The sequence below is a fragment of the Sceloporus occidentalis genome, unplaced genomic scaffold, assembly GCF_023333645.1.
Source record: "Sceloporus occidentalis isolate IW3139 unplaced genomic scaffold, rSceOcc1.0.p SCAF_7, whole genome shotgun sequence".
NCBI lineage: Eukaryota > Metazoa > Chordata > Lepidosauria > Squamata > Phrynosomatidae > Sceloporus > Sceloporus occidentalis.
In genome coordinates this window covers 93,241,982-93,313,483 of record NW_028316987.1, presented here as the reverse complement: position 1 = coordinate 93,313,483, position 71,502 = coordinate 93,241,982, and the positions used below count along the sequence as shown (strand labels likewise).

At 42.9% G+C, this 71,502-nt stretch overlaps 6 protein-coding genes across 6 annotated transcripts; 5 read left to right on the top strand and 1 right to left on the bottom strand.

Moving 5' to 3' along the window:
- Positions 1–5,310: 5,310 nt before the first annotated feature.
- On the top strand, positions 5,311–6,858 carry LOC149310121 (5-beta-cholestane-3-alpha,7-alpha-diol 12-alpha-hydroxylase-like). Its single transcript, XM_089531475.1, has one exon. It carries the CDS (start codon positions 5,311–5,313, stop codon positions 6,856–6,858), a length of 1,548 nt encoding a protein of 515 aa, XP_089387601.1.
- A 20,720-nt stretch (positions 6,859–27,578) lies between these two features.
- Positions 27,579–32,014, bottom strand: LOC149310120 (uncharacterized). Its single transcript, XM_089531473.1, has 4 exons — positions 31,634–32,014; positions 30,443–30,599; positions 30,122–30,313; positions 27,579–28,202 (listed from the first exon to the last, which is right to left on the bottom strand). Exons 1-4 carry the CDS (start codon positions 31,763–31,765, stop codon positions 27,688–27,690), a joined length of 996 nt encoding a protein of 331 aa, XP_089387599.1. The 5' UTR covers positions 31,766–32,014; the 3' UTR covers positions 27,579–27,687.
- A 720-nt stretch (positions 32,015–32,734) lies between these two features.
- LOC149310119 (5-beta-cholestane-3-alpha,7-alpha-diol 12-alpha-hydroxylase-like) lies at positions 32,735–34,276 on the top strand. The gene has a single exon (XM_089531472.1). It carries the CDS (start codon positions 32,735–32,737, stop codon positions 34,274–34,276), a length of 1,542 nt encoding a protein of 513 aa, XP_089387598.1.
- Positions 34,277–39,350: 5,074 nt separating this feature from the next.
- LOC149310118 (5-beta-cholestane-3-alpha,7-alpha-diol 12-alpha-hydroxylase-like) lies at positions 39,351–40,892 on the top strand. The gene has a single exon (XM_089531471.1). The coding sequence runs from the start codon at positions 39,351–39,353 to the stop codon at positions 40,890–40,892; it is 1,542 nt and encodes a 513-aa protein (XP_089387597.1).
- Positions 40,893–45,997: 5,105 nt separating this feature from the next.
- Positions 45,998–47,545, top strand: LOC149310117 (7-alpha-hydroxycholest-4-en-3-one 12-alpha-hydroxylase-like). The gene has a single exon (XM_089531470.1). The coding sequence runs from the start codon at positions 45,998–46,000 to the stop codon at positions 47,543–47,545; it is 1,548 nt and encodes a 515-aa protein (XP_089387596.1).
- Positions 47,546–59,086: 11,541 nt separating this feature from the next.
- LOC149310116 (7-alpha-hydroxycholest-4-en-3-one 12-alpha-hydroxylase-like) lies at positions 59,087–60,634 on the top strand. The gene has a single exon (XM_089531469.1). It carries the CDS (start codon positions 59,087–59,089, stop codon positions 60,632–60,634), a length of 1,548 nt encoding a protein of 515 aa, XP_089387595.1.
- The last annotated feature ends 10,868 nt before the right edge of the window (positions 60,635–71,502 follow it).

Sequence of the window (71,502 nt, the reverse complement as noted above, 5' to 3'; positions counted from 1 at the left end):
TTTGACTCTTGCAACATAAAAAATAGTAATTGTCACATTTCTCCATGATTCTGGTACCTCTCCTGCCCCGACCATTAATAACATGGCAAGAAAGTGGGCAGTAAATTAGTTTCACCAACAACTGGTTCATCCTCCTGCTCTGATTGTTGAGAGAGCCTTTATGTGAGTACTGCTTGTGCTTGTGTGTGCTTTTCTGTTGTACACAGAAGAGTATGCATCCTGAGCTTGCTTAATTTTCATTCTCAAGGGCACTCCCACATCTTTATTCATTTTAGTTTTTGTACCTCTGTGCAAGAAACATGGGAGAAAGAGTAAACGTGGGAGAGAAAAACAAAGATAGAAAGATGTTCATACTGTGTATATGTGCACATCATTTTTTAACTAAGTCTCATCATCCCTGATCAATCACAGCCTTGGCAAGGGGCTGCTAGGAGTTACAGTCCAACTTTTGAAAAGCTTTAGAAGTCTCCTCTGATGTACAGTGAGCATCAGAGCAGACTTCTAAAGCTGCCAAGCAGACTGCAACCCTGCCTCAAGCTCATTGCCTAATGCAGTTACTGTTCCATCTGAGAAATGCACCCCATCTCTTTCTTTTTTTTTTCCGCCTGTAAAAGTTGACTCCCAAACTTGAGACTCAGTTTGAGATTTGAAGTTTGAGACTTGACTTGAGACGTAGACTAAAAGACTTGAATACATCACTGTTGTCTTCACAGATGTCCTGCTGGGCTGCTTGGTGCTTCTGCTAGTATTGCAGGTTACCCATGTCTGAAGTCAGAAGAAGGTGCCCAATGAGGGTCACATGGCTGGGCACCTCATTCTGACCTCAGAACAAGTGACCTGTGGCAGTGGACACACCATGAGGCCCAGAGGGACTTCCGTGCAAACATCTGCTGTGGTTCAGAAACTGAGATCTCCAGTTTGGGCCGTGCATCATCTGAATAGGAGAAAGCCAGAAGGTACTACTTATGAATATTTTTAAAAATATATAATTTCTAAAAAACAAATTTTGATTATGCCATTTGATATAAGGGACACGATCATAGAATCATAGAATTGTAAAGCTGAAAGAAACCGCAAGGGCCATCCAGTCCAACCCCATTCTGCCATGCAGGAACTCTCAATCAAAGCATCCCCGACAGATGGCCATCCAGCCTCTGCTTAAAGACCTCCAAAGGAGACTCCACTACACTCCGAGGGAGTTTGTTCCACTGTCAAACAGCCCTTACTGTAGGGACATTTCTCCTAATGTTGAAATGGAATCTCTTTTCCTGGAGCTTGCATCCATTGCTCTGGGTCCTAGTCTCTGGAGCAGCAGAAAACAAGTCAGCTCCCTCCTCAATAAGACATCCCTTCAAATATTTAAACAGGGCTATCATATCAGCTCTTAACCTTTTCTTCTCCAGGCTAAACATACCCAGCTCCCTAAGTCATTCCTCATAGGACATGGTTTCCAGACCCCTCACCATTTTAGTCACCCTCCTTTGAACACATGGCACCAGTTTCTCAATGTCCTTTTTGAATTGTGGTGCCCAGAACTGGACACAATATTCCAGGTGGGGCCTGACCAGAGCAGAATAGAGTGGCACTATTACTTCTCTTGATCTAGACACTATACTTTTATTGATGCAGACTAAAACTGCATTGGCCTTTTTAGCTGCCGCATCGCAGTGTTCACTTATGTTCAACTTGTGGTCCACTTGGACTCCCAGAACCCTTTCACATGTAGTTTCATTCAGCCAGGTGTCCTCCATCCTATATCTGTGCATTTCATTTTTCTGCCCTAAGTGCATTACCTTACATTTCTCTGTGTTGAATTTCATTTTGTTAGCTTTGGCCCAGTTTTCTAGTCTGTTCAGGTCATTTTGAATTTTGATCCTGTCCTCTGGAGTATTAGCTGCTACTCCTAGTTTGGTGTCATCTGCAAATTTGATAAGTATGCCCCCATTGCTGTCATCCAAGTCATTGATAAAGATGTTGAATAGCACTGGCCCCAGGACAGAGCTCTGTGGGACCCCACTGGTCACTTCTCTCCAGGATGAAGAGGAGCCATTGTTGAGCACCCTTTGGCTTCGGCCGGTCAACCAATTACAAATCCACGTAACAGTTACATTGTCTAGCCCACATTCTACAAGCTTGTCTATAGTGGGACTTGAACACCAATAAATTTTGGTATCCAAGGAAGGTCCTGGAACCAAACCTAGCAGATACCAAGGGCCCATTGTATTCTTCTTTTTCAAAGACTGCAGGAAATAAACAAGAAATAAATAAGCACAGGTGTCAAACCTGTTCCATCATTTGTTTGTAAAGGTGCTTGACACTTTCAAAGTATTGCTTGAGATTTGTTCATATCATGTGCTGGATCTCCCTTGTGATCTCTGTTCTCAGTCCGACTGAGTGCCTGGCTGTGCCAGCAGTTCCCCAGTTCTCAGATAAGCATTCCTTTTCAGTGGCTCACAACGTGATCCTTCGCTCATCACACTTTCCCCCAACTTGGAAAGCCTACCTTTTGCCCTGAGATGCCATACACATGAGTGGAAGAAAAGAAAACAGGCACCAAGATAAACAAGGCTGTAAAAACTAAATGCACGAGCAATAAAAACAAGTTCTACAAGAAAAATAAATGAAAACAAGGAAAATAAAACAATTGTAGCCATCTACTAGGATCTCCTTCCTGCAGAGGATGTCATTGCTCTGTGTCCAGCTATAGGAAGATAGATGAATACTTTTCTGCTGCCCCTCTTGCTCTCCACCAGGCTGGATTTAGGAGGCTACAGCTGAGAAATGGTGGGTTGGGGGTTGTTGTTGTACAGTCTGTACTCTGCTGTCCACAACCACAACAGCCTAAAAAAGTGTATTACAGGGACCCCTTGGTATCTGGTGGGGTTTGGTTCTAGGACCTCATGTAGATATCAAAATCTGTGGATGCTCAAGTTGCATTAAATACAATGGCATAATGAAATGGAATCCCTTATATAAAATGGCAAAATCAAGGTTTGATTTAGGGAATTTGTATGTCTCCATCTCCCTTTTTTTTTTTTTTTTTGGCTTTCTTTTCTTACGTGATAAAGCTCTAGAGCCAAAAACAATCTTGTACCAGAACTATTCTTACTGAGGGTGCCAAATAAGCAGATTAAAGAGTTGAACTACAAAACCCGCCAGAACGTTGTATGTGAAATATTGGAAGAATCCAGAGATTCCATCTAAGGATGAGTGGATTTTGAAGGTTATAGAAATGGTTGTAATGGGCAAGCTGTCTGTTTTGATAAAAGATAAGACCCAGAAAAATTTATTGAATGAATCAGAAACATTGATTGCATTTTAAAGAAGGAACAAAGGGATGGATATGTTTGTGGGATTTGAATACTGAATGTTATTTGACTGGTTTGGCAGAAGTGATAATATAGAATAAGTGAAAGTGAAGAAGTGCGTGAATATATATATATCTGTATCTATATACAGAGAGAGAGAAAGAGAGAGAGAGAGAGTCATCCCTCCATATTTGCGGCTTTGATATTTGCAGATTTGATTATTCACGGATTTCATTAATATGTTCTCTCTAGGACTGTCTAGGTCCTCCAGTGCAACTCTGTGGTCAACTTTAACTAAAAGTTGCACTGAAAGACCATTTGTAGCCATTCCAGTGCCATTCTATGGTCAGTGTATGTTGTCATACAAGAAGAACTGTCATCTTCCGGCCTGAGAGGGAGGATCAGGCAGACCCAGCTCCATCAGGGATAGCCTGAAGAAAGAGGCTCCTCTCTCCTTAACTGTCATCTTCCGGCCTTCAACCCAACCACCACAGCAGAGGTTGTCTGGCGGGTGCAGTGTTTTGTGTCAGCCAGACAGCTGTGGAGTGATAGCATGACTTAACACACTGGGGTGACACCAATCCTAGTGTTGCCACTGGGTGGGACCTCAATCTATCCTTAATCTATTAGTCCTCCTGTTCCACTATCTGAGGCAGTTGTCTCAATTTGTCTAAGCCAGAAGTATGACAAATAAATATGGGGCATCCTACTTTTGGGGCTGATCAAGGAGTGCCAGGATGATATGACCAAGTTGCTCAGTCGCTAGCCTTCAATTACCTCTCTCCATCTATTCTAGAACTGCTCTCTCTCAACACACCACTCACGCACTCACGAACTTGATATCAGCTTCAGGTGCCATGCACTACGCTATGCTACACATCAGAAACCTATCTATTCACCTGAGAGCAATGGTAAAAAAATGGTGCCTGAAGAATAATGTTGCCCAAACTCCATCATTTCCCTAATGCTGTCTTTGTGCCATGCAAAATTTTCCAGTCCTACTGCTATTCATTACTGCTGCAAGGTCTCAGCTGGCTGAAATCTCAGAAAATATTGTATTGATCCAGGTCTCCAATAGGTATACAAATCTCATGGTGAGCAGCCCTGGAGGAGGACAAAATTGGGAGAATCTGTATGGGCAATGGTTTCAAAGCTGGACACCCATCTTTACCCATGCCTTGCCTTTACCAGGGTTTCTTAACTGGGTCAGAATGTAGGTATTGTAATTGTATATACATTGTGCTTACGTGCACATTAGTGCCCCAAAACACAATGGTGGATCCGTGCCTTTGGAGCCATCACTCTATTTCAAGCATGGACATTGCAACTCGTGGGATTTCTTATTGCCGAAGGCTTGGCAGTGGAGGTGTGATGCCTGGCAGGAGTCCTTGTGAACTGTCACTTACCTTTCCAGAAGGACTAGTAGTGGTGGGAATACCACACATCATATGTGCTGTATCTAATGCAAGCCCTAGATGGCAAGAGCTGCAGTTGTTCAGTATATTTATTGTTTGTCCAGCCCTTAAAAATGGATTCCTCATTGGCTCTGGGCTACCATATAACATGGCAAGATGAGTTTTCCAAAAGCCAGATGTTTATGATAGTTCAGGAAGTGAGAAACTGGGAGAATATTGATATCACATCAGCTTAAATCACAGAGATAGCAGCAACTATATTATTAAATAATAATTGGGTCAAAACTGCAGAAAATTAGTTCCTAGCCATGTTTTATAGATAAAATGTTTTGTTTTTCTTTTAATGATAAAGACCTCACTTATGAAGACACAGAACATAAGCACAATGGCACGGGATGTACTGTGTCTTATGGTACAGATTGGACTATGACCAACAATGGCAGGGAGGAAAGAAAAGACACGATTCTTTTTGCTAGTCCTGGGATAGAAAAAAGCAGTCACACCCTGATCTCCTATCTCTCAGGTTGCTTTAGAAGTAGCTCAGGAGGACTATTTATTATTTGCAGTGTTCCTTCATCGCACCGGACATGAATTTCTGGGAGACTCTGCTCTGTGCTTTCCTTGCCTCCCTTCTCGCTCTCATACTTGGAGGCCTTTATACAATCGGAGCATTTCGCAGGAGGAGACCCACGGAACCTCCGCTGGATAAAGGATTCATTCCTTGGATAGGCCATGGCATTCAATTCAGGAAGAGTCCTTTGGAGCTTTTACAAAGGATGCGGAAGAAACATGGAGACATATTCACAGTCTTGGTTGGTGGCAATTACATCAATTTTGTGCTCGACCCACACACTTATGCACCTCTAATGAAGGAACCTAAAGAAAAACTGGATTTTGAAACATTCACTTCGATGGTCGTTCATAATGCATTTGGTATTCAGTCCACGCAAGCTTATCACCACATTGTCAAAAAATTTAGCCAGAAATATCTCAGCGGCAAGTATCTCGTTGTCTTGAACCAAATTATGATGGAGAAGTTGCAGCTTGTGATGCTTAATAGACAGGATTTGGGTGAAGGACGAAGATCTTGGCAGCGGGAAGGACTCTTTCATTTCAGCTACAAAACCATTTTCCAAGCTGGTTTTCTCACTCTATTTGGCACCGAGCCAGAGAAAGAGAGAGAAAGCAAAGGAAATTCAGTCCAGAGTCAACTTGCACAATGTGCAGAGCTATTTGAATGCTTTAAGAAATTTGACCATTTCTTTCCCCAACTGGCTGTCAGTTTGCTGGATCCTGCAGACCAGAAGGAGGCCAGGAGATTACAAAGCATCTTGTGGGATATTCTGTCCATAGAAAAGCTATATCAGAGGGACAACATCAACAGCTGGGTTGTGGAGCAGGATCAGCAGATGGCTAAGAATGGAATGACGGAAAAGATGAGGACCCAGTTCCTGCTTCTTCTTCTCTGGGCATCACAGGCTAACACTGGTCCTGCTACATTCTGGATTCTTGCACACCTCTTAAAATATCCAGAAGCAATGAAGGCAGTAAAGGAAGAAGTGGACAGAGTAATAAAGGAGACCTTTCAGGAGGTGAAGTCCGGCAGCCCCTTCCTCAGTCTGTCTCTGGATACCATCAAGACCCCTCTTCTGGACAGTGCAATAGAGGAAACACTGCGCTTGAAAGCAAATTCTTTTCTCTTCAGAAGTGTCATGAAAGATACAGATGTTAAGATGGGTGATGGCAGGGAATACACTTTACGGAAAGGGGATTCCCTCTTTCTTTTCCCTTTCATAGCCTTGCATATGGATCCAGAAGTCTACCCGAATCCTCACTCATTCAAATATGACAGATTTATAAACCCAGATGGCATCAAAAAAGAATTCTTTAAGAATGGAAAACAGCAGAAGCATCACTTTATACCATTTGGTGCAGGATCCATGGTGTGCCCCGGGCGATATTTTGCTGTGAGCCAAATGAGGATGTTTGTGATCCTGATGCTCATCTACTTTGACATGGAACTGGTTAACGCAGATGAGGATATACCACCAACGGATGAAGAGCGCTGTGGCTTTGGAACTGCCAGCCCTTCTTATGATATCCAGTTCAGGTATCGCCTGAGATGCCAAGAGTGAAGAAATGTAAATGTGGCTTTCAAAGCCATGCACTAATTTGGCTGGCAGATAAACAATGGGAAGAAAAAAATATTTTAAAAATATCTCATATGCAAAGGTGCCATTTTTAGCAGGGATGGGGGAAGAGCCAGTAAAGCGGCAGCGCATGGGGCGCAACGGGCGCGCATGCCCATTCAATTGAATGGGACACGCTGCCCCGTGCGTGCCCCGCAGCTTGAACGCGTATGCTCAAGCTGCGTAATGCGCACTTGCGTATGACGCGGGCGCCCTGTATATTAACATTTTTTAAAAATCATCAAAATTTTTTGCGTGTCCTCCATTTTTTTAAAAAAAAGTGTCCTACATTTGAAAATGTTGTCCTACATTTGTCCCGGTTTGGAGGCCCTGACTTATGGCAACCCTAATTACAGTTTATGGCATCACTGTGCCTGGCAACAGGTGTATATGCTGGCTCAGTTGTGGGCTACAACTGTAATAACTACAAGGAGTATTTTTTTTTTACTTTTGGGGTGCACTGAAATGCTATACTTTGGGGATTGCTATCTGAGATTTGATGTCAGCCATGTTCTGGCCACAGCAAGAATCACTTCCAGGTTTAAGGTAAATGCCATTAGATCAGAACTAGTTTTGGAAGACCTAAATCCAGAGGCTAGCCCTTGCTAGAGTGAGACCAACTGGCTTACCATCCAGCAATTGATTCAGTTTGTCTACTGTAGTTCAGGCTAGCAACTGGCTGTAGGCTTTAATTTCCCATAATAACCCTAATATTACGTGCCATCAAATGCACGATTCACTATTGTAGGACATGTATTTTTTTTAATGGTGGAACTAGGGGAAGTGTCAGTAGTAGGGCTTACTACACTGGTGTCTCATGGGTGTGGTGTTGATGTGGGGCCTGCATGGCTACAACCCATCACTGCATGACTGCTTTACATGATGCCTGCATTGCTTTCTAGCCATCTTGACCAAGGCTCTTGGGCTAGGATGTGACGTCAACGCAATGGACAGCTGGTGTATCATAAACATAGTCTTGCTCCTTATCTAAACACTTACACATACCTGCATACTGCTTGTCAATTACCACCACATACTTTTTGTAGCATACCAGAATTAGCCTGCTAGAAGAGGGCTGTGTAGTGCAGTGGTTAGAGTATTGCACAGGATCATATTGTATTGCACCCAGCAATGAAGCCTTTGCTTCACCACTCCCTCTCTTTCAGATTGCTCTACCTGACAAGGTTGTTGTGAGGATAAAGTGAAAAAGAGAAGGGTCATGTATGCTACCTTGAGCTCATTTAGTGGAATGGCAGGATAGACTGTAGTTAATAAATAAATACTAATATTGGGGATGGGTATGATATAGTAAATCCTACAATCAGGATCTGGCTGATGATATCTGAAGATGCATGTTGGGAGAAAGGTAGAATATGCAATCAATACATTTATAAAATTTTGTTTTTTACCAGTTGATTTAAATGTCTTTGAATATTTAGTATTCTCTGCTGGCAATTTCAAAGGACTGTCTTGTAGTCTGTTAATTAATGCGTTACAAGTCTGTGTTCTGTATGCATTTTTTGTTTAATGATTGATTTGGTCAATTAAAAGCATTGAATAAAGAACTAAGTATTCCTCCGTTCCTGTATATTAATAGCAAACTCTCTCTTTGAGTATGGGGATATATATATATATATATATATATATATATATATATATATATGGTATCACCATTCACACCAGAGAAGAACAAACTGTCAAACTGAGAAGATCCCAGAGGTCTGTAAAGTACAGTGGGACCTTGGTATCAGCTGGGGTTTGGTTCCATGACCTCCAATGGATACCAAAACCTATGGATGATCCAATCCATTAAATATAACGGTGTAGCAAAATGGTGTCGAAGGGTCAGGTGTATTCTTCCATGTCACTACAGCTTCTTTTAATAAAGAGAAACATCAACGGTGCTTTTCTGGCTTTGTCTTCTTTTGGAAAGAGGGAACTGGGTTACTGGCATTGCTCACGTTTTGTAATATGTATTTCATGAATGCTTTGGTTGAACACAGGTGAAAGAATACACCCTGAACAAGCAGCCAAAATCTATTCCTCACACATCAGACCTCTAGAGAGGCAACTAGCACTGAAAAATGCTAACAAAACCTGGGACTGGATTCGAACTCTAGGATTCTATGGGTGCTGCGAGGTCGGATTGCTGAGGTCTCAGAAAATATTGTATTGATCCTGGTCTCCAATAAATATACAAATATCAAGGCGATCAGCCTTGGAGGAGGAGAAAGTTGGGTCTATTTGTGTGGGTGATAGTTTCAAAGGACCACCCATCTTCATCTATGGTTTGGCATTAGCAGGGTCTCTTGGCCGGGGCAGGATGAAAAAGGAACATTGGGTCTTACCTGTGAGATGTTGGTTTTCAGAGATGTAGGTGGAAATATCCTATAACGTGGGTTGATTCCATCTCTTGCTCCGAAATAGGCAGGAAAAACAGACTTGAAGGAGTCGCCACCAGAGGGAGCAACCCTAACCATCCCTCAGTCAATATTACAGCTGAGGATAGAAAACAAACTCAGAGAGCATTTAATGCAAATCTAAGTATAATCAATAGAAACTATCATAAAGTCAAACTAAAAATATTAACTAACAACAACCCTTGCAAAGGCAAGGGAAACAGCCTCCTCAGTTCTGGGTGGGGAGGATATTTCCACCTACATCGCTGAAAACGAACATCTCACAGGTAAGAACCAATGTTCCTTTTTCCAGCGATGGAGGTGGAAACATCCTATAACGTGGGACTTACCAGAGCTCCCCAAACCAATGGGTGGGCGAACTGAGGCATATCACTTATGTGAGAACCACCAGATGTGTCTTCCAAAGGAAGCCTCTTCTTGATTTAAGGCAACTCAACAGAGGTGGCATGTAAATGTGGAAGATGAAGGCCATGTCATGTCCTACATTTATCTTAGATGGATGTGATTATTGGTACTGCAGAGGAAGTAGCTGCACTGTAAATGGAGTGATCAACAACTGATCACAACAGAGATATCTCAATCTTCTTATAGCATGTTAAAATGTATCCAAGACAAGCCACAATTTTATCAATGCCTTGTTTTGATTGTGACAAAGAGATGTTGAAATCATTTCTTGAATCAAGTTATTAGAAATGTTGGTTTTGTCATCGGTGACCTGGATTTGGTCAGTCATTTGGTGTAAATGAACCCTTAATGTTAACTTGTCAATTTGAATCAGAATTGAGCTGTTAGTAGTTGTGGTTGAAAACAAACACTATTGGTTTTAATTGAAGCCAATATATATTGTGGAGTAGAGATTGTTGGTCGTATTTTTTATTTGTTCATTTTGCTTATTGAGAGTAACAAAATGATTAGCATCGCTCTAAGCTGGCATTCACCATTATTTGGAACGCCATCAGGGGCCAAATCAGACAATCCTTCTCATTTGGCAGCAACAACCACTGTTCAAAGGGATTTGAACTTATTTGGTATATGTCAGAACAAGTGATTTATCTGTGACATCTATTTTTGAAATAGCTAGAGGAACCACTCTAGGCTCCTTGTGTTCATGACAAACTATTAATTGAAACAGATCAGGCACTGTAGGTGCGCCAGTAACACTAGGTCAGATAACTGAGAACAACCTACCTGCCTGAAGGTGTTCTTCATGGATCTTACCCTTTGTTTGGTCAGGTAGACTCTGGTCAGCAACGCATCTACAACCACTCCAAAGTGTTGTAGCTTCTGAAATGGAACTAGGTTGTCATTTTCATGAGTTAGCAGAAAACCATTTCTGGATAGGAAGGAAAGCACAACTCGACATCTGTTACATCTTATGGAAGAGAAATAGATCTGATCAGGCCATTGTGAAGTAATGGGTATACATGAAGATCTCACTGTTTCAATGTGTCCCTATCAGTGTAGTGAGTGTCACTGAATAAAACAACAGACTGAATGGTAGAGCCTTGTATGGAAAAAGCTTTCCCTGGTAAGCAGTGTGTAGATAATTGTGATGAGGTAGGTGGATTGGGATGCAGAAACAACTACAACTAAGAACAGGGACACACAAAATCATGGAGCTGAAGTACCTCCAGCGTTTTCTGGAGAATCTCCAGTCTGAACCTGTTTTGTTTTTCTTTCTTTCTTTTCTTTATTTTTTTAAAATAAACCAATTGACCCATTTTAGCTCTAGCACCTCATTCTAATTTTTCTTTGTTTTAAATGTAGAATTAAAGAATATCGGAACAAGCCTCTTTGTTTTTGCAGTTTTTTAATTGTCCCAATATTCATCAGACGTCTTGTGGCTTTTAGTATCAGCCAATGAATCTTTACTTTCCTGTATCTTGAGGAAGCAATGAAATAGTAATGAGAATGGTATATGTGTATGTGAGTAAATTTTTAGAGTTCAGAGGACCCACAGGTCTTCTGAATTTCTTATGAAAGAAAGACTGCAGTCTTCCTCCCACCCTTTAGCATCAATCAGCCAGGACTGAGGCTATTTGTGTCATTGTTTGACAAGATAGGTATTGTCACTTACATTGTTGTTGTAAGTTTAGGTGAAGCAGTGCCTGGGACTGATGGTAAGGCTGGAAACTAAGCTCAGACCACTGTCTGCCAAACCTATTGACTCTTGTAAAACAAATATCGTAACTGTATCTATGGGGGAAAAAGGAGGATTGTCCCTGGTGAAGGGACCTCGTTTTTTATTTTTATGTGAAAAAGCAAATGATTTTCCCTTATCGTTAATTTTTTATCAATATTGTATCCAGTGATTGTTGAATTTATCACCAATCAAATTATCAAATTTTGTTTAGAAAGGGCATCCACATGCCAGCAGTTTTGTTTATGTTCACTTGATTATGAGGGATCTCATGAAATCTTTAGCCCACATAAGGTCGGCCCTTGAGAAAATGATATAGTTGAAGCAGCCCCAATTGCCAAGGAGGATGCTGTTTATGACCGTTTATCTGTTCTTTCATCAGTGTATGTATATATACATGTATATTGTATATGTATGTGTGTGAAAGAGAGAGGGAATGTGTGTCTTGTAAAGCTTGAGTATAAATGGGAGAATCCCAGGGCTTATACTGAGTCATCCATCGGTTAGATTTGCAGTTTTGCCATTACCTGTCAAGGTAAATGATAAAGCTTATTAACAGACACAGAATTTAGGTGTAATGTGGCAGGTTTATCCCACTCTTACCTGATACCTTTGTGAAGACAGCTCTGAAGAGTGTTTCTAGGATTGAAGGCCCTGGTCTAAGAAAAGTCACCTTTGCCTTCTGGCAAATCAAGACCGGTTTTTGTAGACTAATTGGAATAAAGGGGTGGCCTCGAAAATGTTATTTAAAAATCTTAACCATTTTGTAGTAACACTGCAAAATGGTCAGTCACAAAGATGGAGCGATCTTGATTTCTAAAGGCTCTCCATTATCATATTTAGACAATACAGGAAAGTCAGAGCCTTGTTTTCATTCTTCGTTTGAGGAATGTATTATAGGAAGGAACTCCCTTTTTTTTTTAAAATAAAAGATGGTAAGGTCTTTTTGTTATCCTTAGTCTCAGCCAAGAGACTTTATTCTAAACAATTTGTCCCCAGTAAGAGGTGGAAATGTCAGATTTTGTTTGTAATGGACATCTATGTGTCAGTTTCTTTGATCAAATCTGTTGTTGTACTGGAACTAAACCAGTTGTGGGATTGTATCAAATCACATTTAGGCTAGTGTCTCCTGAAATAGCCACTATCTTAAACCATTTCTTAATGTTCTGGCAGAACTTTATTTTGACCTCAAGTGTTTTTTGTTTGTTTGTTTGTTTTTAACAAGCGCTGTAGACCACACATAGCTCTAGAAAAAATGAAAACAGGAGAAACAACTTTCATTGAGCATAAACTATGGCAATCACAAGTGGGATCTGTTGATTCCCATAACAAATTGAGGTGAGCTGTAATACACACACAGAGCTATTGGATTTGGTCTTACAATAACAATCTATGGAGGCCTTATGACCTTCATAAAATCTGTATGAAAATGGAGTATTTGGTATTGAAGGCCCAGGTTTGGAGCAGGGAGGAACATCCTTCCCTTGAGGAAGATCAGGATCCTTCAGCTTTAATTGCACCGAGGTGTCATTAAACTCCAATATATTAATTGTCTTATAAAATAATACCATAAAAATACAGTAATAATAAAAAAATCATCAGACCCCAAAAGTCTAAGAGATTTCAGGAGCCCTCATTTTTATTTGTATTTTAAATTTATATATATATATATATATATATATATATATATATATAAATTCAGATCACATTCCTCTTTTGAGGAATGAACTCCAGTTAATATTTTCTTTTGTTTTAAGAGAGGCAGACTGGAGCAGAAGCAGCAGGCCTTTCTTCTTTTGACTTGGTGTCATGAATCAAAATGGCTCCCACACCTTAAGTTGCAGCTTTGCCTCTTCTTTTAAAAGGGGAGCACAATAAATAAATTGTTTAGGCAAATTCTCCCAAAGGAGTGATTGAAACATCCAACTAGGGGATGATGCACCTGGCAAATCTTTTTGTTAACCCTCTCTGATCCCTTCAGTCCGAGTGCATCATGGAGGAAGGAGAAGAGGAGGAGGAGGAGGAGGAGGAGGAGGCAGTTGGTTTCGGAGGGAAACTCTCCACTTGCACTTCTGTGCAACTGAGATCTCTTTCAAACTGGCAATGCAAGCCAGAAACTCTGAAAACTGGCAATGCAAGCCAGAAACTCTTTTAAACTCCCTGCCTGCAGTGGATTCTTCCACAGGAAGAAAGAGCCAGTTAACACCTTCAACTGTCTCTAGACCGCCCTCCCTGCAGCCATCTGAGGAGTTCATCCACTAGGCCCGCCTCAAGGGAAAGGACCTTCCATTCCTACATCCATCTGAGTCGGATCTATCGGGGCCTGCCTCAAGGGATAGAGCTTTCCTTCCCTGCATCCATCAGCCACCTCTCCTTCCACCACTCTCAGCAGCTGGGACCTTGAGCAAAGGCTTCCAATCCCACCCCTTCCTTCTCTATTAAATCCCTTGTGCCTTGTGATATTTAGGCAATATTACCAAGTACAGTTGGCTATTATATTGCTACTTTTGTCATTGTTATATTTTCTTCTTTTGATTATCGCTTACTAAATCCTTTCCTCCCATGGCTCCACGCATCTCTCCTAACCTGATCCCTATTCGACCTCTTCCTATCTCCCAGCTTCCATTCCTCTGTTCACTCTGGAACTGTCGCTCTGTTGCTCCGAAAGTGACTGCTATCCGTGATCTTTTTCTCTCTAGATCATTTAACCTTCTCGCTCTTACTGAAACCTGGCTCCCTGCCCATGATACAGCTACCTCCGCTGCCCTTTCTTTTGATGGTCTCTCATTCACTCACACAAGCCGCCCTGAGAGTCGAGGAGGAGGGGTCGGTATACTATTGTCCAGTTCCTGCCAGTTTCAAGTTCTTTCTCCCCCCCCCCCCCCAGCTATTGTTTCTCTTCATTCGAGTCTCACTGTATTCGACTCTTTTTTCCTTTACAGCTCCGGGTTGCTGTCATCTATCGCCCTCCTGGTTCTGCTACCCAGTTCCTATCTGACTTTGAATCTTGGCTGACGTTTTTTCTATCTGATACAGTCCCTTCTCTAATCCTAGGTGACTTTAATATTCACCTTGACAATCCCAACAATCATCTCGCCTTAGCTCTTTTGGCCTTCAGCCTCATTCTAACTCCTCAACCCATTCCTCTGGTCACTGTCTTGACCTAATTCTTGCTGCTAAGTGCATCATTTCCGACTACCTGGCATCTGATTTTCCATTGTCTGACCATCATTTAATTTCTTTTACTCTTACTTATATCCCACCTCCTCGTCATACTGTCCAGCACCATTTCCGCGACCTTCAGTCTGTTAACTCTGACCATCTCAGTCAGACTTTGAATTCATCTCTCTCTTCTCTTGATCTTGGGGACTCTGCTGATTCAGCAATGTCTTTATTTAATTCCACTCTTTCTTCAACTCTCAACAGCTTTGCTCCTGTATCTGTACGCATATCTTCCCCTATGACTAGGCCTCAGCCCTGGCTCACTCCCACTATCAGGTTCCTCCGGTCCTGCTCTCGAGCGGCCGAACGTCTTTGGAAAAAGTCTAGGGAACCGGCCGATTTCATTCATTATAAATTCATCCTTTTATCTTTTTCATGCGCTCTGTCTATGGCAAAACAGAACTATTTTAAATCGCTGATCTGCGCTAATGAGAGGCGTCCGCAGCATTTGTTCTCCTGCTTCAATACACTACTAAAACCTTCCTCTCCCCCTGTCTTCTCATCATTTTCCCCCACTGACTTCGCCAACTACTTCATCACAAAAGTCACTACTATTCGATCTGATATTGTTCCTCCCGACTTGCCCCTTACCACTAACCTCCTGGTACCTTCTACTAATAAACTCTCTGGGTTTCCCCCTGTTTCTCTGGATGAACTCTCTACGCTGCTAAATTCTTCCAAACCTACTACCTGTTCTCTTGATCATATTCCTCCCGCCTCCTAATCTCTATAGCCCCTTCTCTTCTGCCCTCGCTCCTCTATATCTTTAATCTCTCTCTCTCTCTCTCTATGGGTTCCTTCCCTTCTGACTTCAAACATGCTCTCGTTTCCCCAATTCTGAAGAAACCCTCTCTCGACCCCTCTTCTTTGTCTAGCTATCGTCCAATTTCTCTTCTTCCTTTTCTTTCTAAGGTCCTAGAACAGGTCGTTTATTCTCGCTGTATTACGTTTCTTGAAGCCAACTCCATCCTAGACCCCTTCCAATCTGGCTTCCGCCCACGGCACTCTACAGAGACAGCCCTCACCAAGATCTCAAAGGATCTCTTGCGGGCCAAGGCAAACGGCCTCTACTCTATTCTCATTCTTCTAGATTTGTCTGCAGCCTTTGACACTGTTGATCACTGTCTCCTGGTTGATTTACTTTCTGACCTCGGGTTCGTCGACTCTGCTCTCGACTGGTTTAAATCTTACTTGTCAGATAGATCTTTTGCAGTGGTCACGGGTGGTCAGACTTCATCCTCTGTTCCGCTATCTGTTGGAGTTCCCCAGGGCTCTGTCTTGGGTCCCCTTCTGTTCTCTCTACATACACTGTCCCTAGGTAAACTCATCAGTTCTTTTGGTTTCTCCTATCATCTGTACGCCGACGACACTCAGCTGTATCTCTCCACCCCTGACCTTTCGACGGGGCTTGAACAGCAAGTTTTTTCTTGTCTGACTGCCATCTCTCAGTGGATGCAGCTTCGGCGCTTGAAGTTCAACATGTCTAAGACTGAGCTTCTCGTCTTTCCACCTAAACCCACCCTTCATTATTCCTTTTCTGTTTCTGTCAAGGACACTTCTATTTAAAGGGTTCATCAAGCCCGCAGTCTTGGCTTCATTTTTTACTCTTCTCTGTCATTTATTCCCCAGATCCAGGCCACCACCAAGGCTTGTAGATTCTTTCTCCACAACATTGCCAAGATCCATCCATTCCTCTCAATCTCTACTGCCAAGACTCTGGACCATGCCCTAGTGGTTTCACGACTAGATTATTGTAACCTCCTTCTAACAGGGCTTCCTCTTTCACACCTCCATCCTTTAATCTCTGTCCAGTATTCAGCTGCCTGTATTGTCACATCCGCTCGCTGCTTTGACCATGTTTCTCCTCTTTTATCCTCCCTTCATTGCTCCCTTTCCCCTTCCGCATCCGGTGCAAGCTTTTGTTATTGACTTTCAAAGCCCTCCATGGATTGGCCCCTCCTTACTTATCTGACCTTCTTTCTCCTTACATTCCTACTCGCACCCTCCGCTCTTGTAGTCAAGGTCTCCTGTCACAGTGAAGGACTACCACTGCCTCCTCCCGAATTCGTCCCTTCTCGCTTGCTGCCCCTTACTCCTGGAACCTTCTTCCCCCACATGCACACCTCATCATTTCTCTACCCAGTTTCAAAACTGAATTAAAGACTATATTGTTTAGAGAAGCATTCCCAGAGGTGAGCCCCTCTATGACCCAAGAAGCCTCCTTTTAAGCATCCATTAAGAAGCCAAGCCCTTCCTCCAGTCCATCTGCCTTGGTCCAGGCCTCGGAGGTGGAGAAGATCTGCTGGACCTGATCCTATTCCCCACCACCATTCCCTTCTCCTTTTGTGTCGTGTCTTTTAGATTGTAAGCCTGAGGGCAGGGAACTGTCTGACTAAAAAATTTATGTACGGTGCTGTGTAAATTTACAGCGCTTTATAAATAAAGGTTAATAATAATAAAAGGTTAATAATGCAAGCCAGAAACTCTTTGAAAACTGGCAATGCAAGCCAGAAACTCTTTAAAACTGGCAATGCAAGCCAGAAACAAACTCTCCACTCACACTTATGAGGTCACTGAAAATTCTTTGAAAACTGGCAATGTAAGTCAGAAACAAACTCTCTAATCACACTACTGAGGTAAAAGAAATCTCTTTGAAAACTAGCAATGAAACACAGTAACAAACGTCTGGGGTAAATCTTAACCCACAAACCTAGGATTAGAGGTAGGATCATCACTCACCTCTTGAAGTCTGCCTCCTCTCTCTGTCTCTCTCACTGCCCAAACCTCTTGCCAGGTTTGATGTCTGCAGTGGGCGCAATCTGGCCAAGGACAGGCGGTTCTCTCCTCTGGCCCCTCCAAGGCCTCTCAGGTTGTCCATCTCACCGCCCAAACCCCTTCTGGGGATGGCGACTGCGGTGTGGCACCTTTTGGTTAAGGACAAGGAATATTCCCTCCTCCACCACGCCAATTCCTTTTGGGATGTCCATCTCACTGTGCAGACCCCTTCCCGGGGTTGGAGATTGCAGCGGAGTGCATCTGGTCCAGGACAGAGGGATCTCCCTCCTCTGGCCACACCTGGCTTCAGCCAGACATGGCTGGGCTGTCTTCTTCTTCTTTAATGCTGGAGTTGGGCCTCACAGCCCAGCAGCTTCTGAACTGTCTCTCCCTGCTTGGCTATGTTTCAGCCGTTAGAAAGGCAAGGATAGAGCAAGACTAAAGAAAACATAGCTGTTTTTGCAGGTAGTTGTCAAGGCGGGAGAGAACAGATTATGAATAGAAGAAGAATAGAAGAAATATTAGAAGAAATATTAAAGTCTTTAAAACAAAGAAGGAGAAAAGGAGAAACACAGCCTACTCAGAGCGAGGCAGGAAAAAGACGGAGGGATCATGGTGGGAGTTGCTCCCTCTGGTAGCATCAACTCCTTCAAGTCTGTTTTTCCTGCCTATTTCTGAGCAACAGATGGAATCAACCCACGTTATAGGATGTTTCCACCTCCATCGCTGGAAAATATTGTATTTGTACATGTATTGTGCTTGCATGCACATAAGTGCTCCAAAACCCAATGGTGGATCCGTGCCTATGGAGCCATCGTTTTATTTCAATCAAGGACATTACAACTCATGGGACTTCTTATTGCAGAAGGCATGGTAGTGGAGGTGTGACGCCTGGCAGGAGTCCTTATGAACTGTCACTTAACTTTCCAGAACAGGGTTGCCATATCCCGGATTCTGCCAGGACATTCATGGTTTTTGGCCATTTTGAATGTCCTGACCCGGGTTTAGAGCCAGTCCCGGCTCCCGCCTCCTCTGCCGCCTCCTCCTCCTGAATCATTATCTCCTGCCACGCTAAAACCGCAGCAGCGGTGGCATGCGAGGTGTAGCTTCCTTGCTAGGCCTCACTGGGGCTTGGATGGGGCTCAGGGTGGGGCCTCCGTCACCACCTGCCGCATGGAGCGCCATGAGGAGCAAGGCCTCTATGGCAAGGCTTCTCCTCCAGCAGAAGTGGAGCCACGCGGGGGACAGCCGGCTACCTGTGGCTCTGTGCCCCGTGGCAGGTGGTGGTGGAGGAGAGGCCTTGCTGTGGGGGCCTCCGTCCTTGGGGCCCCTCATGGATCCTCCACCTCTGGAGAAGGAAAGGTGGGAACAGCTGCAGTTGTTCTGTGCATTTTATTGGTTGTCCAGCCCTAAAAGAAGCGGGGGTCCTCATTGGATCTAGGTTACCATATAACATGGCGAGATAGTTTTTCCAAAAGCCAGGCCCATTTCCAGAAAATTTCTCTTTTTCCTAGTTGAAAAATCAATTGCCCAGAAGCACTTTCGGGGTGTTCTCACTTAAGATTTGAAACGGTTTAAGATAGTACGGGTTTAATAAAATTGAATCAAGAAAACACTGTTCTTATCCCGCTTTCAGAACCGCTTTTTTTATCGTGCCCATCTGGCAATTTAAATCGATGTATTTACCTTCAAGCGTTCCTACTTGGCATGAAATCGGTGTTTAAATAAATCGGTTTTTCTCCTCCATACCTTATTTGGAGCTGTCAATCAATAGTACGTCATTATGACGTAGGCTTAAACCGGATTATTTGGAAGCGATTTATCTTTTGGCATCGTTTCCATTTCATTGACCGTTTGTAAAACGAAGTATTTTTGGCGGTTTTTTTAAAAAATTGGACCAATCAGGGCGCTTAATTGATCAAACGTCATAAGCGCTGCTAGCCTTATATACATTTCCCTCCCACTGGTACCTGGTTTACCTTTGCTCGGGATCTCAGCAATCATGGATCGTCGTCAGAAATTTGAGTATATGTTTTCATTGATCCCATTGCTTATTGACAACCTCTTGGTCCAATGCGGAGCTGTTTTGACATTGTGTGACAGCGGGGAGCATGCTGAAGAAATGAGAAGTTATATTTTATTATTGGATGAAATCCTTTTTTTATTTCGGCAAGGCGCCCAGAACTGCTTTCAACCGATGGCTAGGAGGTGGTGGATATACCCCAAGACTGATGTTCACTGGAACGTGTATGCTAGAACTGTCTGGTCTGACTCTAATTGGAAGAAGTTCTTCAGAATGCCACGCGCGGTTTTCAAAATGATTGCTCACGAGCTGCGTCCCCATCTTTCCCGGCAAAACACAAGGTTCCGCAAGGCAGTTTCTGTAGAAAAGCAAATTGCCATGGCCATATTTTACCTGGCCCATGGTGGCTCATATGCCACAGTTGGAACTTTTTTCGGTGTGGGAAAGTCAACAGCATACAAGGCTATCATTGAGGTGTTCCTGTGTATGGAAATGGTTCTACTGCGGAGGGCTGTCTATCTAGGAGACTATAGAAAGGTTTGTCTATCTATCTATCTATCTATCTATCTATCTAGCTAGCTATCTATCTAAAAGACTGCCATTGCCTCAGCTAGTCTGTAAATGTCTCGGCTAGTATCTCCACCTTCCTGCCTTCCTGTCGTTGTTTCTGTTTATCTATCTATCTATCCATCTATCTATCTATCTATCTACCTGCTTAAAAATTTAAATTTAGATCATCTACAGCATGTGCTGTGCTTATTATACAGTGGTACCTCGGGATACGAATTACCCAGCTTACGAAATTTTCAGGATACGAAAAAAATTAATTTAAAAAAACTGTTTCGGGTTAAGAAAGTTTTTTCGGGTTACGAAAAAACTTTTGGTGCTTTTCGGCGCTATTTTACACCAAATCGCGGCTTTTCCCCATTAGCGCCTATGGGGATTCGGCTTGCGAAAGCCTTTCGGGTTACGAAATTGACAGCGGAACGAATTAATTTCGTAACCCGAGGCACCACTGTATTACTAATGTTATTTTTCTGGTCTATTTTGCAATTACATAATATGTCTGGCTTTGCAGCCCTGGGGTTCCCTCAGGTGATTGGAGCAATTTAAGGATGCCACAATCTATCTATCTATCTATCTATCTATCTATCTATCTATCTAAAAGACTGCCATTGCCTCAGCTAGTCTGTAAATGTCTCAGCTAGTATCTCCACCTTCCTGCCTTCCTGTCGTTGTTTCTGTTTACCCATCCATATATCTATCTATCTATCTATCCATCTATCTATCTATCTACCTGCTTAAAAATTTAAATTTAGATCATCTACAGCATGTGCTGTGCTTATTATATTACTAATGTTATTTTTCTGGTCTATTTTGCAATCACAGAATATGTCTGGCTTTGAAGCGCTGGGGTTCCCTCAGGTGATTGGAGCAATTGACGGATGCCACATGATGATCAAGGCACCTGCTCACGAGGGACCGCAGTACATAAATCGGAAACAGCAACACTCCATGATTCTACAGGCAACATGTGATCACACTGGAAGATTTATAGATCTGTTCTGTGGACATGCAGGAACAAATCACGACAGTCATGTCCTGCAGGAATCCCCTATTTACCACGCATTAAAGGCTGGACTGTATGTCCCAGGTTCTCCGACTTTGACAATTAAAGGTCAACAGGTCGGGCCGCTTCTTTTGGGCGATGGTGGATATCCCATAAAGCCTTTCTTGCTCATTCCGTTTAAGATCGGGCATAGCAGGAGGGAGGGAGTTTATAATAAGAGACTATCTCGAGCGAGGATCGTGGTTGAAAGAGCATTTGGGCGTTTGAAATCTAGATTTCAAGCACTGCTTAAAGGTCTAGACCTGTCTCTTGAAAATTTACCTTCTGCCATTTTAACTTGCTGTATTCTGCATAACATCATAGAGAGCAATGGAGATGTTCTACTGGGACATAACACTTCTCCTGAGACATATGTCATTGACCCTACTACTTATTTGACTGATCAACAGGAAAGGGAAAAGGGGGAGAGGATTAGAGATGCCTTTGTGGAGTATTTTAATTCATAACATCATTCAAAGTGTTACAAAACTTTCATTACAGTTTAATTAAACAAAAAACCATTTTATGCGCTGTCCATGATAATCTCCTCGTATAGTGCTTCTTCATATATTGCTGGTAAAAGTAATGTAATGCTTATAATCTCAAGTTGTATGAAGAGTTACATACCTTACATTTTAATTTACTCAAGCAAAACAATACTTCCGTTGTTGTCTATGACAATCTCCTGGAATAGTGCATTTCCACATATTTTTGGTTTAGAAAATAAAGTTATGTTCGCAATTGCAAGTTGTGTAACTTCCATTGCACTACACATTTGATTGCAGCTGTGGATTGATTACAATCCCATCACTGCGTGAGTAGCTCGGGACCAGTGTTAGTTGTTGTGTCTAGGTCCCTTTGGGGGCCTTAATCTCATGGAGTCCCTTTAAAAGAACTATTTTTCCGGTGCCATCACTCAGTGAATTGTCAATGAACTATATTTCCCAAACACACTCTGAGACTTGCTTGGAAGAGAGATCTAGTTTCCTTTCTTGCTAAACAAGAGCAATCCCTTGCTTAATTAAAGGCACGTGTACAGGAGCAAAGAGATAGCAGATTCTTCTTATAAGAAAGAGTTAATGTTAAATAAATAATAAAGAATAGGAAGTTATCACTGATGCCAGGCCTCCTAGCCTTGCAGGTCAGAAAACAAAGTTACACAGATATTCATATCATACAAGCTACAGATGAACATAACCTAAACTACCTAGAATTACTGACTAACACTGTTCCTGGGCTACTCACACAATGATGCGATTTGGATTCTGGAGTTATTGGAACCAGGGAACTGGCTCGTTGCCATCTCTACCTTCATTCCTGATTCTGTGGGACATGTCAACATATATCTATTCAACATACCTACCCATGAATGCACACACTGACAGCACTACCTCTATGCAAAGCAAATTTTTACATATGTCTACCAGAGGTGGTAGATTTCACTGTGGCAAAGTGTGTATGATTTGTGGAGCACTTTGCATAGTGCTCACACTAACAGCACTATGCATGTTGTCTAACTTGATTGAACTTCATATTTATTTTCAGCTGTTACACATTGCAGTACGAGTTAACAACACTTTCTCACTTTGAGACCACATGTGTCAACATTAATCTATTAAACCACCCACCCATCCATGCTTGCAGACCACCTCTCCTCTCCTTTCAAACGCATCATGTCCCTCGCGGCAAAGCCAGATAGCGCCGCGCTTTGCTATTGGCTACACTCACTCTTCTGTGTTGGAATGCAACGGGTCTGGTCGCTTAATCTCTTAAGGGATGAAGCGCCTCATACACAGTGCATTGTTCTTTCAAGATCCCAGCCTTGAAATCCAGCATACAAGTTTGCACCATTACAATATGTGTTTTATTACTATCTTCATATTCTGCAATTTCAAGAGCCTTTATAATCTGTTTTGCAGCAATTAATTCTCGAAGTAGGAGCACCAACATCATAACAATTCTATCCTCCCAGCCAGCGCTGCAAGGCTAAGTTGCCCCATTACACATTAAGTATTACCTTTTCTAGGCTACCTCCTGCTGTTTCCCCTGGGGAGTATATAAGGGCCTGTTCCCAGGGTCTGGACTTGTGGGTAGAGAAGATGGCGGCTGAAGGAGTGAAGCGTTTTATGTATTGGAGGACAGAGGAGGTTGAGATAATGCTGGGTATCCTTAGGGAGACCCCGCAAGTGGTCCCTCAGCTGATGCAGTCCACTCCGAGGAAAAATATACATTTTTTTCGGCGAGTGGCTGCGGGGCTGAGGGCAAGGGGAGGCTATGTGCGGGACGCGCACATGGCCAGGAGAAAATTTAAATATTTGAAAGGGGCATTTTATGCCCTTATTGACCGCTTTGGACCTGACCCTCCACCTTCGGAGCTCCAGAAATTCCCTCAGTTTCTGAAGATGAGGGAATTATGGGATATCGCTGGGAGACCTCATCCGAGGGAGAGATTCCCTGCAGGTAATTGATTTAATAATATTTACAGTTTCATAATAATAATTTATAACTTATTCAACATTGAAGTAGGATTTGAAATTTAATTTTATTACCACAGCTAAATTAATTTCTTGTACTTAAATTTACACTGATGTATAGCTGCAGGTCATATAAAAATGTATTGGATCAATAATTTATATAAAAATACGTTAATAAAACTTTTTTGAAAATGGAATATGCATTACATATGCAAATGATTTAAGGTCATCTTCTTGGTATTATTACTATTATTTTTATTACTAATAATGTAAATAATTAATAATTAATTATTACAGTACAGATTTATTAATGTTTATAACAATTCCATGAATTGAAACTCAAACATAAATCCCAAAAAAATTTTTTGCAATGCAGGGAGAAATGCATCTCCACCTCCTCCTAGAGCTGAAGAGGAACTTTCTGAGGGAGGCTTGGGTAAGTTGTCCTTCTGTATAACATTTTAAATTTACAAATAATCAAACATTTAAATCCTACAGTATAAATTATAAACATAACATAATATACTTTACTTTCAATAATAACAGTCAGCAATTTTCCATTTTTCAGAAATTTAACATTTAAATATATTATAATGTATTTGAGAGTGTATGGTAATGTTATATATGTAATTGTTATTTACATTGCCTGTACCAAATATTAATCTAGTAATCATACTTACCATTTTGATTAATAACTGTTACATAGCATGCATTATGTATATCCAAAATTATGAAGTTCTTTAATTTAGATCAAACTCATGAATATCATTTCTATGTAGATATGACTGATGAGCAGCAGCAACCTTCTCCAGCCCCATCATCCATTCCTCCTTTGGAGGATGATAATGGTATGTTTTTAAATTGATGTATCATATCACATAAAACATGCATTAATAGAATTGGATTGTAATACAACTGTACATAGTAGTATCATAACAAATGTTGGTTAGTAGTGCTCTGCTGTGCTATTACTTTGCAGTCCATAAACATGCACTACTTGATATGTTAAGCGAGGCCTGGCTATTCAACATTTAATTTCAGTGAATATATATATGCTTATTGCTAAGTATATAAATATTGTTTAGTAATGTTTAGTAATAGTTTAGTAAAATAGTAACTATTTAACTTTAATTTTGATTATATTACACATGTAGGCATCATAGGATCACCTTACATTACTATTGTTATTTCATATCCTACCCTTCCTGATAAAGGTCATATTAGGGCCAACATGACTTTATTCACTTGAAAAATGCCTGTGGCAGAGATTGCAAGAATAAACACTTAACCCATTAACAATTGCTGAAATGTCATGACTCCTGACCTTTGCAGGCTAACCTATTCAGTGGACAATGGTAACCATTGCTTTTTGAAACTTCTCCACAATGATTCATTGTGCTATGAATATATGCCATTGCAAAATGTAATAAACATAGTACATTATACATCAACATTAGTCACATTGTTTCCATTGTTCACCACTTGCTTTCTGATTATCCATTATGGCAATGGATTCCAGCAAGCATGCTTTTGTCATCTCATTGCTTCCAGAGTGAGGAATGTATTCATTGGCCACTAATTGGGCAAAAATATCCTTTGTCAAATGCTGATACTACCAACCTTCCAAAACTGCAGTGGCTTAAATATCACAATTAACAAAGGGCAGCATGACCTCTTGCATGACTTCCAGAATGTCCTCTGTTTCAATTTAGCTAGTCAGACATCTGCCAATGTAGTTACTATGTGTAGGTTTAATCAAAACATGGTATGATTTTTCCAGATTTGCAGAGAAGGGTTGCTGAGGTGGAGACGCAGGTTTCCAGCCCAGGAAGTAGTAGTGAGTATTTATCTACCAATAATATTGATGAATTAAACATTGCTGATAATAATTAAGTACACTAACTGTAATATCATTGCCACAGACATGTCTTTGGAGCAAAGAGTAAGGGCTCTCGAAGAACATGTAGCAATGTTGCCATCCCCTGAAACTTGTACATATTGTTTACAAATAGCCATTATTGCATGTATAATTCCACATGATGGGTAGGCGAGTAATTAATTGTTTATTTTGTTCTCTTCTCCACAGTCAGAAAGTTGCAGGAGGAGGTTGAAAGCTTGAAGACCTTGCTTGCTGCCCACACTCTGGCCACTATGGCAAAATGAAGTTTGAAATCTGTATATGTTATTATTAGGTTGTTGTTTTGTTGTTTGGTTATAATGTTAAATTAGGTTGTTAGTATTTACTGTTGTTTATAGGATTTATGGTTTGCAAAGTTATTTCACTTACAAAACAGTGATCACTTTTTTAAGTGTTCACATTGACTGCACTATCTATATTCCCAGATAATGTGGAAAAGAGGTGATGCACTCTACCAGAGGTATTATTTATGTTGTTCTTTTTCAAGCTGTGCCAAACTCTGGTCAGGACATGCCACAGGCCTTGTTTCCACAGCAAGGTGTCTTCTACAAAAAGTTAGCACTTTGTTAGGTCTTTACGTTTACTGCACTTCCTATATGCCCAGATAATCTGGTACAGTCTGCTGAAGGCATTACAGACACCTTGTTTCCAGAACAAGGCTGTAGTGACTAATTTTGCTATGAACCAAAGAACTGTAAGCACTTTGGATAGGGCTCACAGTGACTGCACTACCTCAAAGCCATGTCTGTACTAGATGGTGGATTTCTTGATGTGATCACACTGTTGCAATTTACGTGTAAGACAAGTCAGAATAATTGATTCTACCTCAAGTGATATGTAATGTTGCAATTAAAGCCACACTTGTGTAGCACTTTGGATAGTTAACACAGTTACAAATTTAAGAAATGTAGCAATTTAAGCAACACTTGTGTAGCACTTTACATTGTTCACACATTGACAAAAGTACTTCTATGCCAAGTGAATGTATAAAAGAACTACTGCACTTTGTGTACCATACCTTTTTTTTCTAGAAAAAGATTTTCGTTAGATACAGTGCTATAAATCTAAGATTTGTGGAGCACTTTGCATAGTGCACACACAGTGACTGAACTACCTCTATGCCAATGTAACTTCTACATATGTCTATCAAAGATGATACCTTTCTTAAGCTCATCACAGATTGGCATTGTCTGGTTGAGACAAGTCAAAAACCTTGATTCTACATAATTGATCAGATCATTAACTGCTGCTATGAAAGGTACATTTGTGCAGCACTTTCAGTTGCTACTACTCACAGGAAGAGATGGGATAAGGAACATGTTGCTTACAGCCAATTGAATTTTAAAAAGCACTAGTGCACTTTGTGTGGCACACATTTTGTCAAGAGCAAGCCATTAGTAAGTACCAGTGCTACAACAGTAATATTTCACTTTGCTATAACTGTAAGGTTTCTAGATCACTTTGCATAGTGCACACAATGACAGCACTACCTCTATGCCAAGCCAATGTTTACATATGTCTACATATGTTTATATATGTTTACATATATATATATATATATACATATATGTGTGTGTACATATGTTTACATAGGTGGTAGATTTTTTTGTTATGATCATACTGTGTCAATGTGTGATCAAGACATTTTACTACGTTACATGTTACTCCTATAACGGTAATATATGTTGAATACCATTATGTACAACAGTCTATGTTAATCTCAGGTAAAGACATGTCACATACCTCTATATGTCTTCTTAACACTATATCAGAGGTTTGACAGGGTAAATCATGACAAGAATTTGAAGTCAACATATGCACTTTTCCATGCAATGAAGTGTTGATACCACCATGTTACCAATACAAATGTATATAATTTTTCCTTTTTAAAAACTGTTAATGATGCAGTTGTGTAATAAAGTTAATAATGTTTTCCTGTCAAATTTTTACCAACATTGTGATTTATTTCTAGTGCATTACAAATAGTACAACAGTGTTCTCTACATCCAAATTAATTTGCTTTAACTAAAGTGTTCACTAAAACAAACATAATACATCAAAATCCTGCAGCAGAAAAGAATAGAGCAAACACATAGCACAAAACCAATTCGACTATCTATGCATTACCAATCATTACAGCTAAAATCCTAAAATTTCTGACATGCAGTAACTAATCGTACTGTTATTACTTTAATCATGGAGAAAAAGGTACAGGCTTCTTAATTACTCTTGGGGCCCGGAACTTTCTAGAAATATCCAAGGCAATACTTGGACCGGGGTTGACTGGTTGCTCTTCTGAACACTGTGAGGTTTTGTTTTCTTTTGCGCATGCATCTAATTCATTTGTTGGAAGACGTTGTTCTTCACATTGTACATTTTCAGCAACCTTTCTCTTCACACGCCTAACAACCCTGACTGGTTTTGACTGTCTCATTGCACACTCCTCCTTGTATGTATTGGTAAACTCTTTTAAAACACCTATTAACTCCTTGAAATTAGACCTTGTTTCTTCTAGATACAACTTTTTCCATTGCATTTCTTCCTTAAAATGCTCATTACTGTTTTCCACTAGAGTCTCCACATTTTTCCTTGAGGTTTCCATCAATTCACGACCCAACAATTCATAATTTGCTTTTCCAGATTTTTTCCTAATTAAAGCAAGCCTCTCCGAGGGGGTGAGTGATGCAATTTGTCTTGCAGAGTAAGTTTCTGAAAGTATAAAATATGAAAAATATTTGTAAGTTTCTTGCATTTTTAAAAATTCTTAAATTTAAAAATTATTTGAAATATCATTACATATATAACATTGTTGAATATTAAATAATTACATTCAAATAAGAATTTGTTAATTCATTTATGAATATGATTTATAGAAGCTAACATTTTTTTTTTAAAAAAATCCCCCACCCCAAGTCAGAGAGGAAGAGCAGAAATAATTATGCTGGCTGCAGAATTCAGCCATGTAGTTCAGGCCTTGGAAGTGGTGGGGGTTTGTGCATATCAATAATGTCCTTTGCATAGGAGGTAGAGGAGAGGTACATCTGCATTTGAAATGCCAGCCCACATCTCCCTCCCTCTTTAAGGAATCATGTTCCTCTAGTTTCAATCCCAGCCTGGCTGGCTATTAAACAAAGGAAAATGCACTGTGCTGTGTAGAGCCATTTTCCTCTCTGACCACATATCTCCCCCCCTTCCCACTGCTGGAGAGGAAAGGGGAAAAATGAAAAGAAAGGCCTTCACCAGCAACACCTCTGTCCAGTCACATACTCTCAGCCTCAGCCACTGCTGGCTGCAGAATTCAGCCATGTAGTTCAGGCCTTGGAAGTGGTGGGGGTTTGTGCATATCAATAATGTCCTTTGCATAGGAGGTAGAGGAGAGGTACATCTGCATTTGAAATGCCAGCCCACATCTCCCTCCCTCTTTAAGGAATCATGTTCCTCTAGTTTCAATCCCAGCCTGGCTGGCTATTAAACAAAGGAAAATGCACTGTGCTGTGTAGAGCCATTTTCCTCTCTGACCACATATCTCCCCCCCTTCCCACTGCTGGAGAGGAAAGGGGAAAAATGAAAAGAAAGGCCTTCACCAGCAACACCTCTGTCCAGTCACATACTCTCAGCCTCAGCCACTGCTGGCTGCAGAATTCAGCCATGTAGTTCAGGCCTTGGAAGTGGTGGGGGTTTGTGCATATCAATAATGTCCTTTGCATAGGAGGTAGAGGAGAGGTACATCTGCATTTGAAATGCCAGCCCACATCTCCCTCCCTCTTTAAGGAATCATGTTCCTCTAGTTTCAATCCCAGCCTGGCTGGCTATTAAACAAAGGAAAATGCACTGTGCTGTGTAGAGCCATTTTCCTCTCTGACCACATATCTCCCCCCCTTCCCACTGCTGGAGAGGAAAGGGGAAAAATGAAAAGAAAGGCCTTCACCAGCAACACCTCTGTCCAGTCACATACTCTCAGCCTCAGCCACTGCTGGCTGCAGAATTCAGCCATGTAGTTCAGGCCTTGGAAGTGGTGGGGGTTTGTGCATATCAATAATGTCCTTTGCATAGGAGCTAGAGGAGAGGTACATCTGCATTTGAAATGCCAGCCCACATCTCCCTCCCTCTTTAAGGAATCATGTTCCTCTAGTTTCAATCCCAGCCTGGCTGGCTATTAAACAAAGGAAAATGCACTGTGCTGTGTAGAGCCATTTTCCTCTCTGACCACATATCTCCCCCCCTTCCCATTGCTGGAGAGGAAAGGGGAAAAATGAAAAGAAAGGCCTTCACCAGCAACACCTCTGTCCAGTCACATACTCTCAGCCTCAGCCACTGCTGGCTGCAGAATTCAGCCATGTAGTTCAGGCCTTGGAAGTGGTGGGGGTTTGTGCATATCAATAATGTCCTTTGCAGCCACTGCTGGCTGCAAAGCCATGTTCCTCTCTGATCACATATCTCCCCCCTCCCCATTGCTGGAGAGGAAGGGGAGAAATAAAAAGGAAGACCATTGTAATGACCTTTCTGCAGAATGTAATTCAGTGTTGTTGGGGGGTGGGGAAGAATGTGGCCATACAATGCTGCTGGGCTAATGAGACAAAATTAAATGTGGAATGTAAGGGGTTAGGAAGGGTATGAAATGGACTAACCGCTTGGTTGAACAGGCTGTAGATTCGGAAATTCTGGTTCATCTGGCTCCACATCACCAGAAATTGCCTGTTCAGGGACGCACTCTCCCATTGGCACGGTATCATCTTGCTCAGAGTCAATTACAGTCATGTCTTCATTTCTTTCTTCCTGTACTGAAGTCAAGTTCAAAACAAAGTGTTCTTGAACAGCATCTGCAGAATTAAAAAGGGTTGGTGGTACAGTAATTTCTGAAACGGCTTTGCAACATATATTATTGCAAACATCTTGAAATTTGTACTCGCCAATACAGAGGATGTTTTAATATTTTGCAATAATCTTACCTTGAGTAAATAGATCCTCAGATGACACATCAGGTGTTGAGCTAAGAGGTTGCGTGTTGGGTGGCATTTCCGTAGGGTTGGTTTTTTTCTCAAACCTTAAAGCATTTCCCCCTGCTGCTCTTTTCGCTTCAATGCTAGCGTCTCCAGCAAAGACGTCCTGTAGTTCACGGAAAAATGAAAAATCAATAGCTCCCATCCCACTGGTTTTTGACATCTGAAGAGATTTCTTAAAACCACGTTTCAACGATTTCGCCTTCGTTCTGCATTCCGAAGCAGAACGATTAAATCCATGTTTACGTAGTTGAGACGCAATTTTGTCATACACACAGATGTTCCTGTGGTTTTTGCTAAGTTGCATCTGCACTGTCTCTTCTCCCCAAATAGCAATCAAACATCTAGTCTCATCTACTTTCCAGCTAGCGCCCCTTCCTCCAACTTGTGTTCTTTCTTCCATAGCTAAATTAGTTTCAGGGTAGCCAAAATGAGGCTGGAACAAGCACAAGTTGTCTTCACCTCAAAAGTGATTTCAAAAATGGCTCTGGAAGTTGTAGGCGGAAATGGGGGAGGGAGCAAGGCAGCAAAGGTGCTAATTTCTCACCTTTGAAGCACTGCAGCAATGTGTCCCCATGGCAACGAGAAGTAGCCCTTTCCCGTCATTTGTTATGCCAGCCAGGCATGGACCAAGGATGCTGGAAACAGATACCCATCCCCCGCTGCCCACCGCTACTGCTTGCTACTCCCCCTAAAGGCTTGTCTTGAAATACCAGCAAAACAAAATTTCTTTACCCCCCAAACCAAACCTTCTTCAGGCCTCAGTTACAAATAGAATTGAACTGGCCAAGCAAATAATATGAAAACCCTCCACCTACAGCTTAACTTTCCACCCTCTACCGTCCTCAGTAAAATAAAATAAAACATCATACAAAAAAAGCATCATGATTGATGGTTACTATTACTAGGTAGCACAGCGGAAATTTATGGCTTCAGAAACAAATAAATGTAATATAAGCATCACACAGCATAGGGGAAAAAAAGAAGCCGGCAAGCGCCTGTCAGAGAAGGGCCAGCTGAGCTCCGTTTGACAGATGCAGCAGGCGCTTAGTTAACAGGGGATCCAGGCGCTTGAACGATTCAGGGAACGAGCGCCTCTGGCAAAAATAAAATATTAAAAAAATTAAAACGAGTCCTTACCTTTCTTTTCTGCAACAAGATCAAGGCTTGAGCAACGGACAAAGGAAAGATGGCGGCGGTCACGACGGATGGGGACAGAAAGGGCAACTCCCCCAGGGACAGCCCCCATCGCGGTCCGCTCCTCCCATCCATCTAACACGAATCCACGGCTGTCGTTCCTATTTAAATACTCCGGTTCCTAACTCGAATCAATGGAAAACTGTAGGTTGGACCCTAGTGTTTTTTTAACACGCGTTAAATGAGGAAGAATCGATTTAAAATTTTATCCCGCTCTACGATTCGATTTCTAATGGGGACGAATGCGGGTTGCTCTAGAACCGTTCTAGGTATAAATCGAATCCTAATAGGAACGGCACTCCTTGAATTCGATTCAGAACGCGGGGTTTCACCTAATGGGAACATCCTCTTTGAGACCCAAGCTTGACTCAGGCTTGCAACCTTCCGAGGTCGCTAAAATGAGTACCCAGACTGTTGGGGGCAAATTAGCTTACTTGCTAATTAGCCTACTTGCTGTTCACTGCTATGATCTTTGGAATAGCAGTATATAAATAAAACAAATTATTATTATTATTATTATTATTATTATTATCCCAAACCCTAGCCCACCTCATTTTTCTGACATCAAAAAGGCTTGCCTCCACATGTCATGTTTTGGTTCCTGAAATGTCAAGGACTGGGATGTTTCTGACAATTCAGGGAGTGAGAAACTAGGACAATACTGAATGGATATAAATCAGCTTAAATCACAGGGTTAGCAGCAACTATATTATTAAATAATAATTGGGTCAAAATGTGACTTTGGTTAATATAAATTAGCTCCTAGCCATGTTTGATAGATAAAATGTTTTGGGGTGTTTTTTAAATAAAAAAGCCTCATTTATGAAGACAGAACATAAGCACAACGGCACGGGATGTACTGTGATTTAAGGTACAGAATAGACTGTGACCAACAATGGGAAGGAGGAAAGAAAAGCCAATTATTTTTGCCAGTCCTGGGATGGAATAAAGCAGTCCCACCCTGATCTCCTATCTCCCTGGTTGCTTTAGAAGTAGTCCAGGAGACCGTTTTATTATTTGCAGTGCTCCTTCATTGCACCGGTCATGAATTTCTGGGAGACTCTGCTCTGTGCTTTCCTTGCCTCCCTTCTCTCTCTCATACTTGGAGGCCTTTATACAATCGGAGCATTTCGCAGGAGGAGACCCAAGGAACCTCCGCTGGATAAAGGATTCATTCCTTGGATAGGCCATGGCATACAATTCAGGAAGAGTCCTTTAGAGCTTTTACAAAGGATGTGGAAGAAACATGGAGATATTTTCACAGTCTTGGTTGGTGGCAATTACATCAACTTTGTGCTCGACCCACACACTTACGAACCCCTAATGAAGGAATCTCAAGAAAAACTGGATTTTGACACATTTGTATCTCTGGTCATTCATAAAGTATTCAATGTTCAGCCCACGCAAGCTCATTACCGCGTTGTCAAAAAACTGAGCAAGAAATATCTGAATGGCAAGTATCTCACTGTCTTGAACAAAATTCTGATGGAGAAGTTTCAGCTTGTGATGCTTAATAGACAGGATTCGGATGAAGCACAAAGATCTTGGCAGCAGGAAGGACTCTTTCATTTCAGCTACAAAACCATTTTCCAAGCTGGTTTTTTCACTCTATTTGGCACTGAGGCAGAGAAAGAGAGAGAAAGCAAAGGAAATTCAGTCCAGAGTCAACTTGCACTATCTGCAGAGATATTTGAATGCTTTAAGACATTTGACCATTTCTTTCCCCAACTGGTTGTCGGTTTGCTGAAACCTGCAGAGGAGAAGGAGGCCAGGCAATTAGAGGGTATCTTCTGGGAAAATCTGTCGATAGAAAAGGTGTATCAGAGGAACAACATCAGCAGCTGGATTCTGGAGCAGGATCAGCAGATGGCTAAAGATGGAATGCCAGAAAAGATGAGGACCCAGTTCCTGCTTCTTCTTCTCTGGTTATCACAAGCGAACACTGGTCCGACTACATTCTGGATTCTTGCGCACCTCTTAAAATATCCAGAAGCAATGAAGGCGGTAAAAGAAGAAGTAGACAGAGTAATAAAGGAGACTGGCCAGGAGGTGAAGCCCGGCAGCCCCTTCCTCAGTCTGTCTCTGGATACCATCAAGACCCCTCTTCTGGACAGTGCAATAGAGGAAACACTGCGCTTGAAAGGAAGTTCTTTTCTCTTCAGAAGTGTCATGAAAGATACAGATGTTAAGATGGGTGATGGCAGGGAATACACTTTACGGAAAGGGGATTCCCTCTTTCTTTTCCCTTTCATAACCTTGCATATGGATCCAGAAGTCTACCCGAATCCTCACTCATTCAAATATGACAGATTTATAAACCCAGATGGCACCAGAAAAGAATTCTTTAAGAATGGAAAAAAGCTGAAGCATCCCATTTTAACATTTGGTGCAGGGACAGTCATCTGCCCCGGGCGATATTTTGCTGTCAGCCAAATGAGGATGTTTGTGATCCTGATGCTCATCTACTTTGACATGGAACTAGTTAATGAAGATGAGGATATACCACCAATGGATGAAGAGCGCTGTGGCTTCGGAAATGCCAAGCCTTCCCATGATATCCAGTTCAGGTATCGCATGAGATGCTAAGAGTGAAGAAATGTAAATGTGGGTTTAAAAGCCATGCATTAATTTGGCTGGCATTTAAAAATGGGAAGAAAAAAATATTCTAAAAATATATTGTATTCAAAGGTGCCATTTCTAAGTGGGGATGGGGGTAATACTCAGCAATCCAGTCATGTTAGGTTATATTTGCAAGAACATAAATGTTGCTTGTACCTCTATGCTAACCTACATATCACCAGAGTTTGGAGGCTGCAGATATTAACAGTGGGCTCCATGAAGAGATGCTGATTTTGACAAATGCCCCAAGGATGACTTGCCTTGGAACCATCCTTTTTCATAGCAATATTTGCAATTTTAATTTTGCTGTCTCTTTTATACTGCTTTTATAATTCTGTAAATCTTTTTTTATTTACTGGGAAACCATAATGCTGCTTTCTGTATAGTGACCAGAGGTGATATGCTGATGCTAGTATTTTCTCCATTAACTAATTTAATCTCAGTCTAGTAGTACTGCTCAGGTGCAAAGCATAGCCATTGTTGTCTTCTCCAGTACAGAAAATTGTCCACACTGAGTCTTAGGATTTTACTGAATGAGAATTCAGGTTGTGGGTTATTGGGCCTATTCCCACTGGGGGAATAACCTGCATTCAATTCTGGGTCTACCATGCTGTATTCCCTGATTCCAAAAGCCCACTCGTTCCTATTAAGGAAAGGGGGCCTGTTTGGAATTGGGGTTGTTTTTTTTCCGGCACGCTTGTCGTTCCCATTGGGGAAGACAAGCTTCCATCCCTTTCCTTCTCCCTCTCCCCCTTCCTACCTTGGGGAAACAGCAGAGGCTGGCTGGGAGGATGGAGGGTTTCCCTCTCTACTGCCACCTTTAGATTGGGCCATCCAAGGGTGGTCATGGCCCCAGAGGGGACCCCCTTCAGTCTCCCTCTCCTTTGCAGGGGCCTGGAGGCAGGCTGGGAGGACGAAGGCACACACACACACATGTCCTTCGTCCTCCATCCTCCGGCCTGCCTCTCTTTGTCCGCCCTGACCTCCTTGTAAGGTAACCCTACGGGACAGAGAGAGAGAAGGAGGCTGGGCAGCAGGGAATGGTCCAGATGGAGGAGGAGGGGAAGGAACGGTAGAGAGGGCCGCGGCCGTCGGTCCCCAGCCAACAGCACCCAGGTAGACAGGCATGCCAGCAGAGGAAGGGAGGGGAGGAGGAAGAGGAAGAGGAGGGAGGGAGGGAAGGCCAGTGACAGGAAGATGGCAGGGGCCATTGCAGCTCCCCCTGCCATTTCCCTGTTATTGGCGGCGGATATGAATCCGCCAGTGGTTTCCACTGCTATGAATTGATTTATTTTACAATTAAACAATTCATCCCAAAAAACACCATTCTGGAAGTGGTGTAAGATAAGCTTGGGGGTTTTGAGTTTATCCCGCATTTCCCCCTTTGAAATCATTCTGATAAGGATCAAGATCGATTTTAAATGGCAACTAGGGTCGTATATCTCAAATTCTGCTGTGATTTGTATCGTAGTGGGAATGAGGCCATTATTATCAATACAAGATTTTTAGCCACAACAAGTTTCTTTCTGGGACTGGGGTTTTTGGCTAAACGTTACAGCTTAGGAAACACTACACCAGACAGCGGGTCTATGTACTAGCTCAGTTGTGGGTTACAACTGTAATAACTATAAAGAGTAATTATTTTACTTTTGGCGGGCACTGAAATGCTATACTTTTGGGAATGCTATCTGAGATTTGATATCAGTCATGTTCTGGCCACAGCGAGAATCACTTCCAGGTTTGAGGTAAATGCCAGTAGATCAGAACTAGCTTTGCAAGGCTAAATTCCAGAAGCTAGCCCTTGCTAGAGTGAAACCAACTGGCTTACCATTCAGCAATTGATTCACTCTGTCTACTGTAGTTCAGGCTAGCAACTGGTTGTAGGCTTTAATTTCCCATAAAAATTCTAACATTACACCCAGCCGTCACTATTCACTATTGTAGGATGCATGTTTTTTTTTAATGGTGGAACTAGGGGACGTGTCACTAGTAGGGCTTACTACACTGGTGTCTCATGGGTATGGTGTTGATGTGGGGCCTGCATGGTTACAACCCATCACTGCATGACTGCTTTACATGATGCCTGCATTGCTTTCTAGCCATCTTGACCAAGGCTCCTGGGCTAGGATGTGACGTCAACGCAATGGACAGCTGGTGTATCATAAACATAGTCTTGCTCCTTATCTAAACACTTACACATACCTGCATACTGCTTGTCAATTACCACCACATACTTTTTGTAGCATACCAGAATTAGCCTGCTAGAAGAGGGCTGTGTAGTGCAGTGGTTAGAGTGTTGCACAGGATCATATTGTATTGCACCCAGCAATGAAGCCTTTGCTTCACCACTCCCTCTCTTTCAGATTGCTCTACCTGACAAGGTTGTTGTGAGGATAAAGTGAAAAAGAGAAGGGTCATGTATGCTACCTTGAGCTCATTTAGTGGAATGGCAGGATAGACTGTAGTTAATAAATAAATACTAATATTGGGGATGGGTATGATATAGTAAATCCTACAATCAGGATCTGGCTGATGATATCTGAAGATGCATGTTGGGAGAAAGGTAGAATATGCAATCAATACATTTATAAAAATTTGTTTTTTACCAGTTGATTTAAATGTCTTTGAATATTTAGTATTCTCTGCTGGCAATTTCAAAGGACTGTCTTGTAGTCTGTTAATTAATGCATTACAAGTATGTATTCTGTATACATTTTTTGTTTAATGATTGATGTGGTCAATTAAAAGCATTGAATAAAGAACTAAGTATTCCTCCGTTCCTGTATATTAATAGCAAACTCTCTCTTTGAGTATGGGGATATATATATATATATATATATATATATATATATATATATATATATGGTATCACCTTTCACACCAGAGAAGAACAAACCGTCAAACTGAGAAGATCCCAGAGGTCTGTAAAGTACAGTGGGACCTTGGTATCAGCTGGGGTTTGGTTCCATGACCTCCAATGGATACCAAAACCTATGGATGATCCAATCCATTAAATATAACGGTGTAGCAAAATGGTGTCGAAGGGTCAGGTGTATTCTTCCATGTCACTACAGCTTCTTTTAATAAAGAGAAACATCAGCGGTGCTTTTCTGGCTTTGTCTTCTTTTGGAAAGAGGGAACTGGGTTACTGGCATTGCTCACGTTTTGTAATATGTATTTCATGAATGCTTTGGTTGAACACAGGTGAAAGAATACACCCTGAACAAGCAGCCAAAATCTATTCCTCACACATCAGACCTCTAGAGAGGCAACTAGCACTGAAAAATGCTAACAAAACCTGGGGCTGGATTCGAACTCTAGGATTCTATGGGTGCTGCGAGGTCGGATTGCTGAGGTCTCAGAAAATATTGTATTGATCCTGGTCTCCAATAAATATACAAATATCAGGGCGATCAGCCTTGGAGGAGGAGAAAGTTGGGTCTATTTGTGTGGGTGATAGTTTCAAAGGACCACCCATCTTCATCTATGGCTTGGCATTAGCAGGGTCTTTTGGCCGGGGCTGGATGAAAATATTGTATTTGTACATGTATTGTGCTTGCATGCACATAAGTGCTCCAAAACCCAATGGTGGATCCGTGCCTATGGAGCCATCGTTTTATTTCAATCAAGGACATTACAACTCATGGGACTTCTTATTGCAGAAGGCATGGTAGTGGAGGTGTGACGCCTGGCAGGAGTCCTTATGAACTGTCACTTAACTTTCCAGAACAGGGTTGCCATATCTCGGATTCTGCCAGGACATTCATGGTTTTTGGCCATTTTGAATGTCCTGACCCGGGTTTAGAGCCAGTCCCGGCTCCCGCCTCCTCTGCCGCCTCCTCCTCCTGAATCATTATCTCCTGCCACGCTAAAACCGCAGCAGCGGTGGCATGCGAGGTGTAGCTTCCTTGCTAGGCCTCACTGGGGCTTGGATGGGGCTCAGGGCGGGGCCTCCGTCACCACCTGCTGCACAGAGCACCATGAGGAGCAAGGCCTCTATGGCAAGGCTTCTCCTCCAGCAGAAGTGGAGCCACGCGGGGGACAGCCGGCTACCTGTGGCTCTGTGCCCCGTGGCAGGTGGTGGTGGAGGAGAGGCCTTGCTGTGGGGGCCTCCGTCCTTGGGGCCCCTCATGGATCCTCCACCTCTGGAGAAGGAAAGGTGGGAACAGCTGCAGTTGTTCTGTGCATTTTATTGGTTGTCCAGCCCTAAAAGAAGCGGGGGTCCTCATTGGATCTAGGTTACCATATAACATGGCGAGATAGTTTTTCCAAAAGCCAGGCCCATTTCCAGAAAATTTCTCTTTTTCCTAGTTGAAAAATCAATTGCCCAGAAGCACTTTGAGACCCAAGCTTGACTCAGGCTTGCAACCTTCCGAGGTCGCTAAAATGAGTACCCAGATTGTTGGGGGCAAATTAGCTTACTTGCTAATTAGCTTACTTGCTGTTCACCGCTATGATCTTTGGAATAGCAGTATATAAATAAAACAAATTATTATTATTATTATTATTATTATTATTATTATTATCCCAAACCCTAGCCCACCTCATTTCTCTGACATCAAAAAGGCTTGCCTCCACATGTCATGTTTTGGTTCCTGAAATGTCAAGGACTGGGATGTTTCTGACAATTCAGGGAGTGAGAAACTAGGACAATACTGAATGGATATAAATCAGCTTAAATCACAGGGTTAGCAGCAACTATATTATTAAATAATAATTGGGTCAAAATGTGACTTTGGTTAATATAAATTAGCTCCTAGCCATGTTTGATAGATAAAATGTTTTGTTTTTCTTTTAATGATAAAGACCTCACTTATGAAGACACAGAACATAAGCACAATGGCACGGGATGTACTGTGTCTTATGGTACAGATTGGACTATGACCAACAATGGCAGGGAGGAAAGAAAAGACACGATTCTTTTTGCTAGTCCTGGGATAGAAAAAAGCCGTCACACCCTGATCTCCTATCTCTCAGGTTGCTTTAGAAGTAGCTCAGGAGGACTATTTATTATTTGCAGTGTTCCTTCATCGCACCGGACATGAATTTCTGGGAGACTCTGCTCTGTGCTTTCCTTGCCTCCCTTCTCGCTCTCATACTTGGAGGCCTTTATACAATCGGAGCATTTCGCAGGAGGAGACCCAAGGAACCTCCGCTGGATAAAGGATTCATTCCTTGGATAGGCCATGGCATACAATTCAGGAAGAGTCCTTTAGAGCTTTTACAAAGGATGTGGAAGAAACATGGAGATATTTTCACAGTCTTGGTTGGTGGCAATTACATCAACTTTGTGCTCGACCCACACACTTACGAACCCCTAATGAAGGAATCTCAAGAAAAACTGGATTTTGACACATTTGTATCTCTGGTCATTCATAAAGTATTCAATGTTCAGCCCACGCAAGCTCATTACCGCGTTGTCAAAAAACTGAGCAAGAAATATCTGAATGGCAAGTATCTCACTGTCTTGAACAAAATTCTGATGGAGAAGTTTCAGCTTGTGATGCTTAATAGACAGGATTCGGATGAAGCACAAAGATCTTGGCAGCAGGAAGGACTCTTTCATTTCAGCTACAAAACCATTTTCCAAGCTGGTTTTTTCACTCTATTTGGCACTGAGGCAGAGAAAGAGAGAGAAAGCAAAGGAAATTCAGTCCAGAGTCAACTTGCACTATCTGCAGAGATATTTGAATGCTTTAAGACATTTGACCATTTCTTTCCCCAACTGGTTGTCGGTTTGCTGAAACCTGCAGAGGAGAAGGAGGCCAGGCAATTAGAGGGTATCTTCTGGGAAAATCTGTCGATAGAAAAGGTGTATCAGAGGAACAACATCAGCAGCTGGATTCTGGAGCAGGATCAGCAGATGGCTAAAGATGGAATGCCAGAAAAGATGAGGACCCAGTTCCTGCTTCTTCTTCTCTGGTTATCACAAGCGAACACTGGTCCGACTACATTCTGGATTCTTGCGCACCTCTTAAAATATCCAGAAGCAATGAAGGCAGTAAAGGAAGAAGTGGACAGAATAATAAAGGAGACTGGCCAGGAGGTGAAGCCTGGCAGCCCCTTCCTCAGTCTGTCTCTGGATACCATCAAGACCCCTCTTCTGGACAGTGCAATAGAGGAAACACTGCGCTTGAAAGGAAGTTCTTTTCTCTTCAGAAGTGTCATGAAAGATACAGATGTTAAGATGGGTGATGGCAGGGAATACACTTTACGGAAAGGGGATTCCCTCTTTCTTTTCCCTTTCATAGCCTTGCATATGGATCCAGAAGTCTACCCAAATCCTCACTCATTCAAATATGACAGATTTATAAACCCAGATGGCACCAGAAAAGAGTTCTTTAAGAATGGAAAAAAGCTGAAGCATCCCATTTTAACATTTGGTGCAGGGACAGTCATCTGCCCCGGGCGATATTTTGCTGTCAGCCAAATGAGGATGTTTGTGATCCTGATGCTCATCTACTTTGACATGGAACTAGTTAATGAAGATGAGGATATACCACCAATGGATGAAGAGCGCTGTGGCTTCGGAAATGCCAAGCCTTCCCATGATATCCAGTTCAGGTATCGCATGAGATGCTAAGAGTGAAGAAATGTAAATGTGGGTTTAAAAGCCATGCATTAATTTGGCTGGCATTTAAAAATGGGAAGAAAAAAATATTCTAAAAATATATTGTATTCAAAGGTGCCATTTCTAAGTGGGGATGGGGGTAATACTCAGCAATCCAGTCATGTTAGGTTATATTTGCAAGAACATAAATGTTGCTTGTACCTCTATGCTAACCTACATATCACCAGAGTTTGGAGGCTGCAGATATTAACAGTGGGCTCCATGAAGAGATGCTGATTTTGACAAATGCCCCAAGGATGACTTGCCTTGGAACCATCCTTTTTCATAGCAATATTTGCAATTTTAATTTTGCTGTCTCTTTTATACTGCTTTTATAATTCTTTAAATCTTTTTTTATTTACTGGGAAACCATAATGCTGCTTTCTGTATAGTGACCAGAGGTGATATGCTGATGCTAGTATTTTCTCCATTAACTAATTTAATCTCAGTCTAGTAGTACTGCTCAGGTGCAAAGCATAGCCATTGTTGTCTTCTCCAGTACAGAAAATTGTCCACACTGAGTCTTAGGATTTTACTGAATGAGAATTCAGGTTGTGGGTTATTGGGCCTATTCCCACTGGGGGAATAACCTGCATTCAATTCTGGGTCTACCATGCTGTATTCCCTGATTCCAAAAGCCCACTCGTTCCTATTAAGGAAAGGGGGCCTGTTTGGAATTGGGGTTGTTTTTTTTCCGGCACGCTTGTCGTTCCCATTGGGGAAGACAAGCTTCCATCCCTTTCCTTCTCCCTCTCCCCCTTCCTACCTTGGGGAAACAGCAGAGGCTGGCTGGGAGGATGGAGGGTTTCCCTCTCTACTGCCACCTTTAGATTGGGCCATCCAAGGGTGGTCATGGCCCCAGAGGGGACCCCCTTCAGTCTCCCTCTCCTTTGCAGGGGCCTGGAGGCAGGCTGGGAGGACGAAGGCACACACACACACATGTCCTTCGTCCTCCATCCTCCGGCCTGCCTCTCTTTGTCCGCCCTGACCTCCTTGTAAGGTAACCCTACGGGACAGAGAGAGAGAAGGAGGCTGGGCAGCAGGGAATGGTCCAGATGGAGGAGGAGGGGAAGGAACGGTAGAGAGGGCCGCGGCCGTCGGTCCCCAGCCAACAGCACCCAGGTAGACAGGCATGCCAGCAGAGGAAGGGAGGGGAGGAGGAAGAGGAAGAGGAGGGAGGGAGGGAAGGCCAGTGACAGGAAGATGGCAGGGGCCATTGCAGCTCCCCCTGCCATTTCCCTGTTATTGGCGGCGGATATGAATCCGCCAGTGGTTTCCACTGCTATGAATTGATTTATTTTACAATTAAACAATTCATCCCAAAAAACACCATTCTGGAAGTGGTGTAAGATAAGCTTGGGGGTTTTGAGTTTATCCCGCATTTCCCCCTTTGAAATCATTCTGATAAGGATCAAGATCGATTTTAAATGGCAACTAGGGTCGTATATCTCAAATTCTGCTGTGATTTGTATCGTAGTGGGAATGAGGCCATTATTATCAATACAAGATTTTTAGCCACAACAAGTTTCTTTCTGGGACTGGGGTTTTTGGCTAAACGTTACAGCTTAGGAAACACTACACCAGACAGCGGGTCTATGTACTAGCTCAGTTGTGGGTTACAACTGTAATAACTATAAAGAGTAATTATTTTACTTTTGGCGGGCACTGAAATGCTATACTTTTGGGAATGCTATCTGAGATTTGATATCAGTCATGTTCTGGCCACAGCGAGAATCACTTCCAGGTTTGAGGTAAATGCCAGTAGATCAGAACTAGCTTTGCAAGGCTAAATTCCAGAAGCTAGCCCTTGCTAGAGTGAAACCAACTGGCTTACCATTCAGCAATTGATTCACTCTGTCTACTGTAGTTCAGGCTAGCAACTGGCTGTAGGCTTTAATTTCCCATAAAAATTCTAACATTACACCCAGCCGTCACTATTCACTATTGTAGGATGCATGTTTTTTTTTAATGGTGGAACTAGGGGACGTGTCACTAGTAGGGCTTACTACACTGGTGTCTCATGGGTATGGTGTTGATGTGGGGCCTGCATGGTTACAACCCATCACTGCATGACTGCTTTACATGATGCCTGCATTGCTTTCTAGCCATCTTGACCAAGGCTCCTGGGCTAGGATGTGACGTCAACGCAATGGACAGCTGGTGTATCATAAACATAGTCTTGCTCCTTATCTAAACACTTACACATACCTGCATACTGCTTGTCAATTACCACCACATACTTTTTGTAGCATACCAGAATTAGCCTGCTAGAAGAGGGCTGTGTAGTGCAGTGGTTAGAGTGTTGCACAGGATCATATTGTATTGCACCCAGCAATGAAGCCTTTGCTTCACCACTCCCTCTCTTTCAGATTGCTCTACCTGACAAGGTTGTTGTGAGGATAAAGTGAAAAAGAGAAGGGTCATGTATGCTACCTTGAGCTCATTTAGTGGAATGGCAGGATAGACTGTAGTTAATAAATAAATACTAATATTGGGGATGGGTATGATATAGTAAATCCTACAATCAGGATCTGGCTGATGATATCTGAAGATGCATGTTGGGAGAAGGTAGAATATGCAATCAATACATTTATAAAAATTTGTTTTTTACCAGTTGATTTAAATGTCTTTGAATATTTAGTATTCTCTGCTGGCAATTTCAAAGGACTGTCTTGTAGTCTGTTAATTAATGTGTTACAAGTCTGTATTCTGCATGCATTTTTTTGTTTAATGATTGATTTGGTCAGTTAAAAGCATTGAATAAAGAACTAAGTATTCCTCCGTTCCTGTATATAAACAGCAAACTCTCTCTTTGGGTATGGAGGTGTGTGTGTGTGTGTGTGTGTGTGTGTGTGTGTGTGTGTATATATATATATATATATATATATATATATATGGTATCACCTTTCACACTAGAGAAGAACAAACCGTCAAACTGAGAAGATCCCAGAGGTCTGTAAAGTACAGTGGGACCTTGGTATCAGCTGGGGTTTGGTTCCATGACCTCCAATGGATACCAAAACCTATGGATGATCCAATCCATTAAATATAACGGTGTAGCAAAATGGTGTCGAAGGGTCAGGTGTATTCTTCCATGTCACTACAGCTTCTTTTAATAAAGAGAAACATCAGCGGTGCTTTTCTGGCTTTGTCTTCTTTTGGAAAGAGGGAACTGGGTTACTGGCATTGCTCACGTTTTGTAATATGTATTTCATGAATGCTTTGGTTGAACACAGGTGAAAGAATACACCCTGAACAAGCAGCCAAAATCTATTCCTCACACATCAGACCTCTAGAGAGGCAACTAGCACTGAAAAATGCTAACAAAACCTGGGGCTGGATTCGAACTCTAGGATTCTATGGGTGCTGCGAGGTCGGATTGCTGAGGTCTCAGAAAATATTGTATTGATCCTGGTCTCCAATAAATATACAAATATCAGGGCGATCAGCCTTGGAGGAGGAGAAAGTTGGGTCTATTTGTGTGGGTGATAGTTTCAAAGGACCACCCATCTTCATCTATGGCTTGGCATTAGCAGGGTCTTTTGGCCGGGGCTGGATGAAAATATTGTATTTGTACATGTATTGTGCTTGCATGCACATAAGTGCTCCAAAACCCAATGGTGGATCCGTGCCTATGGAGCCATCGTTTTATTTCAATCAAGGACATTACAACTCATGGGACTTCTTATTGCAGAAGGCATGGTAGTGGAGGTGTGACGCCTGGCAGGAGTCCTTATGAACTGTCACTTAACTTTCCAGAACAGGGTTGCCATATCCCGGATTCTGCCAGGACATTCATGGTTTTTGGCCATTTTGAATGTCCTAACCTGGGTTTAGAGCCAGTCCCGGCTCCCGCCTCCTCTGCCGCCTCCTCCTCCTGAATCATTATCTCCTGCCACGCTAAAACCGCAGCAGCGGTGGCATGCGAGGTGTAGCTTCCTTGCTAGGCCTCACTGGGGCTTGGATGGGGCTCAGGGCGGGGCCTCCGTCACCACCTGCTGCACAGAGCACCATGAGGAGCAAGGCCTCTATGGCAAGGCTTCTCCTCCAGCAGAAGTGGAGCCACGCGGGGGACAGCCGGCTACCTGTGGCTCTGTGCCCCGTGGCAGGTGGTGGTGGAGGAGAGGCCTTGCTGTGGGGGCCTCCGTCCTTGGGGCCCCTCATGGATCCTCCGCCTCTGGAGAAGGAAAGGTGGCAACAGCTGCAGTTGTTCTGTGCATTTTATTGGTTGTCCAGCCCTAAAAGAAGCGGGGGTCCTCATTGGATCTAGGTTACCATATAACATGGCGAGATAGTTTTTCCAAAAGCCAGGCCCATTTCCAGAAAATTTCTCTTTTTCCTAGTTGAAAAATCAATTGCCCAGAAGCACTTTGAGACCCAAGCTTGACTCAGGCTTGCAACCTTCCGAGGTCGCTAAAATGAGTACCCAGATTGTTGGGGGCAAATTAGCTTACTTGCTAATTAGCTTACTTGCTGTTCACCGCTATGATCTTTGGAATAGCAGTATATAAATAAAACAAATTATTATTATTATTATTATTATTATTATTATTATTATTATCCCAAACCCTAGCCCACCTCATTTCTCTGACATCAAAAAGGCTTGCCTCCACATGTCATGTTTTGGTTCCTGAAATGTCAAGGACTGGGATGTTTCTGACAATTCAGGGAGTGAGAAACTAGGACAATACTGAATGGATATAAATCAGCTTAAATCACAGGGTTAGCAGCAACTATATTATTAAATAATAATTGGGTCAAAATCTGACTTTGGTTAATATAAATTAGCTCCTAGCCATGTTTGATAGTTAAAATGTTTTGGGGTGTTTCCTTAATAAAAAAAGCCTCACTCATGAAAACATAGAAAATAAGCACATTGGCATGTCATGTACTGTGACTAAAGGTACAGAATGGACTGTGACCAACAATGGGAAGGAGGAAAGAAAACACACAATTATTTTTGCCAGCCCTGGGATGGAATAAAGCAGTCCCACCCTGATCTCCTATCTCCCTGGTTGCTTTAGAAGTAGTCCAGGAGACCGTTTTATTATTTGCAGTGCTCCTTCATTGCAGTGGTCATGAATTTCTGGGAGACTCTGCTCTGTGCTTTTCTTGCCTCCCTTCTCGCTCTCATACTTGGAGGTCTTCACACGATTGGAGCATTTCGCAAGAGGAGACCCAAGGAACCTCCGCTGGATAAAGGATTCATTCCTTGGATAGGCCATGGCATACAATTCAGGAAGAGTCCTTTGGAGCTTTTACAAAGGATGCGGAAGAAACATGGAGCTATTTTCACAGTCTTGGTTGGTGGCAATTACATCAACTTTGTGCTCGACCCACACACTTACGAACCCCTAATGAAGGAATCTCAAGAAAAACTGGATTTTGACACATTTGCATCTATGATCATTCATAAAGTATTCGATTTTCAGCCGACGCAAGCTCATCACCGCGTTGTCAAAAAATTGAGCAAGAAATATCTGAATGGCAAGTATCTCACTGTCTTGAACCAAATTCTGATGGAGAAGTTGCAGCTTGTGATGCTTAATAGACAGGATTCGGATGAAGCACAAAGATCTTGGCAGCAGGAAGGACTCTTTCATTTCAGCTACAAAACCATTTTCCAAGCTGGTTTTCTCACTCTCTTTGGCACTGAGGCAGAGAAAGAGAGAGAAAGCAAAGGAAATTCAGTCCAGAGTCAACTTGCACTATCTGCAGAGCTATGTGAATGCTTTAAGACATTTGACCATTTCTTTCCCCAACTGGTTGTCGGTTTGCTGAAACCTGCAGAGGAGAAGGAGGCCAGGCAATTAGAGGGTATCTTCTGGGAAAATCTGTCGATAGAAAAGGTGTATCAGAGGGACAACATCAGCAGCTGGATTCTGGAGCAGGATCAGCAGATGGCTAAAGATGGAATGCCAGAAAAGATGAGGACCCAGTTCCTGCTTCTTCTTCTCTGGTTATCACAAGCGAACACTGGTCCGACTGCATTCTGGATTCTTGCGCACCTCTTAAAATATCCAGAAGCAATGAAGGCAGTAAAGGAAGAAGTGGACAGAATAATAAAGGAGACCTTTCAGGAGGTGAAGCCCGGCAGCCCCTTCCTCAGTCTGTCTCTGGATACCATCAAGACCCCTCTTCTGGACAGTGCAATAGAGGAAACACTACGCTTGAAAGCAAATTCTTTTCTCTTCAGAAGTGTCATGAAAGATACAGATGTTAAGATGGGTGATGGCAGGGAATACACTTTACGGAAAGGGGATTCCCTCTTTCTTTTCCCTTTCATAGCCTTGCATATGGATCCAGAAGTCTACCCGAATCCTCACTCATTCAAATATGACAGATTTATAAACCCAGATGGCACCAGAAAAAAATTCTTTAGGAATGGAAAACAGCTGAAGAATCACCTTTTACCATTTGGTGCAGGAACCATGGTGTGCCCCGGGCGATATTTTGCTGTCAGCGAAATGAGAATGTTTGTGATCCTGATGCTCATCTACTTTGACATGGAACTGGTTAATGCAGATGAGGATATACCACCAATGGATGAAGAGCGCTGTGGCTTTGGAAATGCCAAGCCTTCCCATGATATCCAGTTCAGGTATCGCCTGAGATGCCAAGAGTGAAGAAATGTAAATATGGGTTTAAAAGTCTCCCTCACCACTGCCACCCTTGGATTGCTGCCTCCTCCTCCTCCTCCCCTTCCCTCCTTTGCCGGCCTGCCTGCCTACCTAGGTGCTGGTGGCTGGGGCCCAGCACCAGTGGCCCTCTCCTCCGCTTCTCCTCCTCCTCCTCCTCCAAGGTGCCTCTCTTCTTTTGCCCAGAACTCCTTGTATGGTAGGCCTACGGGGCAGAAAAGGAGAAGGAGGCTGGGCAATGGGGAACGGGGAACGGCCTGTATGGAGGAGAAGACCTGAGGAGAGGGCCGCTGCTGCCGCCGGGCCCCAGCCAACAGCACCAAGGTAGGCAGGCAGGTCGGCGGAAGAAGGGTGGGGAGTAGGAAGAGGAAGTGGAGGGATGGATGGAGGGAAGGCCAGTGACAAGGAGATGGCAGGGGCCATTGCAGCTCCCCCTGCCCTTTCCCTGTTATTGGCGGCGGATACGAATCCGCCAGTGGTTTCCACTGCTATAAATTGATTTATTTTACAATTAAACAATTCATCCCAAAAAAGACCACTTTGGAAGCGGTGTCAGGAAACCTCAGGGCGTTTTCCCCTTTGAAATTGATCTGATAAGGATCAATATCAATTTCAAATGGGAACTAGGGTTCTTTACCTCGAATCCTGCTGCGATTTCTATCGTAGTGGGAATGAGGCCATTATTATCAACACACAATTTTTAGCCGCAATACGTTTCTTTCTGGGACTGGGGTTTGTAGCTAAATGTTACAGCTTAGGGAACACTATGCCAGACAACGGGTCTATGTACTAACTCAGTTGTGGGTTACAACTATAGTAACTATGAGTAAGTATTTTACTATTGGGGTGTACTGAAATGTTATACTTTGGGGAATGCTATCTGAGATTTGATGTCAGTCATGTTCTAACCAAAGCAAGAATCACTTCCAGGTTTAAGGTAAACTTAGTGACATACCAAGTACATTAGACACCCGTACACCTGATATATTTTTAATACCACATCTGCTCTCTTCAACAGCCTTTTCCAGGTGTGGTTAAGCTGCAGGGTGAGCAGAAGAGGGGAGATGTCCCTAAGAATTGTGCCTTGATAACAAAGTCTCTCCTGATACCAACCCTCAAATTTAAAGGGGTCTGTTGAGCATTCCTGATAACAGTGGGCAATGCCAGTAGATCAGAACTAGCTTTGGAAGACCTAAATCTATAAGCTAGCCCTTGCTAGAGTGAAACCAACTGGCTTACCATTCAGCAATTGATTCACTCTGTCTACTGTAGTTCAGCCTAGCAACTGGCTGTAGGCTTTAATTTCCCATAAAAATTCTAACATTACACCCAGCTGTCACTATTCACTATTGTAGGACGCATGTTTTTTTTTAATGGTGGAACTAGGGAACATGTCACTAGTAGGGCTTACTACACTGGTGTCTCATGGGTATGGTGTTGATGTGGGGCCTGCATGGCTACAACCCTTCACTGCATGACTGCTTTACATGATGCCTACATTGCTTTCTAGCCATCTTGACCAAGGCTCCTGGGCTAGGATGTGACGTCAACACAATGGACAGCTGGTGTATCATAAACATAGTCTTGCTCCTTATCTAAACACTTACACATACCTGCATACTGTTTGTCAATTACCACCACATACTTTTTGTAGCATACCAGAATTAGCCTGCTAGAAGAGGGCTGTGTAGTGCAGTGGTTAGAGTGTTGCACAGGATCATATTGTATTGCACCCAGCAATGAAGCCTTTGCTTCACCACTCCCTCTCTTTCAGATTGCTCTACCTGACAAGGTTGTTGTGAGGATAAAGTGAAAAAGAGAAGGGTCATGTATGCTACCTTGAGCTCATTTAGTGGAATGGCAGGATAGACTGTAGTTAATAAATAAATACTAATATTGGGGATGGGTATGATATAGTAAATCCTACAATCAGGATCTGGCTGATGATATCTGAAGATGCATGTTGGGAGAAAGGTAGAATATGCAATCAATACATTTATAAAAATTTGTTTTTTACCAGTTGATTTAAATGTCTTTGAATATTTAGTATTCTCTGCTGGCAATTTCAAAGGACTGTCTTGTAGTCTGTTAATTAATGCATTACAAGTATGTATTCTGTATACATTTTTTGTTTAATGATTGATGTGGTCAATTAAAAGCATTGAATAAAGAACTAAGTATTCCTCCGTTCCTGTATATTAATAGCAAACTCTCTCTTTGAGTATGGGGATATATATATATATATATATATATATATATATATATGGTATCACCTTTCACACCAGAGAAGAACAAACCGTCAAACTGAGAAGATCCCAGAGGTCTGTAAAGTACAGTGGGACCTTGGTATCAGCTGGGGTTTGGTTCCATGACCTCCAATGGATACCAAAACCTATGGATGATCCAATCCATTAAATATAACGGTGTAGCAAAATGGTGTCGAAGGGTCAGGTGTATTCTTCCATGTCACTACAGCTTCTTTTAATAAAGAGAAACATCAGTGGTGCTTTTCTGGCTTTGTCTTCTTTTGGAAAGAGGGAACTGGGTTACTGGCATTGCTCACGTTTTGTAATATGTATTTCATGAATGCTTTGGTTGAACACAGGTGAAAGAATACACCCTGAACAAGCAGCCAAAATCTATTCCTCACACATCAGACCTCTAGAGAGGCAACTAGCACTGAAAAATGCTAACAAAACCTGGGGCTGGATTCCCTAATGTTGCATCTCCTGCTGCTCACCTCCCTTGTTTAAATTCAAAGGCCTAGCTATGGTAGTCTGGAAAACCAGTATGCAATGACATCTTGCAGCATCTTTGAGGCTCATTGAAAGAAAGAAGTTGCTAGCATGAGATTTCATAGGCTTGATCCTACTTCCTCAGATGTATTTGGCCTGAGGAATGCATCTGAAGAGAGCCTCTGAAGAGGTAGGCTCAAATCTACCAAATCTCATGCTACCAACTTTTCTCTTTCAGTTAGTCTCAAAGGTGCTGCAAGATCCCTTATTTATAGTTTAAGGTGCTATTGGGAGGTTGTCATCCTGCTAAGTGAAAGCACTGACCAACCAAGGCCAGCTTTCTTTCCAAGCATGCCTTGGGGGTTCATGCAGGCCAGAAAAAGGGGGGAAAGCCCCAAGTTTTTTAAAAAAAAGAAATTAAATGTTTCAATTTAAAACTTTATTTTTTAAAATTAAAAAAAATATCTGTAAAAATATCACAGATGACCGGATTTTCACTTTAACTACATGAAATAATGTACATGTAGCTATAGCAAGCAAGAGCAAGTACATTTCTATACCACTTATCAGTGCACTTAAGCACTCCCTAAGTGGTTTACAATGTGTAAACCAATTGTCCCCAGCAACCTGGGTACTCATTTTAGCAACCTATGGAAGGATGCAAGCCTAGTCGACCCTGAGCCCTGGCTGGTATTGAACTCACAACCTTATGGTTTGTGAGTGAGTTAATAATAAATAATAATAATTTTTATTTCTATCTTCCCGCCTCTCCCAATGGATTGAAGTGGGATCACAGCAAGGTTAAAATTACAAGGTTAAAATTATGGCACCATTATCATAATAATAATAATAATTTATTTATATCCCACCCTTTTGAGGTCAATCGGGACGGCTAACAGCAATAAAATACAATACATTGTACATCAAAATTCCCTCCCCCCCTTCAAAAAATTATTAAATCAATTATAATTAAAACCAACAAATTAAACAACATTAACACATACACATTAACACAAGACAAAAACAAAACAGAACAAAACAAAACAAAACAAATAAAACAGTAAACTACAGTAGCATTTCCAAGGAGGACCATGGGAACTCTCATGAGAAGAAGGTTCCTGAGGCCGGGGTTATCTATCCCGGAAAGGCCTGCCGGAAGAGATCCATATTGACAGCCTTTTAAAAGCTGTCTAAAGATGTCAATTGACAGATCTCATCCGGCAGGTCGTTCCATAATCTGGGGGCGACAACAGAAAAAGCCCTCTGGGAGGTAGCCGAAAGCCTAGATCTTTGAGGCTAGAGCAAATTCCTCCCAGAGGACCGGAGTGTGCGGGGAGGATTATATGGGAGGAGGCGGTCCCTGAGATAGTTTGGACCCAAGCCATTTAGGGCTTTAAAGATGATAACCAACACCTTGTACTGGGCCCGGAAACTAATAGGCAGCCAGTGGAGGGACATTAATACCGGAGTAATATGGTCCCTCCTCGATGTTCCTGACACTACTCTGGCCGCCATGTTCTGCACGAATTGCAGTTTCCGAATCAAGCACAAGAGTAGTCCCATGTAGAGCGCATTACAGAAATCTAGACGTGAGGTTACCAGTGCGTGTACAACAGTCTCGAGATCCCTTACTTACAGAAAAGGGTGCAGTTGGCGTATCAGCCGAAGCCGATAACAGGCGCTCTTGACTGTCGCATTTACCTGATTTATCATCAGGAGCGACGAGTCAAGGAGCACCCCCAGACTGCAAACACAGTCACTAGAGGAGAGTGTGACCCCATCCAGGACTGGAGGTTGCAACCCAATTCTTGGTTTCGGGATCACTACCGTGAGCACCTCTGTCTTGTCCAGATTCAGTTTCAATCTGTTTTTCCTCATCCAGCCCATTACTGCCTGAAGACATTCATTGAGAGAGGAGATGCCATTAGAATTCGAGGCCGACGAACGAGACATGGAGAAATAGATTTGGGTGTCATCAGCGTACCGATAACACCCAGCTCCACAACTCCGAATAACCTCACCCAGCGGCTTCATATAGATGTTAAATAACATCGGGGACAGTATAGCACCCTGTGGAACCCCACAGGTGAGCTCCCTTTTACTGGAGCAGCTGTCCCCAAGCAGCACCCTCTGGGATCTGCCCAAGAGGAAGGACCGGAACCACTGCAATGCAGTGCCTCCGATACCTAAACCCCTCAGGCGGTCCAAGAGGATGCCTTGATCTATCGTGTCAAAAGCCACTGAGAGGTCTAGGAGCACCAACAGGGTCACACTGCCCCTGTCGATGCTCAGATGCAGATCGTCGGTCAAGGCAACCATGGCAGTGTCAACCCCAAAGCCTGTCCTGAAGCCAGTTTGAAACGGGTCTAGATAATCGGTTTTATCCAAAACAGCTTGGAATTGAAGAGCAACCGCCCTCTCGATCACCTTGCTCAAAAATGGTAGTAAAGAGACTGGCCTGTAATTATTCATATCCAGGGGGTCAAGGGAGGGTTTTTTCAGAAGCGGCCTAATTATTATTATTATTATTATTATTATTAACCTTTATTTATAAAGCGCTGTAAATTTACACAGTGCTGTACATACAATCTTTTTAATTGGATGGTTCCCTGCCCTCAGGCTTACAATCTAAAAAGACACGACACAAAGGGAGTGGTGGTGGGGAAGGAGCCTCTCTAGTAGGATAATACATATAAAATACATAGCAATACAGGAAATGATTCAATAAAACAGGCAACAAAAGAACATCAAATAGCAAGTGACAATTATGCAATGCCTGGGAACGCTGCCCTGAACAGGATGGTCTTCAACTCCGTTTTGAAGCTGGTTAAAGAAGTGATAAGGGCCCTTGTGTCTCACGGGGGAAGAAGGTTCCAGGAGTGAGGGGCAGCAAGTGAAAAGGGGTGAATCCTAGATGGGGCAGAGGAAATCCTGGGCTGGGACAGCAGACCTTGACTACCAGAACGGAGGGAACAACAGAGTGGGAAGGTGACGAGATAAAAGGTCTGATAAGTAAGGAGGGGCCAGCCCATGGAGGGCTTTAAACGTTGACAGCAGGAGCTTATACTGAATGCGGAAAGGGAGTGGGAGCCAGTGAAGTGATGCCAACACAGGAGAGATGTGGTCAGAGCGGTGGGCAGATGTGATAATGCATGCAGCTGAATGCTGGACAGAGATTAAAGGACGGAGGTGAGAAAGAGGAAGCCCAGCCAGGAGGACGTTACAGTAATCAAGTCGTGAGACCACTAGGGCATGGACCAGGATCTTGGCAGTAGAGGTGGAGAGATAAGGTCTGTTTTGGCAATATTATATAAAAAGAATCTAAAAAGATTCTTACAGCTGCTTCCTTCAAACAAGATGGAATATGTCCTTCCCTGAAGGATGCATTGATGATATCCATAAGGAAATTCTTCAATGCACCCCCCCCCCCCCCCGGACGGCCAACCATGATGGGCAAGGGTCGAGAGGGCAAGTTGTTTTCCTCACCCTACCAAGGAGCTTGTCCACATCATCGATACTTACAGATTGCAGCTGATCCAGAATAACTTCATCGACAGAGTCGCTGGACACCTCATCTATGGTTTCTGTTAAAATATTGGTGTCTAAGTCGGCTATTATCTGAGAGATTTTATCTACAAAGAGGTAATTAAATGTGTCGCAGCAGGCTGTTGTCGGGTTAAGTAAAGGATTTGGCGCAAGGGACACCTGCGTCAGCTCCCTCACCACCCTAAACAGCTCTGCTGGACGGGACTCTGCAGACGCAACATGTGTAGAGAAAAAGGATTTCTTTGCTGCACGTATTGCCTCCCGATAGGACCAAAGAAAGTTCCTATGGTGAGTTCTGTTGGATAAGAGTCAAGTCTTTCGCTACTTGCGCTCTAGTCGTTGTCCAAGCCACTTCATATTCCTAAGCTGTGGTGTATACCATGGATTACGGTTTGAAGTGGAATGGCAAGGACGCTTGGGAGCGATCGTGTCGACAGCCCTGGGAAGATCGGTGTTCCAAGTATTAACCAAAGCATCAACAGGATCACCGGCATTCCCAACCATTAAACCCTCTAAGGCTTTCTGGAATCGAGTTGGTTCCATTAGCCTTCGAGGGTGGACCATTCTAATGGGTCCACCACCCCCAGTGGGGCGGATACAGGCTCTAAGTTCCATCTTGACCAGGAAATGATCCGTCCATGACAATGCGGAGGTACTAGTAATCGCCCACAGATCTTCCTGTTCTGTGCTAAAGACCACATCAAGTGTATGACCTGCACAATGTGTGGGCCAAGTGACCAATTGGGATAGGCCCATGTTTGTCATGGTCTCCATGAACTCCCGAGCCTCACCTGTTAAACTGGTCTCGAGAGGAATATTGAAGTCTCCCAAAACTAAAAGTCTGGGGGGCTCCAACAACAGCTCAGAGACCAGCTGTGTCAGCTCGGTTAGGCAGTCTGCTAGACAACGAGGTGGTTGGTAGACTAACAGAATCCCCAAACTATCCCTGGTCCTCAGGCTAAGGTACATACACTCGAAGTGGACTGTGTTCCGGACAGGTATCCTGGTCAAGGTCAGGTTGTTTTTGTAAACTAGAGCTACTCCGCCTCCCCGCCCACTTCCCCTCACCTGCTCACTGACAGAGTACCCGGCTGGGAGGGCCTGCGCCCAAGTGACTGTGCTGTCCTCTCCCAGCCAGGTCTCTGTAAAGCAAGCCAGGTCGGCATCCTCATCAAGGAGGAGATCAAGAATGACATGAGTCTTGTTCTTAACCGACCTAGCATTGCAGAGAAGCAGAGTGAGGTTCTGTGGAATGGTTGGTCTGCTCTCCAAACCAATCTGGGAAACAGAGGGAACTGAAGGCGGGATAGCTATCAAACAGCGATCCTGTCTTCTTTTGTAACATTCGTTCACTCTGTTCTAGCCATACCTCCCATTCCCCAGCACAACTCCAATAGCTGCCCCCACCTCATTCCCAACCTCAAGTCCTCCATTTGCCACCTTAATATTTGCAGAACAGGAACCCCCAGTCCACAGCCCCTCACTCAGCTGCTGCCTGCTGCTTCTCTTGCCCAGGTGGAAGGAGGGAAAAGAGAGAAGCTTGCTTGGTGTCCTCGCTGGCTTTCAGGGTCTCCAGAGGGATTCCTGCCCGGTCTTCTCCACAATAAAAAATAGAAACATAAAAACATAAAAACATGAGAATCTAAAAACAATAACATCAATCAATCAAGGGGTCAGCTGGTCTCGTTCCATGCTAGTGATCTTCATAGGAGGTCAGGAGGATAAGCACGGCGGAAGAGCTCTGTCTTTACCGCCTTCTTAAAGATTTCTAAAGATGTAATAAGGCGGGTCCCCTCTGAGAGTCCATTCCAAAGTCTGGGGGCAGCTATGCTAAATGCTTTTAGGGAAGTAGAAACATGTTTGGATGATGGTATCTCCAGCAAATTCTTCCTACTTGTTCTAAGAGTGTGGGGTGGATTGTATAGGGAGATGCGATCCTGTAAGTAACCCGGACCCAAGCCATGTAGGGCTTTAAAGTTAATGACCAACATCTTGTACTGTGCCCGGAAGCTAATTGGGTGCCAGTGTAGATCTTTCAAAATAGGTGTTATATGGTCAAGTCTCAAAGAACCAGTGATCAACCTGGCTGCCGCATTTTGCATTAGCTGAAGCTTCTGAACTTGATACAAGGGTAGCCCCATGTAGAGTGCATTGCAGAAGTCGAGACGAGAGATTACCAGAGTGTGTACTACAGCTTCCAGGTCCTTTTGGTTGAGGTAGGGTTGCAGTTGGCGTATCAACCGAAGTTGGTACCAAGCACTTCTGGCCGTCGCATCCACTTGAAATGACAAACGTAGAGACGGATCCAGAAGTACTCCCAAACTGCGAACTTCATCCTTCAGGAGAAGTGTAACCCCATCAAGGAGTGGGGGACAAATTTCCCTCCCCGGACCTAAGGAACCTATGGCAAGTACCTCCGTTTTCTCTGGATTCAGCTTGAGTTTGTTTTTCCTCATCCAGCCCATTACTGACTCAAGGCAGGGATTCAGAGGAGAGAAGTCATCTTTAGTCACTGTAGCAGTCGGGGACATAGAGAAGCATATTTGGGTGTCATCAGCGTACTGATAACCCCATGCTCCATGTCTGCGGATGATCTCTCCCAGTGGTTTCATGTAAATGTTAAATAGCATGGGGGACAGAATGGCGCCTTGAGGGATGCCAAATGTAAACTCTTTCCTAGAAGAGCAACTGTCCCCCAGCCTCACCATCTGGGACCTGCCCGAGAGGTAGGATCAGAGCCACTGGAGCGCAGTGCCCCCTATACCCAACTCCCTCAGGCGCTCCAGAAGGATACTATGGTCGATGGTATCAAAAGCCGTTGAGATGTCCAAGAGCACTAACAGTGTCACACTTCCCCTGTCTGTGCCCAGACGGAGGTCATCGATTAAGGCGACCATGGCCGTCTCCACTCCATATCCCGCCCTAAAGCCAGTTTGAAATGGGTCCAGATAATCGGTTTCATCCAAGACAGCCTGGAGTTGGAAGGCGACTGCTCTCTCGATCACCTTGCCCAAAAAAGGTAATAGGGAGACCGGTCTATAATTGTTTCTCTCTAGGGGATCTAGGGAGGGCTAACAAAACCTGGGGCTGGATTCCCTAATGTTGCATCTCCTGCTGCTCACCTCCCAGTACAGTACAGACATTTAACCACTGCGCCACTGGGTCGTACATATGATATTGTAATTTCAAGGTATCATTTTAATTTTGCTAATTGCTTATCTCACAACTATTGCCTTTCCATTTCAGTGATATACGGGAATTATGATTTATGGGTAACATTAGTACCAAAAACATTCCTAAGGATTCGGTATGGTATGGTATGGGAGGAGGTCAATGCGGGGGACACACCATGAGTTACCGCACTGGTGATGCTAACTCTAGGGTAGCCACTGTTCAAAAGAAGAAAATGGTGTTTTGGAGCGCAACTTGTGTGTACACTCTTGAGCAAGTGTCTGTGAAAGTGAGAGGAGAGGGAAGAATACCTTCAGTTAGACATTTCATAAGAACTGTAGAAAACAGTTTCACAGTTACCGTACATACTCAACTATAAGTCGAGGGAAAGTTTTGGGGCCAAAATTATGGATTTTGATATGACCCGTGGATAAGGCGGCAGTAAAACTTAGCCGCATGTAACAAAGGATGTGAAGGATGAAGCAAAGGAAAATGATGCTAAAAATCGTTTAAAATTTTGACAGGCATAACTGTTTGTGCTCTCACCTTAAAGGCTGGATGGATGAAATAGCAGAGGGGTTCGATTCTTCTTGTAGGCGCTCCGAGAAGAGATTAAGATCTCACCTTTCACCAGGGTATGGTTCCTTTTTTGATAAGAGTTAAAGGACAATTGACCCATGGATAAGTCGACCCAGGTTTTGGGGTGGGGTGTCAATTTTTTTACTAAAATTTCTAGGTCTATACATGAGTATATATATTAATTCCCATGGAAACACATAAGTCAACTGTTAGTAACTCCATGTTTCTGGCCAGATAGGGCAACCCAGAAAAATAGCTCTGCTCGCAGAAATCTGACAAGAACTGCACAACAGTACCAATAAAATAAAATAATTTAAAATTGGGGGTGGGGGGGGGGGGCTCAAATAGGGTGGAAGAGCCCCTGAAACTGCCCAGCGTGAGCCAAGTATGCTTGGTGAGATTGTATAGGATGGCTAGACTGTTGAAGGATGGGAAACGAAAACTTGGGAATGAGGTGGCATAACCTAGATGACCAAGACTGGTGGGAATCCTAAATGATTTCATTTGACTGCAGTAAAAGTGGTCCAAATCACTTCTGAGGTATCCAGCCTTATTGTGAGACTGTGGTTGAGTTACTAAAGCCAAAACAGTGATCGCCCATGTCATAAAGGTCCATTAATCACTCAAGAATCAGAATAAGTCATATTGCTTTGGTGCAAACAGGATTAACAAATGCTACAATATTATTATTATTATTATTATTATTATTATTATTATTATTATTATTATTTGTGGTATTTATACCCCACCCTTCAGCCCTAAAGGCTATCAGAGCGGCTTACAATTATTATTTTTTAATGAATGCTGTCTTATTCCAGTTCCAGGTTTTTTGCCTCTTGACATGCATATTACTTCAAAATGCTGCATTTTGCCTGCATTTTGCCTGGGAAGGAAGTAGAGCTAGTAAGGAAGTAGAAAATTGGCACAAAGCATTCCTCCGTGTTTTGTGCATTTGGAGTGTGCCCTTACTCCAGAATAACTCCATTCATGTTTTTAACAACCAAAGTCTCTTCCAGCATCCCTAACTAGACTCTCCCCTCCACCATCCACAATCCTTTCCATCCGTTCTGTCTCCATGTAAGGTATGGTGGCAGAATCTCTGCCTAATCAAATTTTTAGAAGCCTTAAGTGGGGTATCCTTTCTTGTGCCAATGGGAGCCATACAACAGAAAGCACTTGCCCTTCTCCCTTCTTGTCCTCTTCCATCTCCTCTCTTCTCTCAGTGAGTTCTTGCAGGGATCATATCCTTCCTGACAATGACAGCTTCATAGAGTGAAAAAAAAATGAACAGGCAGAACATAAAACATAATAGTCTAGGAGGGACGGATGAGTCCAGGAATGTTTTTAACAACCAAAGGCACAGGAAAACCACAACTGCTTTTGCCAGCTCACAGGTGGAATGAGGAAGTCCTGCCCACTTCTGTCCCTTCATTGGAAGCTTCATAAGTAGCACAGGAGATCTATTAATTACTTGCAGTGCTCCTTCATCACACCAGTCATGAATTTCTGGGAGACTCTGCTCTGTGCTTTCCTTGCCTCCCTTCTCGCTCTCATACTTGGAGGCCTTTATACAATCGGAGCATTTCGCAGGAGGAGACCCAAAGAACCTCCGCTGGATAAAGGATTCATTCCCTGGCTAGGCCATGCCATACAATTCAGGAAGAGTCCGGCGGAGTTTTTACAAAAGATGCAAAAGAAACATGGAGACATATTTACAGTCTTGGTTGGTGGCAAATATATCAGTCTTGTGGCAGATCCACACACATATGAACCTCTAATGAAGGAACCTAAAGAAAAACTGAATTTTGAAACATTTACATCGATGGTTGTGCATAATGCCTTTTGTTTTCAGCCCACGCAAGCTCACCACGACATTGTCAAAAAATTTAGCCAGAGATATCTCAGTGGCAAGAATCTTTTCATGCTGAATCAAATTATGATGGAGAAGCTGCAACTTGTGATGCTTAACAGGACAAGTTCAGGTGATGGCCCAACATCTTGGCATCAGGAAGGAATGTTTCATTTCAGCTACAAAACCATTTTTCAAGCTGGTTTTCTCACTCTATTTGGCACCGAGCCAGAGAAAGAGAGAGAAAGCAAAGGAAATTCAGTCCAGAGTCAACTTGCACAATGTGGAGAGATATTTGAATGCTTTAAGAAATTTGACCATTTCTTTCCCCAACTGGCTGTCAGTTTGCTGAATCCTGCAGACCAGAAGGAGGCCAGGAGATTACAAAGCATCTTGTGGGATATTCTGTCCATAGAAAAGCTGTATCAGAGGGACAACATCAACAGCTGGGTTGTGGAGCAGGATCAGCAGATGGCTAAGAATGGAATGACGGAAAAGATGAGGACCCAGTTCCTGTTTCTTCTTCTCTGGGCATCACAGGCTAACACTGGTCCTGCTACATTCTGGATTCTTGCGCACCTCTTAAAATATCCAGAAGCAATGAAGGCAGTAAAGGAAGAAGTGGACAGAGTAATAAAGGAGACTGGTCAGGAGGTGAAGCCTGGCAGCCCCTTCCTCAGTCTGTCTCTGGAGACCATCAAGACCCCTCTTCTGGACAGTGCAATAGAGGAAACACTGCGCTTGAAAGGAACTCTTTTTCTGTTCAGAAGTGTCATGCAAGACACAGATGTTAAGATGGGTGATGGCAAGGAATACACTTTACGTAAAGGAGATTCCGTTGTTCTTTTCCCTTTCATAGCCTTGCATATGGATCCAGAAATCTACCCAGATCCTCAGACATTCAAATATGACAGGTTCATAAACCCAGATGGCACAAAAAAAGAATTTTATAAGAATGGAAAACACCTGAAACATCACATTATGCCGTTTGGTGCTGGTCCCACAATGTGCCCTGGCCGATATTTCGCTGTCAGCGAAATGAGGATGTTTGTGATCTTGATGCTCATCTACTTTGATATGGAACTGGTTAACGCAGATGAGGATATACCGCCAACGGATGAAGGGCGCTGTGGCTTTGGAACTGCCAACCCTTCTCATGATATCCAGTTCAGGTATCGCCTGAGATGCAAAGATTAAATAAATGTAAACATGGATTTTATAGCTGTGTAATATTTTGGTTGGTATTTCTTTGTTTTGATAAACTCTCAGACAAAAGGAGGGGAAAGATTGTTAAATAGTCAGCGGTGTCATTGTTCGAGTGCAAGGAGGGCAGACTGCACCGGGTGGTGCCTCAGTCAGGGCTCAGTCACTTGGGTGATGCAGGGGGGTGCGTACCTTCATTCTCATCTGTTTCAAGACCCTCCTGTTTCCCCCATCCACCAGCTAGGGTGCCTCTGCTATCTTTCAACTGTGGCTGCTGGTAAAGGTGGAGTGCACCCTCCTGGGTCTCATGAGCCCCCTCCCCAATTGGGAAAAAGGCTTTCGAATGGGCAGCAGAAGCCCACTCCAACCAAAAGCTGCTGGTGGAAAGGAACTGTCTTCTAGGTCTGCTGGGTCTGCTGGCTGGCTGGGAAAGCGAGTCGCCTCCCTTTCCTACCTGACCAGCAGATCCGCCAGACACAGAGAAGGCTGTTGAAAAGAGACAGGGGAGGCTATAAAAATGACCCATTATGGGGGCCAAACAAACTAGGTATGCTACAATAAACAGTAGCTCTTATAAAAACATATCTTATTAAAATATAGGGGAAAAAATCTACGCATTGAAAAAAATGCTAGGACAGGTGGAGGGATGTAGAAAGAGAGGAAGGCCGCTTTGCTAGATGGATGGAGTCTATTAGGGAGGCCACAGGAATGAGTTTGTAAGAACTAAGCAGAGCAGTGGAGGACAGAGAGTCTTGGAGATGTCTCATCCATAGGGCCACCATGAGTCAAAATCGACTCAAGGGCATTTAACAACAACAAATATAGAAAGAAATGCCAAAGTCAAAGGTTTGTCCACCTTGTTTTATAATTGCCAGAGTACACCTTGAGACTACCTTGCTCATGAGATGAGCCAGGAGGTTTAAAGGGCTACAGCAAGCTCCCAAAAAAATTGCCTGTTTGCCCAATGATGTATAGCCCTAATACAAGGCCTGGCTACAAGCCTATTTGTTATTGTAATACTAATGACTGTTTTATGCTGGAATAATATATTGTGGATTTTTGTGTCCTTGTTTTGCATTTCTTTATTCATTTCGGTAAATTACCTAGAAGTGGCATACCAATACTATTAATTAATCCATTAATTAACACAGTGGATCCTCAGTATCCACAGACTCGCCATCCATGGATTTGAATATTCACAGACAGCAAGCCCACGTTGTTCCCAATGGTAGCGTGTGCATTTGGCTGCGCCACCTGAAGCCCCATTGTCCCTAATGGCCGCACAGGTACATGCATGCGCCACCATTAGGGACAAGGGAACTTGAGTAACCGCAGATTTAGGTATTCATGGGGGGGCGGGGTCCAGAATGGATCTCTCATGGATACAGACGGCAGACTGTATTATACAACACATGCAGTAATGGTGTAGTATGAGGCATGGTCATATCTGCCCTTTCTACTATAGAAGGTGGTCCTTGCTGGGTATCAATGAAAGAGAATCCAGGTTGGAATTGACTATTATTGAAGCAAGAATACCGTAATAGCATCAATAACGTCTGTATTCTTTCTGGGATTGAGAGGGGTACTAGTCAACCCCTGGCTTTGCACATACTGTATTACAGCTCAGACTCTATGCCTGTGCATAAAATTGTTTTGGGATATTCCTCAGGAGATCTGAAAGATCCCATTATCAGTTGTCAGCCAGGATCACTTCCTTTGATGCCACTCTTCCAAGCTGATGGGCTAAACTGGGCATATCTAATGATAGTGAGCAACACTAGGTGGTTAAGAGGGAGGCTTTAAAGCTTAAATTCAACTGCAAGTCCTAGCTGGAGTAGACCCACTGAATCACCACATGCTGACTTATCATTTAGCAATTGATTCACTGGGTCTACTCTAGGTCCGATAAACATATCGATTTAGGTCTAACATTCCAAAACTTTTCCTGACATGGGCTGCATCTGCACTGCAGAAATAATACATTTTGACACCACTGTAACTGCTATGGAATTCTGGGATTTGTAGTTTTGTGAGATACAGTGGGTCCTTGGTATCTGCTGTACTTTGGTTCCAAGGCCCCCACTGATACCAAAATCCATGAATGCTCAAGTCCCATTAAATGCAATGGCATAGTAAAATGGTGCCCCTTATATAAAATGGCAAAATCAAGGTTTACGTTTTGGAATGTAGTTATTTCAAAAATATTTTCAAACCGAGGATGGTTGAATCCTTGGATAAAGAATCCGTGGATATGGATGGGCAACTGCCTTTAGCCTTTACTGTCAGAGACCTCTAGTGCTAAACAAACTACAAGTCCTGGGAATCCAGAGCACTGAGCTAGGGAAGTTAAAGCAGTGTCAAACTGCATTATTTCTGCAGTGCAAAGGCAGCCATAGTGTTAAATCCTGCTTTCCAATGGTACTACTCACCATAGATGCTTTCAAAATGGTGAAAGGTCTGGGAAGAGTGTACCAGCACTCTTTTGTAGAGAAGGCTAAAGACCGTGTGAAACTACAAATCCCAGGATTCCATAGCATGGGGGCATGGCAATTAAAGTGTGTTCAAACTGCTATATTTCTACAGTGCAGGTGCAACCTAAGAATTATAATTATTTTCATTACAACGGCAGTGGCAGCAGCAACAACAACACAAAATAACATCTTTGAAAGAACTCTAAATGAATATTTTTCTACTTTACTTTTAAAGGGCAGACTTATCAAGTTTGCTGTTCAGGAATCAAGCCCTGAACACCTCTAAGTCAGAATACGTATCAAAGCCCAGAATGAAATTTCACATGCTATTCTAGATGTGCCACGTGTGAAACAGTATTGTGTTGGCGTATGGGAAAACTGCACATGAACATAAGGTGGAATTTGTGAAGGTATGCACATTCGGCTGTGTTCACTTCTTTGAAACCCATGCGCTTCACCACAGTCTGTTTTCCTAAGGCAATTGCTTCTCAGATCCAAACATTGCTCCTGCACAGCATCATCCTATACTGGGAAAACATTTAATAAGTTTCACTTAAATCAAAGGGCATTTAAAGGGCAATTAAAGGGCATCTGCCTCACGTTGCACAAGCAAATTTTTAGCAGTATGTCTCATGCGTACAGTGCACCTCAAGGAACTACAGGTCCTAGAAGTAACTATATATATAAAAACATGTGTTCTGTTCTGCAAATGGAACCTCAGCCACAAAACAAAACAGCTTCTGATTAGCTCCAACATTAAGACTCCAGCCACACTGCAGAAATAATCCAGTTTGACACCACTTTAACTGCCATGGCTCAGTGCTAGGGAATTTGGCGAATTATAGTTTTATGAGGCATTTAGCCCTCTCTCTCTCTGAATTATTTGTAACAACTAAAGTGTACTTTGCACTGCCTAGGTGGTATTTAATACCAAAGGGTCTCCAGTTTTAGTGCCCACATCCACATTTTATCTCAGAATTTTACCAGCAGTATATCAATGGACATGAGCCAAAAGGTCCGTACCCCCCATTCTTATGTTGTCCTCTTTGGACAACGCAGGGCAATCCACCCGGGCAGGGATCAGGCAGCCCAGACGACAATCTGGCAAAGGGGCCTTAATGCGAGTCAAATTGACCCAGTGTTTGTCATGGAATTTCTCAGAGACTTTGCAGTAGCATCTGGCAGACTGGATGCTTGCCTTCCTCCTCTATTGCCACTACTGGGAAGACCTCTGTTGCCACATCTGACATGCGAAGGGGGCACCTGACCACATGGATGTAGCCAGGTGTCCCCTTCCTATGTTAGACATAGTGATGGAGGAGTCTTCCTAGTAGCTACAATGGCAGAGGAAGGTAAGGGGTGTGTAGCAGTAGCTAGACCATGGTGCAGCAATGGACAGGTGTGTAAACAACTGTCCATCCCTGTGCCCATCTGGGGACTGACCCAAGTTAGGACTTCGGTCAGGATAGCATGGTCTTAGTTTGTCTGCTCAGACCCATAGAGTTCTGTCCAATTTTCCTCCCTTCATTCTGTGTCTTAGGAACCTTACCAGAAATGTCTAGAAGATTATAAGATGGGGGACAAAATGTCCATGTTCTGTTCTTATCCCATTCTTATAGTCCGATCACAAGAAGATTTTCATGCAACATCATGCTTATTCCATCAAAGCACGACTGACCACAATCACATGAAAGATTTCAAACGACGTTGAGCTAATCCCGTCATTGCCTTATCATTGAAGCGGCATTGCCCAGCATTCTGCATTAATGGGAGTTCATATTAATGCAATGCCACTTCAATGATGGGACAATAGTGCTGTGATCTGAAAGCCTTTTGTGGGACTGCAGTCAAAGACAGGATAAGGACGGGGGAGCAATCCTGTCCTTATTCCATCTCTGTGTGATAATCTTCTCAGTGATTCCTCTTCTGTTTTCTAACCACTTTATTAAAAATAAGCTTCCCAATTAATTATGCCAAGACCCTCTTTTGCTTTTGGCCTGTCCTTTGAAATTTGACTTGATAATCCAACTTGCTCCTAGTCTACACAATTAAAACACTCCTCATTCTGATGACAGAAGATTTGCAAGAGTTTAGGCTTTTTGCAAGTGTGGGGGAGTCCTTAAAGTCTTCAGTAAAAGGGTTCACAGTTTTTACTGTAGTATCCATAGGAATTCACAGAAATGCATATTATTGCAAATGGTCGTCCATGTGCTTTGCATCGATTCAGATGGCTGTGCATTTTTGCAGAGGCAGGGTGAATAGATGTAAATTTGCATTGGAAAGTGAAGACAATTAGCCATGAGAATATGCGGAAATCTGTCAATGCACATAATACACTTACATGTAGACTAGCCCTTGGGTAGCAACCAAAGACTGATATTTTTAAGTATCTGCCACAATGTCCTGATGAATATGGCATGCCCCTTCCTGTTTCTAAGAAACCACCCATTTGGAGTGTCCAATTTTGACTTGAAACCATACATTGCAAGTTGGATGCAGTATTTATGGATGACAACTAAAAATGTTCCTTTAAATCCTGAGGCATCTAGCATAAAGTTTAATCTAAGTCTCTAGCTATATTACACTCCTTGAAAGTGTTTGAAAATGAAGCAGCTAGAAAGGAATCTGGGAGCTGCAGTTCTCTAAGAGTAGATGAAGAAATTCTGGCACCAATTCAGCAACTTTCCAGAATCTTTTCTGGTTCAGCTTAAAACTTGTGTGTTGACTTCAGCCGGTGTGTAAAGTCAAAGGCCGGCATCACTTCATTACTTCAGCTGGTGTCTTAGTAATAAGTAATTATGATGCACACTGACAAAACAAATTAGCATTTAACCAAAGTATGCCATTTATTTAGAGCATCTAATTGTATAATCAGAAGCATCTGTAATATGTGAATCAACCCAATCCATGTTAAAGGGGGAAGAAAAGGGTAAAGCAAAATAAAAATGCATGGTCACTGTGTGATTTGTCGTCAAGGTGTTGTATTTATTTTACAGTATGTTAATCAAGACTAAAGCACACACACACACACACACACACACACACACACACACACACCCTGGCATAGCCTGCTCTTCATTTCCCAGGTTAAGAAAGGTCTTTCCATGGACCTCTGGTTCTGGAGAGCCGGTTCTCTCACATGTCTTTTTACGGTTCAGTGGCTGATCATGTGCCACCTATCTATGCTTAGGGCTTGCCTACATTACCTATCAACTCCAAATTCCCCCCAGAGCTGGCTGCATGCTGCTTACACAACTCAACCCCAAAACCCTGAATGAGGTCCAGGCTGTCTCCACAACACTTGGACCTGATTCAGGGTTTCCACTCCTTGTCCCATGTTGAAAAGACTTACGATCTTGCATTGTGAAAAAGAAGTTGAACAATAGAAATTTTAGGGGTTTTTTTTGTTATTATTATTATTATTATTATTATTATTATTTGTCTTTGAAAAAAACCAATAAATAAAACAGTTAAAGAAAAACCACTGACAGCCTTATCGCATTGCAAAAGAAAGATGAGAGGCAGCAAGATAGAAATGGCTTTTTGCTTACCTTCACACATGCCCACGAAGTACTGCCAAGGGAGATGATCTGGTTGGCAAAAGCTATGCGTTTACAACCAGCTCTCTCTGGAGGGAGAACAGAACTTACGGTAATCTTTCGTATAAAATGTATAAAAGGTAATTAATCTATCAAAAAATGAAAACCTTAAAATATGAAAGTTAAAAAGAACTATAAGTTATACAAAGCCTGATTCCCTTACCAAAAAACAATGGTTTTCAAAGGCCTGCGTTACTAAAAAATAAATCTTCACCTGCCAGAAGAAATATAGCATGGAAAATATCAGTCTAGTCTCTTTGGGAACAGAATTCCAGCGCCTGGGAGCAGCCACAGAGAAGACGCTGCCCTGTGTTCCCATCAGGTGTGCCTAAAGTCAGAACAAGGTGCCCAGTGAGGGTCAACATGGCTGGGCACCTCATCCTGACCTCAGAAAAAGTGACCTGTGTGTAGGGTTGCCATAAGTCAGGACCTCCAAACCGGAACAAATGTAGGACAACATTTTCAAATGTAGGACACCTTTTAACAATGGAGGACACACACAAAAAAAAGGATGATTTTTAAAAATTTTTTATATACATGCATGTTTCTTAGGCATGATCAAAATGGAGGACATTTGGGCATTATTCCTAGACAGATGGAAGAAATGTACTTCCCTTTCTGGCCAAACCACCCCCCTCCATTCCGTCATCATCACTATCATTTTTAAAACAAGGCAGACCTCTTAGCATTAAAAGCACCAAAAATACACAAAAAAGACACTTTGGGGGAAATAAACATTTGGAAATGGCCACCCACCACTTCCTCCTCCTCCTCCTCCTCCTCCTCCTCCTCCTCCTCCTCTTCCTCCTCTTCTTCCTCTTACTTCTTCTTCTTCCTCCTCCTCCTCCTCTTCTTACTTCCTCCTCCTCCTCCTCATCTCTTGAATTTCACGCCAGGAAATGGCGCTTTTCCCTCCCCCTCGCCAGAGGCCTTGGTCCTCCTCCTCTTCCTCCTCCTCCTCCTAAGCTCATTGGCCAATGGCAGACTGGGGCTGGAAACAGGCCAGCTCCCGCTCTTCTGCCATTGGCCAGACAGCTTCAGGGATGCGTGCTCCTGTTTAAGCCCCGTGCGCAGGTGTGCAAGAGGGGCGAGTGCGCACTGCTGCTGGCCACTGCCTGGGCAAGTGCCGCGGGCGGTGCAGCAGCTGTGCAGAAGGAGGAGGAGGAGGAGGAGTGGAGGAGGAGGAGGGTGGCACAGGCAAAAAGGAGGAGGAGGTGGGTGGCCAGCCAGCACCAGCCGCATTAGCGGCTGCAGCAATGGCCGCATGAGTGGGCCCGGCCCAGAGGCCAGGCCCAAACCCAGGATTTAGGGGGAACCGGGCCAGGGCGGGCCCGGTTCCTCCAAAAGCAGGATTGTCCTGGGGGCCGCCGGGATATGGCATCCCTACCTGTGCGCAGCCCAGAGGGATATCCATGCAGACAGCTGCTGTGATTCAGAAACTGAGAGCTCAAGATCATCTTGGATCAACAGGTAAGTTATTTTAATTCATTTTAACCTTGTTATGCCCCAGTTCTGGTGTGGACCATGCTGGACTGCCCACACCATAAGTGTGGTTTGAGCTGTGCATCGTCTGAACAGGAGAAAGCCAGAAGGGAAGGGGACGGATCTTTCTTTCTCCCAGGAACTCAAGACAGCATTTACAGCTCTTTGCTTTCTCACTGTCTATTCTCTTCTGCTCCTGCCATAGAGTGTGCCTTGGCTGCAGCACAGCAGTCAGACCTGACCTGCTGGAGGCTGGAGAAGAAGATGACCTGTGGCTAGTCTACACATAAGTATGTTATGCAAACCACTGCGGATTTTCACACATTTGCATCAATGCTTCATTATCTTCACTGTCCTGAGCAAATTCTCATCTATTTGCGCTCCCTCTGCCGAAAAGGCACAGCCCTTCAAATCTATGCAGAGCCGACGGATGGACAGCCACATGTTTGATAATGCCCATCCTCAAGGACACTCCAGTAAAAAACAGAGTTCCCTTTTCAGTTGAATTTATGGAATTTTTAGGGACCCCTTTCCCTGGAAAAAGTCCAAAATCCTATGAATTTCATGGGGCCACAATGAATATTCTGTTGGAATGGGGAGTATTTTAATTGTGTAGACAACTCAATGGAAACAAGTGGCTAAAAGCTGAGACTTGGAAACAGGTGGTAAGCTGTCCTCTGAGGGTCAGAGCTATATAGAGTTTGCATAAGAGAACTGTTGGCAATTCAGGGCTCCAGTGTGTGGAGCGTATATATTCTAAGGGTCTGAATATATATTATATCTGCACGCACGCACACACACACACACACACACACACACACACAGAGAGTACGCATTGAGTCTCCCTTATCTGGAATCCTGAAATCCAAAATATTCCAAAACCTAAAGCTTTTTTTCATGGATGGCTGAGATAGTGACTCCTTTGGGTTTTTTGAGGATTCATTGTACACAAGCTTGGTTTCATGCAGAAAATTATTTAAAATACTGTATAAAATTAAATTCAGGCTATATGGATAAGGTGAATATGAAGCATAAATGAATTTTTGTGTTTAGATATCTCATCATGTACATAATGAAGAAGGCAAGGGAGGAAGTCAAGGTACGAATGGCAGAGTAATGTGAAGTGAAGTTTTGAGAAGTTAAGGAATGTTTGAGTAAGTGAAGGAAGGTAAGGTAGAAGGACGAAGGAAAGAAGGAAGGAAGGAAGGAAGGAAGGAAGGAAGGAAGGAAGGAAGGAGAGGTAGAAGGATAGCGAAGTGTGTAAGGAGGATAGAAGGGTAGGAAGAATTAGAAGGTTTTTGAATGTGAAATGATAGAAGAAAGAGTATTAAAGGTGAGCAAGTGATAGATGGCGATGGTGTAAGAGGATGGATAGGAGATAATTTGTAAATGACTGGGGTTTAGATAACATATTGATAAGTAATTGACATGAATTATGTGATAATTACATGGACAACTGTAGTTAACGTATGGAGGTTTTTTATATATATATTGACTGTGTTTTGAATAAAGATTTAAAAAATTAAAAACTGTATTTTTCAATGTATTTAAGACTCAATCTTGCAAGCAGTCTTACTAAATTCCATGCCAATAACACAAGTGAAAATAAATTCAGCAGTAAAACCATCAAAATGTGTAGGTGCCCAACAAATATTTCAGTGGCAATAAAAACTACTGCTTTACAGGTCATCTGTGTGTCTGTGGAAAACAGGACTAAAGCAATGGTTACATAAACTAGAGGTTAACAAGCATTCCCTATAGACATGAGTGAGTCAACAGGGAGGTGTGGAACTATTTTGCACAAATAACAATTAGCACTGAGTTTCTGAATTAGATGAAGTATGTACTTCCAATGCAGAAACTAGAGACTTTCCATGCCACAGATCCAAGGAGTTTCTTCCTGCTTCAGTAGGATTTGAACCCATGACCAAAAAGAGTTATAGCGACTCTGCTCTGCAAGGCTCCTGTGTGGGTACTGTGTTCCACCTACTGTCTTGTGACTAGGAGAATGAAAAAATATCTGAGGACCTCCTTTGAGGAATGACCAATAATCAGATTGCTCAACTGAAGAGTCAAACCATAGTAGCTACTAAGCAGCTGAGCTAGGGTACACCCGTTGTACAGATTCAGCCTCTTGTTACAACTACACATTTAATTTACTGATCACAGAATCATGGAGTTGTAATATTTGCTGCCAATATGCAAGGGTGTGGTTGCCCAATGAGGCCATTGGCAGAGGGATGCATCCGTGGATGTCCTTTTCCAGTGATCTTACGTAGAACTGTATTATACATGTACCTGTAACATACATTTAACCTATGCTGAATTTAATGTGGGAACACTCCCAATGCTGGAAACTTATAGTGCAGTCCAGTACATCAGCTCTTAAACTCAACTGAGCTTATCTCAACTGGGTTAACTCTAAGGAGCTTATCAGATGGACTTTAAAACCAGCTCAAGCCTCCCAGGTTGGAGCTGAGATGCGGGATGGAGGTGGGGATTATCGCATGCTAAATCATCGCCTAATTGCCGCCCGCCATCAGCCTGCATCCAAGCCGGGTCCCAGCCACACTCTGCCAGCACTTTTTCGAAGTTGGAAGCTTTCCCGCTCCATGATTCTGTCATCACTGGAGACTGGAGCCAGTTTAAAATGCTGGGTGATAAGCTTGTCCTTTCGCCCGAAAAAGGCTGGAGCCACGTGTGTGCAAGCTTTTTATAGCTGTTCCATCACCCAGCATCTTCTTGCAATTTCCCAGCCCTCACGATGTTCCCCAAGACTGAGAGACTGAGGTGTATCCTATTTCATTCCCCTCAGCTCTCCCCCCCTAAGTTTCCCATGTAATTTCTCCCTCAGTGCTGCCACCCTGAGGGCCGCCCCAGAAGCGTCGACTCTCCAGTGTGCCCCCTGCAACATGACCCCCTCTCTTATTGTCGGGGGGGGGGGTGCCTTGTTCTTCTTAGTCATGCTAAAAATGGAGCACATTTTGAAATTCATCCTGGACAGGAGGTTGAAATGTAGGACATGCCTTAGAAAAGGAGGATGTCTGTTCACCTTGTCCATAGCATGGAGCTATGGCGGTTAAAGTGGTGTCAAACTGCATTATTTCTGCAGTGCAGATTCAGCCCCAGTTAATTTGTGTTAAAATTGGAACCACTGAAATTCTTGATCCTTAAAGGGTCAGTGTCTCTGTAGACCCCCTGGTTATAAAAACCTAATTTTTAAACCAAGGCACTCATATTCTGAGCACACTACAGATACATACAACTTTAATGTGCTTCATGATGATGATGAAAATCACTGTCCTCATTT

Excerpts from the sequence above, each read along its gene's own strand:
- LOC149310119 (XM_089531472.1), top strand. The coding sequence starts at position 32,735 with ATGAATTTCTGGGAGACTCTGCTCTGTGCTTTCCTTGCCTCCCTTCTC.
- LOC149310120 (XM_089531473.1), bottom strand. The coding sequence starts at position 31,765 with ATGGATGGGAGGAGCGGACCGCGATGGGGGCTGTCCCTGGGGGAGTTG. Across the intron at positions 30,314-30,442 it reads TGAGGATCTATTTACTCAAG|ATGCTGTTCAAGAACACTTT; the intron begins GTAAGATTATTG and ends TTAATTCTGCAG. Across the intron at positions 28,203-30,121 it reads ACAGCCTGTTCAACCAAGCG|AAACTTACTCTGCAAGACAA; the intron begins GTTAGTCCATTT and ends TTATACTTTCAG.
- LOC149310118 (XM_089531471.1), top strand. The coding sequence starts at position 39,351 with ATGAATTTCTGGGAGACTCTGCTCTGTGCTTTCCTTGCCTCCCTTCTC.
- LOC149310116 (XM_089531469.1), top strand. The coding sequence starts at position 59,087 with ATGAATTTCTGGGAGACTCTGCTCTGTGCTTTCCTTGCCTCCCTTCTC.
- LOC149310117 (XM_089531470.1), top strand. The coding sequence starts at position 45,998 with ATGAATTTCTGGGAGACTCTGCTCTGTGCTTTTCTTGCCTCCCTTCTC.
- LOC149310121 (XM_089531475.1), top strand. The coding sequence starts at position 5,311 with ATGAATTTCTGGGAGACTCTGCTCTGTGCTTTCCTTGCCTCCCTTCTC.